This window comes from Anolis carolinensis, chromosome 2, assembly GCF_035594765.1.
Source record: "Anolis carolinensis isolate JA03-04 chromosome 2, rAnoCar3.1.pri, whole genome shotgun sequence".
Taxonomy (NCBI): domain Eukaryota; kingdom Metazoa; phylum Chordata; class Lepidosauria; order Squamata; family Dactyloidae; genus Anolis; species Anolis carolinensis.
The window spans coordinates 35109028-35169975 of record NC_085842.1 but is presented as its reverse complement, the minus strand read 5'-3'; the positions used below and the strand labels follow the sequence as shown (position 1 = coordinate 35169975).

The 60948-nt window shown below is 45.3% G+C and overlaps 3 protein-coding genes and 3 non-coding genes across 11 annotated transcripts; 2 read left to right on the top strand and 4 right to left on the bottom strand.

The window, feature by feature from the left end:
* Positions 1 to 668: 668 nt before the first annotated feature.
* On the top strand, positions 669 to 10070 carry wdr6 (WD repeat domain 6). Of its 4 annotated transcripts, none has more exons than XM_008105440.3 (7): positions 669 to 775; positions 1724 to 1845; positions 3919 to 6358; positions 7413 to 7508; positions 7796 to 7912; positions 8654 to 8772; positions 9581 to 10070. In XM_008105440.3, the coding sequence occupies exons 2-7, from the start codon at positions 1779 to 1781 to the stop codon at positions 10063 to 10065; spliced, it is 3324 nt and encodes a 1107-aa protein (XP_008103647.2). In that variant the 5' UTR covers positions 669 to 775; positions 1724 to 1778; the 3' UTR covers positions 10066 to 10070. The 4 variants fall into 4 exon arrangements, with proteins under 4 accessions (XP_008103647.2, XP_008103645.2, XP_008103646.2 ...); XM_008105438.3 differs by having other exon boundaries at positions 670 to 775; positions 1697 to 1845; XM_008105439.3 differs by having other exon boundaries at positions 765 to 855; positions 1697 to 1845.
* A 3140-nt stretch (positions 10071 to 13210) lies between these two features.
* LOC103277983 (uncharacterized) lies at positions 13211 to 26383 on the top strand. 3 transcript variants are annotated; one of them, XM_008105465.3, is made up of 3 exons: positions 13211 to 15332; positions 22945 to 23053; positions 24574 to 26383. In XM_008105465.3, exons 1-3 carry the CDS (start codon positions 15072 to 15074, stop codon positions 25056 to 25058), a joined length of 855 nt encoding a protein of 284 aa, XP_008103672.1. In that variant the 5' UTR covers positions 13211 to 15071; the 3' UTR covers positions 25059 to 26383. The 3 variants fall into 3 exon arrangements, with proteins under 3 accessions (XP_008103672.1, XP_062829850.1, XP_062829849.1); XM_062973780.1 differs by lacking the exon at positions 13211 to 15332 and adding an exon at positions 15416 to 22319; XM_062973779.1 differs by lacking the exon at positions 13211 to 15332 and adding an exon at positions 15429 to 19065.
* Positions 26384 to 26604: 221 nt separating this feature from the next.
* On the bottom strand, positions 26605 to 38047 carry dalrd3 (DALR anticodon binding domain containing 3). Its single transcript, XM_062973778.1, has 13 exons — positions 37781 to 38047; positions 36198 to 36496; positions 34534 to 34799; positions 33989 to 34047; positions 33748 to 33870; positions 33271 to 33341; positions 32566 to 32624; positions 31715 to 31797; positions 30746 to 30869; positions 30192 to 30250; positions 29272 to 29385; positions 28284 to 28352; positions 26605 to 26929 (listed from the first exon to the last, which is right to left on the bottom strand). The coding sequence occupies exons 1-13, from the start codon at positions 37973 to 37975 to the stop codon at positions 26810 to 26812; spliced, it is 1641 nt and encodes a 546-aa protein (XP_062829848.1). The 5' UTR covers positions 37976 to 38047; the 3' UTR covers positions 26605 to 26809.
* A 2573-nt stretch (positions 38048 to 40620) lies between these two features.
* On the bottom strand, positions 40621 to 40706 carry mir2970 (microRNA mir-2970). Its single transcript, NR_129943.1, has one exon. It is a non-coding gene; the product is annotated as a microRNA mir-2970 (primary transcript).
* Positions 40707 to 42229: 1523 nt separating this feature from the next.
* On the bottom strand, positions 42230 to 42321 carry mir425 (microRNA mir-425). Its single transcript, NR_129969.1, has one exon. It is a non-coding gene; the product is annotated as a microRNA mir-425 (primary transcript).
* A 1982-nt stretch (positions 42322 to 44303) lies between these two features.
* mir191 (microRNA mir-191) lies at positions 44304 to 44393 on the bottom strand. Its single transcript, NR_129893.1, is given in 1 exon segment — positions 44304 to 44393. It is a non-coding gene; the product is annotated as a microRNA mir-191 (primary transcript).
* Positions 44394 to 60948: the final 16555 nt, after the last annotated feature.

The window sequence follows — 60948 nt, the reverse complement described above, 5'->3', positions numbered from 1 at the left end:
TAATTGCAGCATTCATACCTGCCTCACCAAGACTATTGCTATTCAAACTGGTCAACCAAGAATTCCGCAAGGTAGAAAGCAGCCAGGCTTGCAAGCAGCAAGGCTATTCAGTGCTTTTTTAACTTGGCCAACGACGATTTCCCCAAGGTGAAAAACCCCCAGGCTTTGAAGCCAGGAGGCTACTCCGTCCCATTCAACCTGGCCTAGCATGGATGCCCTATTTAGAAAGCAGCCAGGCTTTTAAGCTGCAAGACGATTGCAGTTCAAGCTGGCCAAACAAGGATTCCCCTACTAAGGAAGTAGCCAGGCTTCAAAGCGGCTCTTTGATTGAGGGTGCTACTCCAGCTACTCCAGAAAACAGCCAGGCTTTGAGGCTGTTTTCTATTCCACCTGGCCAACAAATGATTCCCATAAGCCACAGCAACGCGTGGCCGGGCAAAGCTAGTCATAATAATAATAAAGCTTTATTTAGGTGTATCTCTACACTGTAGAATGAATTCAGATTGACACCACTTTAGCTACCATGGCTCAATGCTATAGTAGTTCAAGTGACACCAAATTGCATGCCTTCTATGCCTCAATGCTTCCGCTGGCCCTTTAAGAGCGCCTCGTCCTTCCTCTCCGGTCCTGAACGCCCGTCGAATCACAGCGCAAGGCTGAACAACCCTGGGAGACTCACTGGCCAATCGCGTTCCATGATAGCAAGAGAACCGGAAAAGAAGACTCCCGATTGGCTCGGGAGCTGCGTCCGCCAGAGGAGCGCGCGCCGGCCCAGGTAAAGAGGCGCGTGGGGCCCTTTGGATCTGGGTTGCAAGGGTGCATCTTGCATCTACCCTGCAGAACTAATGCAATTAGGTGAATGCAATGGAATCCAGGGAGTTATAGTTTTGCAAGGCCTTTAGCCTTCTCTCCCAAGGGCTGAGGCCTCAGCAAACTACAAATCCCAGAGCTGCTCTGACAGTGAGCCAGCCTGGAAGGGTCTTGGTTTTGTTTTGCTTTGGGAAGGATCACAAATGTTCTATGATTTTACTTATGTATCAGTCTTGGGCCAACTTGGGCCCGCCAGGTGTTTTGGACTCCCAACTCCCACCATTCCTAACAGCCTCAGGCCCTTTCCTTTTCCCCCTCAGCCGCTAAGCAGGCTGGTTTTTGTGGAGCATAGCTGAAACATTTTCTGCAGAGTCCACTGTAAGCACTGTACGTTGTTGCTAACGGAGTTGTGTAAATGGGTAATAGAATGTAGCACTCCATTTACTATTGGACTACAGTTCACATTATCATTGACCATAAGCTATGAAGGTTGGGACTAATAGGATCCAGCAATTTGATGAGGACCTCAGCTTCCTCTCCTTTACTCCAGATTTTTATTTTCGTGTTAGGAATGACTTGAGAAACTGCAAGTTGCTTCTGGTGTAAGAGAATTGGCTATCTGCAAGGACATTGTCCAGGGAATGCCTGGATGTTTGATGTTTTACCATCTTTGTGGAAGGCTTTTCTCATATCCCTGCACAGGGAGCTGGAGCTAACAGGGAGCTCACCTGCTCTTCCCGGATTCGAACCACCAACCTATTGGTTAGCAATTCTGCCAGTACAAGAGTTTAACCCATTGTGCCACCTGTGGCTCCAATTATTCTTATTTTCTAAGGTGATAAACAGTATATTCCTTAATCCAATCTGAATCTATTCATATCTACAGCATTGTGTCCTCTTTCCTCCATGAAAGCATGCCCTGAGGAAGACAACTATCCAAGGTCCTCTCTTTCCATCCTTGGGCAGCAATGGAAACAGAACTGCTCCTGGCCCCTATCACTGCTCTAGAGATTGTGGGAGATCACCTTCTGGCAGGTAGGTATCCTCTGAATCCATGCCGTGGTGGCCCAGAATGCCATGGAGAGTCATAGAATCATAGAGTTGGAAGAGACCCCAAGGGCCATCCAGTCCAACCCCATTCCAACATGCAGGAACACACAATCAAAGACTCTTGACAGATGTCCATCCAGCTTCTGCTTAAAAGCCTCCAGAGGAGGAGTCTCCACCACACTCCCAGACAGCAGCATATTCCTCTGTTGAACAGCTATTATGGTCAGGAAGTTCTTCTTAATGTTTAGGTGGAATCTTTTCTCGTGCCATTTGAATCCATTGCTGCATTGTTATCTAGCCTCCAGAGGAACAGAAACCAAGCCTGTCCCCTTCTCAATGTGACACCCATTCAGATATCGAAACATGGCTATCATATCCCTTCTCAACCATCTCTTTCCCAAGCTAACCATACCCACACTGTGTTTACTTGCGGGCATTGAGACACCTGTGTGCCAGATATCACATCAAGCCTTGGAAACGCAATAAAGTTGAAAAACATGCAGTTCCACCACTGCACAAAACCATTGATGGGGTTACAACACTAGAACAACACTAGGACTCAGAGCAATGGGTTCAAATTACAGGAAAGGAGATTTCACCTGAATGTTTGGAAGAACTTCTTGATAGTAAGAGCTGTTCAGCAATGGAACTCTCTGCCTCTGAGTGTGGTGGAAGCTTCTTCGTTGGAGGCTTTTAATGGTCCTAAGATTCTAGAAAGCCTGCATCTGAAGCAGTGGCACTGATATGGTACCTCATGGGCCTCTGCATTGGGAATGGAGTTAGAACTGTAGAATAATCATAGAATAAAAGAGTTGGAAGAGAGCACATGGGCCATCTAGTCCAACCCCCTGCCATGTAGGAAAAGCACAATCAAAGTAGCCCTGACAGATGCCTATCCAGCCTCTGTTTAAAAGCTTCCAAGGAAGGAGTTTCCACCACACTCCGAGGCAGACAGTTCCAGTGCTGAACAGCTTTCATGGTCAGGAGGTTCTTTCTGATGTTCATGTGTTGCTCATATCTGAAAGGAGGGGTTGCATTGAAATAAGGATGCAGAAAAAGAGATTAGTTTAATCCCCACCCTTCAATCCTTCCGATCCAGCCTAAAAACATAGATTTTTAAAAAGGCCTTTGACCTCGAGTAAGCTGTAATGGGTCCATATGAGGTTGACACTCTGACATTTTAGTTTGTGAATTGATGGCAGTTAGTTTTATCTATAGTTGTTCTGCATTTTTAAAATTGAGCTATTTTAGTTTATGTTATATTTATTGATAGTGGTTGTTGTTATAATTTTATGTGATATTGTTTTATACTTATGTACCATTTTATGTTATATACTGCACCCTGGAGTGCCTTTGTAAGCTGCCCCGAGTCCCTTTGGGGAGATGGTGGCAGGATATAAATAAAGTTTGTAATTGGGTTGTTGTGCGTTTTCTGGGCTGTGTGGCCATGTTCCAAAAGCATTCTCTCCTGACTTTTTGCCCACATCTATGGCAGGCATCCGCAGAGGTTGCCTGCCATAGATGTGGATGCCTGCCATAGGGTAAGGTAAAGGTAAAGCTTTTCCCCTGACGTTAAGTCCAGTCATGTCTGACTCTGGGGGTTGGTGCTCATCTCCATTTCTAAGCCGAAGAGCCGGCATTGTCCATAGACACCTCCAAGGTCATGTGGCTGGCATGACTGCATGGAGCGACGTTACCTTCCTGCCGGAGCGGTACCTATTAATCTATTCACATTTGCATGTTTTCAAACTGCTAGGTTGGCAGAAGCTGGAGCTAACAGCGGGCGCTCACTCCACTCCCAGGATTTGAACCTGCGACCTTTCGGTCTGTAAGTTCAGCAGCTCAGTGCTTTAACACACTTTGCCACCAGGGCTTGGATGCCTGCCATAGATGTGGGCAAACCGTCAGGAGAGAATGCTTCTGGGACATGGCCATACAGCCAAGAAAATGCACAACAAACCAGTGATTCCGGCCATGAAAGCCTTTGGCAACACAAGTTTGTTATTAACTTCAACCCTGTTTTCAGTGTAATGATTCTGGCCTTTTGTCCTCTTCCAGGTGAAGGACCCAACTTAGCCATTTATTCTCTGGAGCCTGATGGCAGCCACTCAGCAAGGTGCTCTAAACAAGTCCTTCGGAATTGCAACATCCACGGTATCAAGGAACAGCAAAATGTGGCACCAGAAGCCAGTGGATCTGCCATTGTGGCCATCTTTGGAGGTAAAAACCTTGCTGTTGTACGGCTCAGCTTCCAGAATGGCCAAGTGAACATAGTAGAGCTTTTTCCTCTCTGTGAGCTACACGACTGGATCTGGGACTTGCAATGGCTGGATAGCAAAGCTGAGACACCCAACTGCGTGGCTTTGGCCCTAGGCCACAACTCGGTGGCCCTGTATGACTGTGTGGGCCAGAGGGTCTTCCAAGAAGTGCACTGCCAAGAGAAATGCATCCTGTACTCAGCCCACTTGGTGGGGAGCAACTGGGATGCATTGATTCTGGTGGCAGGGACAGTGTTCAACCAGCTGGTGATCTGGGGCATGGCTGACCCACCTGAGGGCTCCGGGAGGATAAAGCCCCGCTGCCGGATCAGTGGGCACAAAGGCGTCATCTTCAGCATTTGTTTCATGGAGAGCAAGGGGATCTTGGCTTCTGCCTCAGATGATAGAAGCCTGCGGCTGTGGGCCATAGGCAACATCAGAGCACCCCCAGAACACATCCCGTGCTTGTTGGTCTGTTATGGTCACCAGGCGAGGGTCTGGTCCGTCAGACTGCTGAGTGACTGCATCATCAGCATTGGGGAGGACTCTGTGTGTCTCGTGTGGGATTACAAAGGTGAGATTGTCCAGAGCTTCAAGGGACACAAGGGCCGCGGACTTTGGGCCGTAGCTGTGCATGAGGGGCGACGTTGGGTGTTCACTGGCGGGACTGATTCGGGTATTAGGCGCTGGAGCATTAAGAGTCAGAGGGCTGGCGGGAGCTCCCTCTCACAGCTGAACTTCACCTCACCTAAGAGAAAAGGCTCACCCAGAGTGGTAAAGCTCATTAATGTCAACCGTCTCCTGATCCTAACTGATGCTGGGGTTCTCTATCTCTATGACTTGATCTCAAAAGTATGGGTGTCCGTCCTGGAAGATGCTGCCTATCGGTCCTACGGTCTCCTGGAAGTGTCTGAGATTGTCGGTGGTGCTGTTGTGTGCGCCATGGGCAATCTGTCGGGACAGGTCAAAATCTTCCCTCTCCACAGCCCCACACAAAGCAAGGATCTCCAGCTGTATGAGGGGAAAGTACACAGTCTGAGCTGGGCCCCTTTTCCGGGACAGCACCCCGACACTTGCAGCCTCTGTGTTTCCGGCCCTGCTGGTGCTATGCTGTGGCTGGAGGTTTCTTGCCACCCACATGATGAAGTGACTGTGGTGGTGAAGCAGTGCTTCCTTTTGCCGCTCTGCAAACAGCGATGGCACACCTGTGCTACGTTCCTGCCCCATGGGGAGCTCCTTCTTTGTGGAGACCGCAGGGGCTCTGTCATGGTGTTTGCATGCAGGCCAGCTCTTACACCAGAGGAGATGTCGGGGAGCGGAGAACTGGACTCCTCTGGGTCAGGTATGATTTGTGAGACACCTGGACTACTCTTTCCTCTCAGAGGGGATGAACTCTGTGCTGATGGGCCAGTCTCATTACTCTTTGGCCTCCATGGGAAGCTTGGCGTGACTTCTGTCACTTGCCACGGGGATTTTGTTTACAGCATGGGCCGGGATGGCTGCTACCGCCAGCTCCAAGTGCAAGGCCATCAGCTCCAGGTGCTCAGGAAGCAAAAGCCCTGCAGAAGCCTGGAGTGGTTAGAAGAGCTACGCTTTGCTCCAGATGGGAGCATGAGAGTCCTGGGCTTCCATGCTGCCCATTTTGTGCTCTGGAGCGTCAGCACCAATGAAACGCTGCTCTCCATCCCTTGTGGGGGTGGCCATCGCTCCTGGAGTTACAGCCACTGCCTCTCTGCAGAGACCTTTGCGTATATCAAGTCAGGGGATGTACTTGTGTACCACAGCGAGGCTATCCCTAGTGAGCAATGCGTCCTCACAGAGTCATTGCATGGCCGGGAACTGACCTGTGTGTGCCACGTTGCGACTTTGAGATCACCGCAGCAGGAGCCAGTGAGTATCCTTGCCACAGGAAGCGAGGACAACACTGTGAATATTCTAGCCTTTGGGTGGCAGTCCCGTTTGATGGTCCAGCTCACAATGATCAGTGACCATATCTCAAGTGTGAGGGCTCTGGCTGTGGCCAAGAGCAAGGCCTCGCATCCAGAGAGCACCTCCGCTGTACTTTTCTCAGCCGGAGGACGGGCCCAGATCGAGTGCTACCGGCTCCAGCTCAGCCTAAGTTGTGGTTCTTGCAGTGGCGTGTCCTGTCAGCTGGTCCATGTGGCATCCCATCGTCTAGATGAGCAATGGGACCGCATGAAGAACAAGCACAAGTACATCAAAATGGACCCAGAAACTAGGTAAATGTGATGCATATTTCCCATACTTCAAACATGGTTGTGAGTTGAAAGGACACACAAGAAAAGGTGGTTGGACTGGATGTCTCTCATGGTCTCTTCTGACTCTGTGATTCTAAGTTGCTTTTTGTAATTCAACTCACACTATCAATCTTTAATCATGGGCAATGGCTATTCTGGCAAAGGTATTCTAGGAGCTGTAATCCAAAAATAATTTTATTCAGTGTCTACATTCAACTGACCTGGGAAAATTGCTAATGCCACCTATAAAGCAGCGCTGGGCAATTTTATTAATTGTATGAATATGATATTTACTCTGCTGGAAAAACCCATGCCTGGAATCACTGGGTTGCTGTGAGTCTTCTGGCCTATATGGGCATGTTCCAGAAGCATTCTTTCCTGATGTTTCGCCCACAACTGTGGCAGGCATCCATAGATGTGGGCAAAATGTCAGGAGAGAATGCTTCTGGAACAGCCTGGAAGACTCATAGCAACCCAATACATATATAGATTCTTAAAAGGACTGGGAAATTTCTCAGTAGACCAGGGAATTCATCTACCTCATCAGAGAACCTAAGCTACGGATGTCCAAGTTTCAGAAATTTTGCAACCATCAAATCGTTAATTTTTAAGCTTAAGGTGTGTAACAAAAAAGACTGCGTGGTCATTTCCAGCTTTCAAAATAAAAAAAGGCTTTCAGGGACCTGAAATAGAATTTTGAAAGCTTTCCATAAGCTGAAACTGACTTGATGGCACTTAACAGTGAGAGGGATGATTGGCAAAACCATTCAGTCTCTTGGCTATGTTATATCTAGTTGTTATAGCTTGTGTTATGTGTTAGAGTTGAGTTTTACTGCTTCCTTTGGTTAGCAGCCATCTTTTGTAGAATTCTGTACACAAAACAGCTTTGTCGTTCAGCAAATGTTTCAGGAAAAGAACTACAGAATGCATTACCACTTTCGATCAAGTTATTAATATTTCACTGCTATGGGTACAGAAGCTGCCTGTATGTAGATGAGGAGCCCCAAGAGGATGACGGACGTCTTCTGTGTTTTAGGTACATGTCTACTGTGGTGCTGAATAATGCTGAGGATGTTGAACAGCCTGGCTCCTTACTCTTCCTTGCAGCTGCTTGCAGCGATGGATCAGTACGGTAAGATGGAAATGTTGAACTCTTGTTGGATGCTTAGAATAGGCTGCTTGCCTCTGAGGAAAAATATCTAGAAATGCTGCTTGGTAGGAAAAACTGAGGTAGGAAGGACAGAAAAGTAAGTTGTTGTTCAGGTTTTTTAGTCCTCCACTTTCCCTAAACCTAGTGGCAAGGAGGTGGAATATAGCTTCCGCCCTTAATATCTATATAGAGAATGTGGCACAGGTAACTGGTTTAACCTCTGAGCCTTCTTTCTTTGTCCTCACTGTTCTCTTTGCACTTCTGCCCAGGCTTTTCCTGCTGCTGGAGCATGCTCAGAAGTTGTGGCTTGTGGCAGAGTCCTTCCACCATCAGCGCTGTGTCCTGAAGGTTCAGGCATTTGTGCACAAGGCTCCGGGTGGAAAAAGGTGAAAAAGAAATAGTTGCATTTCCCAGTGTAGCCATGAGTGCATCCCCCATTACTCCATAACTTCCAGAGGGATAACTGCTTTGTTGTTGTTGATGATAATGATGATGATGATGATGATTATATAGTAATAATAATATGAATAGTAATACATTTATTACTCCTTGTGGCTCGAGGCAGGGTATAACAGAATTAAAACAGATTGTTAAAAGACAGCACTATTAAAGTGCATATAACACAAGACCACATCAATAAAAATAATAATAATAATAAATTAGTTGTGTTAGAAACAGATAAGTGTCCTGTGATCCTTTAAAGACTTAGCACAAAAGCTGTAATTGAAAACTGTCCACTCCATTAGGTGCATGCAGTGCTCTCTTAATTTGGCAGGTATACCTCTCTGGCGAAGTTGTAAGCGGTTAGTTTATAATAAAAAACACAACTGTATTTCAGCATAAAGAGATATAAAGGAACCCTGCAGTACCCTTGAGACTGTAAAAATTTGCAGCATAATTGTTTTGACCCTCTTCCCCTTTTTCAGAGACAAATGAGATCAGAGGCCACTGAAAAGCAGAGCGTGCGGGAAGTGATAATTGCTTTAACAGTGACTTTTCACAAAATGTAGCTGCTATGGTACAGAGTATAACCTTACTTGGACAGTTGAGAAGCAAGGGTAGAATAGGGCGGATCTGACCTCAAGGAATAAGAAAACTAATTTTACTAAGACATTTTTCCTTCACAGGCGACACTTCTTGGGCAGTGCAGCCACCGATGGGAGTATTGCATTTTGGGACATCACTGATACCCTTGACTGTGCTACTGAGATCATAAGGACTGAAGGCAGAGAGGTTGAGCTCTTGGGTATGTGATTGTACTGACATTCCTGTTTGTGCACCTTTTTTCATTTTCCCACAATTAATTTGTCTTACAAAGGTGTTGGATGAGAGCTCAGGTGAGGTCAGTGTTCTTTCCCAGCCATGTACATTTTCACTATATTTTACTATTTGTTTGCTAGCTAAATATATATCCTTCTTATCCCTTTTAAAATGACTGGAATGTTATTGTTAACTGATGTAAATTCAACTCAGTTTATAGCAGCCCAATGAATGAGAGGCCTCCAAGTCATCCTGTCATTATCAGCGCTACCAGGTCTTGCAAAGTTAGGGCTATGCCTTCCCTGATTGTGTCTATCCATTTGTAAAGTGGCATTCATCTTTTCCTCTGTTTTTTACCTTATCGGTCATTTCACAACCCAACAAAAAAAAAATTGGTATCTGGGGCCTGTTCCTGGGGTTATTTGGGGCGCTGATTGAGAAAACTGCATTTGGATAGACCGCATCAGCTAGCATTTTTAGATATGGCTATCATTGTTTTCTTTGGGCGGGCAGATAGCAGCTGATATATGGCAGACATTCTGTATCTCAAAAACTAGCGCTAACAGAGGAAACTTGTGGCATTTTTGGAATCAGCTGGTCAAATATACCCAGAAACAGGACTAACATTTGAGGCACCAAAATGCACGTGAGTCAATGTTATTTGTATTTCTAATGAGTCTTACTTTCTCATGATATATCCAAGTACGACAGTCTCAGTTTAGCCATCTAGGAAGAGTTCAGGCTTTCCAAAGTGGTAAGAGCAAAAAAATACCCTTCTCTTCTGTGTTTTTCAGCCCTGGGAACTCCAGTCTTGACGCTTCAGGCTCACAGCTGCGGGGTGAATAGCTTCCATGTCCAGGACGTGGCAGATGGGATTTTCTCTGTTGCCAGTGGCAGCGATGATGGTTCCATCTCTATCAGCGTTGTTGAGGTGAATGACAGAAGTGCTGTCAGCGGGGAATCTGCTGCTGGGACCGGCATCTGCATCCTCAGGACGTTCTCACGGCTTGGGGCCCACGCAGCTCATGTGACGGGTCTGCGACTCCTGCCTCGAGACTTCCTCCTTTCGGCTTCTGTGGACCAGCGCCTGACCCTCTGGCGCATTTGCAAAGGTGGACTGTCTTTTGTACTCAGCAAGTTCTGCCACGTGGCTGACGTGGCCGCTTTGGAGACCTGGGAAGTCGATTCCAACTGTGGGAGTGTGATATGTGGCCAGGGTCTGGAGGTGCTCTCTTGCAGCCTGGAGGAGCAAGGCACAGAAATAAATGATGTTGTTTGAGGGAACATGGAGTGCCTTAATTGAGTAGGAAAAGCCAAAGAGCAAGAATGGCCCTTACCCAGGCAGAGGCATCACACAATAGCAATCAGTCCTGAGTAATATCAATCAATCAGGAATCGGGAAGAGCGACCAGTGCAAAAGGTCGAGGAGCATAATAATTGTGATGGAAAAAAGATGATCTTAACCAAAGGCCTGAGTGAAAAGCCAAGTTTTCAGACTCTTCCGAAATGCCATCAAGGTGGGGGCTTGCCTGATCTCCCTAGGCAGCGAATTCCATAACCGGGGGGCCACTACAGAGAAGGCCCTGTCCCTCGTCCCCACCAACCGCGCTTGCGATGCTGGCGGAAGCGAGAGGAGGGCCTCCTCCAATGACCGAAGAGACCGTACAGGTTCGTAGGGGGAGAGACGATCCCGAAGGTAGATGGGTCCAAAACCGTTTTGAGCTTTATAGGTGATCACCAGCACTTTGAATTGGGTCCGGAAAATAAGCGGCAGCCAGTGGAGCTCCTTAAACAGGAGGGTTGACCGCTCTCTGTATTGGGCTCCCGTTAGAACCAAGGCTGCCGAGCGTTGAATTAATTGAAGTTTCCGGGCCGTCTTCAAAGGCAGCCCCACGTAGAGCGCATTGCAATAATCCAATCTAGAGGTAACTAAGGCATGAACCACCATGGCCAAGTCAGACTTCACGAGGTATGGTCACAGCTGGCGCACAAGTTTTAGTTGTGCAAAGGCCCTCCCGGCCACCGCCGACACCTGAGCATCAAGTGTCAGCGATGAGTCCAGGAGGACCCCCAAGCTACGGACCTGTGCCTTCAGGGGGAGTGCGACCCCGTCAAGCACAGGTTGCCACCCAATACCCTGATCAGGCATGCGACTGACCTGGAGGACCTCTGTCTTGTCGAGATTAAGCTTCAGCTTATTCGCCCTCATCCAGCCCATCACAGCTGTCAAGCACTGGTTCAGTATCTGGGGGGCTTCCTTGGAGTTTGGTGGAAAAGAGTAGTAGAGTTGGGTGTCATCTGCGTAGAGATGGCACCGCACTCCAAAACTCCGGATGACCTCACCCAGCGGTTTCATGTAGATGTTAAAAAGCATGGGGGACAGAATGGAACCTTGCGGGACCCCACAGGTCAATGGCCAGGGGTCCGAGCAGGTGTCCCCCAGCTTCACCAACTGGGAATGGCCCTCCAGGAAGGACTGGAGCCACTGCAGAGCAGAACCCCCAAGGCCCATCCCAGAAAGCCGTCCCAGAAGGATACCATGGTCGATGGTATCGAAAGCCGCTGAGATGTCCAAGAGAACCAGCAGGGTCACACTCCCCCTGTCCAGCTCCCTGTGGAGGTCATCCACCAAGGCGACCAAAGCCGTCTCAGTACTGTGACCAGGTCTAAAGCCAGACTGCGATGGGTCCAGAAAATCAGTGTCATCCAGGAAACCCTGAAGCTGCGAGGCAACCGCCCGCTCCAGGACCTTGCCCAAGAAAGGGAGGTTTGAGATAGGTCTGTAATTGTTTAAAATGGTCGAATCAAGGGAGGCCTTCTTCAGGATTGGCTTCACTATGGCCTGTTTAAGGGAAGATGGAAATTTACCTTGATCCAAAGAGGAATTATATCCTCACAAACCAGTCTCGCAACCCACCTCTGGCTGATTTAATTAGCCAAGAAGGGCAAGGATCCATGGCACAGGTAGTTGGTCTCACCGCCTCAAGGATCCTGTCCACGTCATCTAGGTGAACAAGCTGAAACGAATCCCACAAGATAGGACAGACAGGTGCCTCAGTTAACTCACATGGCATTGCAGCAACGCTAGCGTCCAAGTCATGACGGATCTGAGCGACTTTGTCTGCAAAATGGTGCGCGAACTCGCTGCACCGGGTCGCCGTGTCCTCGGGTGCCTCCCCACCCCCAGGAGGGTGGAGGAGCTCCCCGATGACACGGAACAACTCCGATGGTCTATTAGTTGCAGACGCTATGCGGGCAGTCGTGAAGGTCTTCCTGGCTGCCCGCAAAGCCGCGGAGTAGGCACTAATAGCAGCACTAGCCCGTGCTCGGTCAGAGGCGTCCTGAGTCTTCCGCCAGCGGCACTCTAGTCCTCTTCTCTTGCGCTTCATCACTGCAAACTCCTCTGAGAACCAGGGAGCCGACCTGACTCTGCGCAAAGAGAGGGGACGTTCAGGAGCAATCATGTCAATTGCCCTGGACATCTTGCTATTGTAGCGGTCTACCAGGGCATCGACAGGATCGCCAGCCTCCATGACAGGAAACTCCCCAAGAGACCTCAGGAATCCCTCAGGATCCATAAGTCTCCTGGGGCGGACCATCTTAATGGGTCCACCACCCCTGCAGAGGTTTGAGGTCACGGTAAGTCTTAAACTGATCAGGTGATGGTCAGACCATGACAACGGAAGAATATTTTGCTCTTCCACTCTGACACCACCATCCAAAGCAACAAAAACCAGGTCGAGTGTGTGACCAGCTTGATGGGTGGGACCAGATATCACTTGGGACAGCCCCATGGTTGTCATGGCAACCATGAAGTCCTGAGCTGCTCCTGTTAAGGCTACCTCAGCGTGGATGTTAAAGTCCCCCAGCACTACCAGATGCTGGGAGACCAACGCCACATCAGAGATCACCTCTGCTAGCTCAGGTAGGGAGACTGCTGTGTCGCGGGGTGGACGGTACACCAGCAGAATCCCCAAGCTGTCCCGGGAACCCACCTTAAGATGGACACACTCAAAACCTGTAGATTGCGGGACGGTGCACCTGACCAGGGAGATGGACTGCCAAAAGACCACCGCAACCCCACCTCCTCGCCCCCCGGATCTAGCCTGCTGTTGCACCCCGAAACCTGGAGGACACAGCTGGGTGAGATTTACCCCACCGAGCTCGTCCAACCAGGTTTCAGTGATGCAGGCCAAGTCCGCCGCCTCGTCCAGGATCAAATCCTGGATGATAGCAGATTTACCATTAACGGACCTGGCATTAAACAGCAAAAGCTTTAATCCGAGGGGGCTGTCATGGAGGCTACCACATCTAACCTTCTCCAGGGTCGCCAGAACTCTAGTGCGCTTCTCCCTGGGTCGATGGTAATTATTTCTCCCCCTCCCCCACACGGTCACAATGGTCCCCCCCCCCCCCCCCCGGTCATGGCCCACCCCCTCCCCTGGGGCCCAGGCAGGTGAAAGCTGAAATATATACTAGCGGCCCTATTTTTTTTTTTAATAAAGGATGCTTTCTCAGTACTGTTCATTTACAGATACTGCTGGCCTCCTGTCAATGTGCTTGGAAAGGATAATTGTGCCCTGTTTTAGCAGCTCTTTATTAGCAGTGCCTATGATACTGAATATGGCAATAATCCATGTTTACCTGGTACCAGTCCATCTGCTTTCCACTGTGTGATGGTTGAAATTGACAGATATGTTGTTTTATAAATATAGCCTGGCTTCCAGCCTCTATTTTCACATTGAGGTGAAACCAGAACTTTGAAAAGTTGTGTTTTTGTATTAACCAGTTCTCCCCGTGAGCATAGCAGGAGGATCTTAGGAATTAGAGTATAAAGGAATGTAATTTATCCAGGAGCTGGCTCCAGTGACATGGGAAATTGTTTTGTACTAAGTTATACTATTCGTTTGTTTGTCTAGTCAGCAGGGCTACTTGACTTTCAGTGGTTGTTTGAGGCTTCAGACTGAGATCTTTCCTATCATCACCTACCTGATGTCTTTGGGCTCTGTCTGTGACCTTGCTTCTTGTGGATACTTAGTCCTCTTTGGTCCTTATAGGCCCACTCGATTGCTCAGAACATCAGATGGATCACATTTGTCTGGATTTGCAGAAATACCTGACCATAAGATGCCTGCTGTGAGCAGAACCCATAGAAGAAAGAGTTTCCTATTGATGCCTTACTGAGACAGCTATTAATACTCGTTATATACAAAGAGTATGAAGCAATAGCAAGTTGAATTAGCCTTCTGACTGTATGCATTTGCAGACTGGCAGCTTCTTAAACTGTAGCTCTAAAGGTGGAAAAGGATTTCTGTACAGGGTTGCTGTGAGGTTTTTTGGGCTGTATGGCCATGTTCCAGCAGCTAGAACATGGCCTTACAGCCTGAAAACTCACAGCAACTCAGTGATTCCAGCCATGAAAGCCTTCAAGGATTTCTGCACAATCTCCCCACCACCACCCCTTTTTGGTACCTATTTGGGTAGGGCTGGGTTTTAAGGCTCACTTTCCTGATTCCTGCAGCTGGGAAATGGTGGTAGCATTCATTTGTATGGTCTATGTTCACTGCAAACATCGAGATGCAAAGAGTATCCCGGAGAGAGACACAGGAAGTGCATAAGGTCTGGAAACCCATTACCTTTTTTTTTCTGGCATAAGCTATAGTGGTGGATAAATATGTGTTTATGAATCAGGTAACCCTTCTGTGGGTTTGCCAAAGATCCAGGAATCTGTTTATTGTTTTCCTCTTTGAAGCCAGCAGTCTCCCTGGATGAGGATTTTTCACAGTTCACTCCTGTGGCCCCAGCACTAACTAGGCCACAGTTAAGGGCCCCAACTAGAGATGAGGTTGTGTGGTGCTACAAGACAAGTCCCTTTGTGCCTTATAACTCAATAATTTAGCACTCGAGCACTGGACTGGCTGAGGTTACTGACTGCAGCTTATCTTCATGCATATTTTATGGCATAGATTGCAGTTAACGGGAAGGTCACGCCAAGGCCCCTTTGTGCCACGGTTCAGCTCATAGGAGCTCCAGTCATGCGCTGCTGCTTCCCAATGGCCTTAGGTCTGTGGCCACCGTGGGGAGACACTGAATGTTCTGCAAACAAGAACAGCCTTGTCCTGTGCCACGTGGATCATAAGCTGATGCTGGCTCAAGAAGGGTATTCAGCTTGGATGTCTCTCAGATAGGTGTTCAGCCACTCTGTGCATCTCCAGGCACATGCCTCCAGCATCTGGAGCTTTCTCCTAACTCATCTGGGATGCTACAAGTGGGTCAGTTCATGCGATGCCATTCCAGCCCTATTTTGCCTCCAAAACCTGGCAGAGGCAAGTTGCCAAGGAAGAAGCCTCACAGATGGCACCCCTGGAAGCAACAGCCATCCTCCCTTCAGTGACTGGCTCTGTGGTCCGAGGCTCAGCCCTGCCCACCACGAGTGTCCTCACCTTCCCAGGCTGCACCATGAGGACGAGCGCAAGCCCTGCCTGCAGGAGATGCCAGGGCCGGACAAGGAGCAAAGAGGCGCCTGTCAGAGCCTGGCTGGGAAAGGTATGGCAAGGTCCCTCGTGAGGACACAGCTTTTTGGGAAGTGGTGGGAAAATAATTTTCAGAATAGAAGAGAATTCAGGAGAGCATTACTGGTGAACTTTTTAAAAAAAAGAGTTTTATTGGATTTTATATTCATAATCATAACAGTAATTGGGTTCCAAGGTACTGTTTTCCATTGCTAATCAACCAAAATTAGGATATGTAGAGAATACCCCCAGAAATTTGACATTCACAAAAACAGAGAAGCTTTAAAATGCCACCCACTGACTCCAAAGATGAGGAAGGCCATGTGTTTTGGACTACAAATTGTACAAATAGTATTTGCCAGATAGTGGGAGGAGTAGACTGGAATAGCTGGATAGCCAAGTTTTGTTGTCTTCAGGGAGAGAAATGGCCAGTAAAGGAACCACTAGTTGAAACAGTAAGGAATGCCATGTTTCACTTGAGCTTCATTAGTAAACTTCCTCAAAGAAACCGAACTGGAGGAAAGTATGTTAGATTTCCCCATGCAGGGCAATGCAGTTTTATAAGGCTTGCTTGAAATCTATTTAGATTGTTTAGCAGTATGCATTTTCCAGAGTAAGCAGATTAACAATGACTCAGAATTTCCCCCAATAAATCACTTTAGTGTGTACTAGCTGTGCCCGGCCACGCGTTGCTGTGGCTTAGTCTGGTGGTGTTGGTCAGTCTACATTAGGTTGTATTTATGCTGTGACCTCCACCCTTCTTTATAGTCACATTAGTAGTAGTATTTGAAGTCTGTTACCTTCTTCAATTTTTGTGTTGATTGATAATTGCTTGAGATACTTGTTGTCTTTTGTTTGTTGTTAATCGTGATGTCTGATTCTGCTGAGTGTGGTTTACATCTTATTGTGGTACAATGGTCTTTTTTTTTGCCTGTGTAGGTGTTTATTATTGTTGTTGTTATAGTGGTCATGAAGGCTGGATAAGTTAGATGGTACTGTATTGTTTTTTGGAGGCCCAGTGTAGCATTGACTGGCCTCTCAGCCTCAGTGCCTGGCTGCTTCTTGCCTGTGGTGGTGTAGATTCTTATTGTTGTTGTTGTCATTGTGGTTTTGTGCAGTGGTTGTGTTGTTACAACCAGGAGGCAAGGCTTTTGCGTTGTGTTGTCAAGTTTTGTATTTCTGGGGCATTTAGTTGTGTGCCAAGTTTCGTATTTCTGGGACGTTTAGTTGTGTTGTTATAGTCACGATGCATTGTTGTGAGTTTTATGGGTCCGGAGTGTGGTTTTGTGGTGTGGTTGTGTTGTTACAACCGGGAGGGAAGGCTTTTGCATTGTGTCGCCAAGTTTCGTATTTCTGGGGTGTTTAGTTGTGTTGTTATAGTCACGATGCGTTGTTGTGAGTTTTGTGGGTCCAGTGTGGTTTTGTGGTGTGATTGTGTTGTTACAACCGGGAGGCAAGGCTTTTGCGTTGTGTTGCCAAGTTTTGTATTTCTAGGGCGTTTAGTTGTGTTGTTATAGTCATGATGTGTTGTTGTGATTGTTGTGCGTCCGGATTGTGGTTTTGTGGTGTGGTTGTGTTGTTGTAACCGGGAGGCAAGGCTTTTGCATTGTGTTGCCAAGTTTCGTATTTCTGGGATGTTTAGTTTTGTTGTTATAGTCACTGCGCCCGCAACTTTATCCTTTTATATATATAGACTAGCTGTGCCCGGCCACGCGTTGCTGTGGCGAAGTCTGGTGGTCTGGGAAATAAAGTATTGAGGAATTGGTGGTAGTTAAGGGCAAGGGTAAAGGTTTCCCCTGACATTAAGTCCAGTCATGTCTGACTCTGGAGGTTGGTGCTCATCTCCATTTCTAAGCCGAAGAGCTGGCGTTGTCCGTAGACTCCTCCAAGGTCATGTGGGATGACTACATGGAGCGGTGTTACCTTCCCGCCAGAGCAGTACCTATTGATGCACTCACATTTGCATGTTTTCGAACTTCTGGGTTGGCAGAAGCTGGAGCTAACAGTGGGGGCTCTCTCCGCTCCCCCAATTCAAACCTGTGGCCTTTCAGTCCAGAAGTTTAGCAGCTCAGCGCTTTAACACGCTGCACCATCAGGGGATATTATTTCCTAAAGGTTGTGAATATACAAAATTTTTGATTGTTTTTGTCTGTTGGAGGCAAGTATGAATGCTGGAATGAGGAAAAATGATTAGCATGTAATGGCCTTGTAGCTTTAAAGCCTGGCTGTTTCCTTCCTGAGTGAATTTTTTGTTGGGAGGTGTTAGCTGGCCCTGATTGTTTCCCGTGTGGAATTCCCTTGTTTTCAGAGAGGTGTTGTTTGCGATATTTTATGTGCTTCTACTGTCTGTGGTCCTGAGAAAACAGAGGAATTGCCAGACTTTGATGATGGGAATACTTTGTTGGGAGGTGTTAGCTGGCCCTGATTGTTTCTTGTCTGGAATTCCCTTGTTTTCAGAGTGGTGTTGTTTGTGATATTTTATGTGCTTCTAGTGTCTGTGGGCGTCAGAAAAGAGGATTTGCCAGACTTTGATGATGGGAATACTTTGTTGGGAGGTGTTAGCTGGCCCTGATTGTTTCTTGTCTGGAATTCCCTTGTTTTCAGAGTGGTGTTGTTTGTGATATTTTATGTGCTTCTAGTGTCTGTGGGCGTCAGAAAAGAGGATTTGCCAGACTTTGATGATGGGAATACTTTGTTGGGAGGTGTTAGCTGGCCCTGATTGTTTCCTGTCTGGAATTCCCTTGTTTTCAGAGTGGTGTTGTTTGTGATATTTTATGTGCTTCTAGTGTCTGTGGGCGTCAGAGAACAGAGGATTTGGCAGACTTTGGTGATGGGTATACTTTGTTGGGAGGTGTTAGCTGGCCCTGATTGTTTCCTGTGTCGAATTTCCGTTTTCAGAGTGTTGTTCTTTATTGAGTGTTCTGATTTTAGAGATTATATTGTTGTGCATTATTGTACCACAGTAATTATTTCATCTTACAATAGAATCTCAGTTATCCAACATTTGGTAATGCAATGTTCTGGATTATCCAACGTAGTGTGCGTTTTAGTAGTCAATTTTTTTGTAGCCAGTGTTTTAAATTGTGATACTTTTTCTGTCAAATTTGTTGTATAACATGATGTTTTGGTGGCTAATTTGTATAACGATTACCTAATTTGATGTTTAATTGGGTTTTCCTGAATCTGTTCTTATTATCCAAGAGATTCAGTTATGCAATGTTGTGCAGGGATGTTTATGTTGGATAAGTGAGATTCTACTGTATATTTATAATTTTGTAAGGAAGGCGTTTGCGTCATCCCCGGGCACTGGAAAAGGGTAAATAAATAAGAGAAGAGGAGAAGAAGGCGCTCTGTACCTGCTCAGGGGCCAGGCGGGAGGCGTGGTGGGGTAAGGTCTGCCCTTCTCCTTTGCCCCTCCATCCCGGCCCTCCCTCTCCTACCGAAGGCGGCGCCGGTGTGGTGGTGGGTTGGCAGGCCTGGTAGGCCAGGGAAGAGCGGGCTCCGGTGGAGGCGCAGGCCCGGGGCGTAGCGGCTTCCTCCCCGCCTCGCGCTTCCCGGTGCCGGCCTCCATGTTCTTCCCGCGGAGGAGGATAGGAGGAGGCCTGAGCAGCAGCGAGGAGGAGGAGGGGGAGAACGGGGCCGGGAAGGCGGGCGATGGGGCGCTCATCCGCCGCTGCAGGGCCGAGAGGAAGGAAAAGGGGTGGGAAAGGAACCTCCACACACACAGAGAGAGGCAGGACTCGCTTTCCCAAGCGCCTCAAGCGGAGGTAACATTGTTGGCGCGAAACACCGGGAAGGTACTGAGGGAGGGGGAAAGTAGCCTTTTTTGTTTCCCAGGCGAGATGTGAGGCCAGGGGCGGGCCAGCATAGGCCCTCCGGGTGTTTTGGAGTGGAACTCCCAATTCGAGGATGGGGAGCTCAGCCTCGTGAGGCGGAGATGTGCCTTCTCCTGGCGAGTCTCTGGCTTCGGCGGTGGAGGCGGCGATAGAGGGGGAGGGAGGGGGGACGGTTTTGTGTGTGCACGCGCACGCGGGGGAAGAGTTGGGAGGATTGTGTTTGTGCGCATGCGCACATCGCCTGTTGTGTTTTTTTGGTGTTGTGATTGTGTTTTTTGTTTGTTTGTGTTGTATCTTACTGGAGGCGGGGATGATGGATTGCGTTGCCAATTTTCGAGTTTGGGGGGGCTGTAGATTTGTTGTTTTGTCCATCGCCGTGATGCCATCACTCTTTTATATATATAGACTAGCTGTGCCCGGCCACGCGTTGCTGTGGCGAAGTCTGGTGGTATGGGAAATAAAGTATTGAGGAATTGGTGGTAGTTAAGGTCAAGGGTAAAGGTTTTCCCCAGAGATTAAGTCCAGTCGTGTCTTACTCTGGAGGTTGGTGCTCATCTCCATTTCTAAGCCGAAGAGCCGGCGTTGTCCGTAGACTCCTCCAAGGTCATGTGGGATGACTGCATGGAGCAGCGTTACCTTCCCACCGGAGCAATGCCTATTGATGCACTCACATTTGCATGTTTTCGAACTTCTGGGTTGGCAGAAGCTGGGGCTAACAGTGGGGGCTCTCTCCGCTCCCCCAATTCAAACCTGTGGCCTTTCGGTCCAGAAGTTCAGCAGCTCAGTGCTTTAACACGCTGCGCCATCCGGGGATATTATTTCCTAAAGGTTGTGAATATACAATATTTCTGATTGGTTTTTTGTTTGTTTGTTGGAGTCAAGTATGAATGCTGCTATTAGGAAAAATGATTAGGATGTAATGGCCTTGCAGCTTTAAAGCATGGCTGTTTCCTCCTTGAGTGAATTTTTTGTTGGGAGGTGTTAGCTGGCCCTGATTGTTTCCTGTCTGGAATTCCCTTGTTTTCAGAGTGGTGTTGTTTGCAATATTTTATGTGCTTCTACTGTCTGTGGCCCTGAGAAAACAGAGGATTTTCCAGACTTTAATGATGGGAATACTTTGTTGGGAGGTGTTAGCTGGCCCTGATTGTTTCCTGTCTGGAATTCCCTTGTTTTCAGAGTGGTGTTGTTTGCGATATTTTATGTGCTTCTACTGTCTGTGGCCCTGAGAAAACAGGATTTGCCAGACTTTGATGATGGGAATACTTTGTTGGGAGGTGTTAGCTGGCCCTGATTGTTTCCTGTGTGGAATTCCCCTGTTTATTTACTGTCCTGGTTTTAGAGATTATATTGTGCTGCATTATTCTATCCCAGTAATTATTTCATATTAAAGAAGAATCTCACTTATCCAACATTCGCTTATACAATGTTCTGGATTATCCAACGCAGTCTGCCTTTTCATAATCAATGTTTTTGTAGTCAGTGTTTTAAATTCATTGTGATATTCTAGTGGTAAATTTGTAAATACAGTACAGTAGAGTCTCACTTATCCAACATAAATGGGCCGGCAGAACGTTGGATAAGCGAATATGTTGGATAATGAGGAATTAAGGATAACCCTATTAAACATCAAATTAAGTTATGATTTTACAAATTAAGCACCAAAACATCATGTTAGACAACAAATTTGTCAGAAAAAGTAGTTCAGTACACAGTAATGCTATATAGTAATTACTGTATTTATGAATTTAGCACCAAAATATCACGATATATTGAAAGCATTGACTACAAAAATGTGTTGGATAATCCAGAACGTTGGATAAGCGAGTGTTGGATAAGTGAGACTCTACTGTAAATACTACATAGCATTACTGCGCATGGAACTACTTTTTCTGTCAAATTTGTTGTATAATATGATGTTTTGGTGCTTAATTTGTATAACGATTACCTAATTTGATGTTTAATTGGCTTTTCCTGAATCCCTTCTTATTATCCAACATATTCACTTATCCTGCCGGCCTGTTTATGTTGGATAAGTGAGACTCTACTGTATATTGATAATCTTATATTATCTGCTCAGAACTGGATTATATGAGGCTCCTTCTTCACAGCTGTATAAAATGCACACTGAAGTGGATTATATGGTAGTGTGGAGTCAAGATAATCCAGTGCAAAGCAGATAATATAAGATTATAAATGGGTTATATAGCTGTGTTGAAGGGCCTTGAGTCTACACTGCCATATAATCCAGTGCAAATTAGATAATCTGTGGAAGAAATCTAAGTAAGGCCTAAGTCTGCCTGTCCCCTAACTGAATCCTGGCTGTCCCTTGGTTACTAGGCAACCAAGTGGGCAGAGATTAGCCCTCTAAACTGGCAGCAATTGGATTAAAAAAAATATTGCTCTCCCTCTAATTAGGACTTTATTTTTCTTTTCTTTTTGTTGTATCAACCTTGAGGCGTGGATGATGGGTTGTGTTGTCAAATTTTGAGGTTGGGGGGCCTGTAGTTTTGTTGTTTTGTGAATTGCCGTGATGCCATCACTCTTTTATATACAGTAGAGTCTCACTTATCCAACATAAACGGGCTGGCAGAACGTTGGATAAGCGAATATGTTGGATAATAAGGAGGGTTTAAGGAAAAGCCTATTGAATGTCAAATTACATTATGGTTTTACAAATTAAGCACCAAAACATCCTGTTTGAAATACAAAACCCCTGGAAGCTGGGAACACACTAATATACTGTAGATTAATCATCTCTAGAATCCCATATTGAGCAGAGCAATGGCAACACTGGGAAACAAAAATTTGCTAAATATTTGATATTGGTCAACTGTCTCCAGAATCTCACCTGGAGCTGGGTGGCTCTGTGTTGGGAGGAGGGCTTGGCTTGTGCCTTCCAGCCTGGCAGAACGGGGCTGGGCTGGAGAGCCTCTGAAGGGAGGAGGGGGTCTCTTGTGTTTCTAGGGTGCTATGCCTCTAATGATTCTTGCTTGGGTTAAAAGAGGAGGAGGAGGAGGAAGACAGAAGTGCAAGTTGCTGCAAGGCTGACAGGGGTAGAAGAGGGAGGAGGAGGAGGAAGAAGAGTGCGTGGGGGAGAAAAAGGAAGGAGAGAGAGAGGGGGGATCTGGAGCAAAATGTGTGTGTGTGTGCAGGAGGAAAGGGGGGTCCTCCGCCCACCCACCCAGGTAAGGAGATTACAGAAGGCAGCCAGCTGCTTTGGCTTCTCTCCCTCCCCATTCTTTCCTTCCAATCACGAGCCATTGATTTGGAAACAAGGCCGGTTTGGAGACACGAGGCTCTGCCTGCACCAAGAGAAAGAGGGAGGAAGAGCCATGCGTTTCCTTTTTTTTCCCTCCTCTCTCCCTCCCTCGCATATAAATGGCCCCCCATGGGATGATTCACCCCCCTTCCCTCCCTTCCCTTCGGAGATGCGCTTTCCTCCTTCCAGTTTTTTCGAAAGGGAAAGAGCCACAGCTCTCACCTTTGATTGAGTGAAGGATGCAATGTTTCCAATTGGCCACTAGATGGCGTCGGATAATACGGAGTGTCGGATAAGCGGAAGTCGGATAAGTGAGACTCTACTGTATATAGATGGTCCAGTTTGCCATTGTAGTTTTGTCTGGGCTCCCTAAGAACTAGAACATTGCAACATGTGGCACAAATGAGTATGAAAAGAATATCCCTTCATCTTCCAAGAGTACACATCTCAAAAAATGCTATTTGTAGTCACCAGTTTTCTTGACCCACACCATTGTCTCCTACTTCGTTTTTGTTTTTTGTTTTTTTTGGTTTTGTTTTTTTTATATCTAGGTAGGATCTGCAAACAAGCACCAGACGAAATCTGCTCCCAAAGCTCCTTTAATCCCAAGGCAGAAGAGGATGGCGCTTCCCCAGATTCCCAAAGGAGACAAGGATTTAGGTGAGGCTGCCTCTGATCCCACCCGTTTTAACAAGGTGGCAGTGAACACTGAATTAGGAAAACTTTGGCCCTCCCAATAATGTAGTTGTTACTGTGTACCTTCAAGTCATTTCCAACTTATGGCCAACTTATGGGTTTTCTGGGGCTGGGTTTGTGTGACTTGCTCAAGGCCATCCAGGGGCTTTCCATAGCCAAGCTGGGGATCAAACCCTGGTCTCCAAAGTCATAGTCTAACTCTCAAATAATCCTTACATTTGCCATGTTTCCTGGAACTAAAAGGCTTACAACATCTGGAAGCCAAATGTTTCCCACACGAGCCTTTGGGCTACGGCTTCTTTGCCTGTATTTGGGAAGCGGTTTTGCCTATGATGAAGGTTGGAGGAACAGCAACAGCTCCCAGTTTTACAGACCCTGGAGGCCAATACCGTATTTCTTCAATTGTAAGATGCCATAGATTGTAAGACGCACCCTAACTTCAGCACCAATGACAACAAAAATATGTTAGGTTGCTGTGAGCTTTCCGAGCTGTATGGCCATGTTCCAGCAGCATTCTCTCCTGATATTTTGACTGCATCTATGTCAGGCATCTCCAGAGGTTGTGAGATCTGTTGGAAACTAGGCAAGTGGGGTTTATATATCTGTGGATTGTTCAGAGTGGGAGAAAGAACTCTTGTCTGAGAGAATACTTCTGGAACATGGCCATACAGCCTGGAAAATTCACAGAAACCCAGTGATTCTGGCCATGAAAGCCTTCAACAACACAAAAATATGTTGGATACATGTGCAATTCTAAGATGCCCCCCCCCCCATTTTAGAGATGTTTGTATAGGAAAAAAGGCATATTGAAGAAATACAGTAGTTTACCATGGACTTACCTATAGATTTCACTAATAGTGCAGTACACACTTTGAACATAGTTGTTATACTCCAGAAACTTTATTTTCATGATTGTCACAAACGATGTCGAATTGGTTGAGATAATCATTGACAAACTATCGCAAAATATGCTGCAGGATGTCCCTCCCGCAAAAAAGGTTTTGGCAGTTTAATAAACTTTTTCCATGTTTGTGTGATAGAACCAATTAGGAAATGATATTTATAGCCCAGAATTAACAACCATGTTGCATTGTGTTATCACAGTTTTCTGTCTTGTGTAGATCAGGTATGGGCAAACTTGGGCCCTTAAGCGGCTGAGGGGGAAAAGGAAAGGGCCTGAGGCTGTTAGGAATGGTGGGAGTCGAAGTTCAAAACATCTGGAGGGCCCAAGTTTGCCCATACCTGGTATAAAAGAATGGGACTTCGTATTCAGCCAGAACAATAGCAAGAGGCAGCTGTGTGCCTCCATAAGCAGGGGTTTTATGCCTGAGTCCTTTCCCATGTTTCCCCAAGAGAAGCCCTTCCTCTCCCTTGATCTTGACTCACTGGGCCAGACTCGAGCTCAGTGCTGCCAGAGCTTGGCTGCTCTTGCCTGGTCGCATGCTTCACTAATGCCACTTCTGCTCCCATTTCTCCCACCTCAGCGAAACCAGGCCAGAAGCGGCCATGCCTTCCTGCCCGCTCCTCCCATGCCAAAGCAACCCCTTTGGGCAATCATGACATGACGCCCTGGGCTGGGCCCTCCCAGTCCGAGACTTCCTTCCATGCGCTTTTCAAGCCCATGGTGTCCTTCTTGCACAGTGTCCCTTTCTCGGCAGTAGGCTCGCCCGGCTCCTGCCCCTTCTTTCCAGACCTTGGAGAGAAGGGCTTCGACGCCGAGGGGAAGCAGAGGCAGAAGGCGGTTCTGATCCAAGGCAAGGCCAAGCAGAAGGGCCGGAGCAGGGGCTCACCCAGGCGCCTGCAGAACAAGTGGGAGGCCGTGACGCTGCCGCCCGTGCCCAGAATCACCAACCTCAGCTTCAGCCCAAATTTCACTTTCTCGTTCTTTGAGCTGCCACCTCATCAGAGCCAGCAGTCCTGGGTGCAACGCCAGCAGCTCATCTGCCTACTGATGAAACAACTGAAGTAGCAAGTGCCTTTGCCAGAAGGTGCAGGAGGAGAGGACAGCAGCCTGATGCAGAACCTAAGACCTGCCAGCCTCTATAAGAGGAGGACTCACCTACAATTCAAAGAAATTGTGGCTTCCTGCTACTCAAATGAGCTGAAATAGCAAGCCTTTCATTATTTATTTGCTAATGTATATATTTGCTAACCTGTATTATATGTATATGTTGATTTGCCACTTTGACAGTACCTCTTTAGTGTGGGAGGGATTATAGACATGTGATTGTACTGAGCATGTTCAGACTCAGGACTCCATTTTGTACTCAGTGTCTGCTGTCCACCTCAGTGGAGGTGGATGTGTGTCTGTTTTACACCTCAGTGAAGGTGAATGCATGCTGCTATTAGGACTTCAAGTAGAGAAGTATGACTTAAGGACTTAAGTGAGTACAACTATACCTAAAGACTATGGACTGTTATTAAGAATAATCAGCACACAGAGAAATACAGCCTATCTATAACTGAACCTAAATATGAAGTGTGCCTGTATGGTGAATTAATCAAGATATCTGTGAGTAAACAAGATGTTATTTTTCAAAGAAGACTTTGTTTTTTTATCTCTGCGTGCATATTTTAAACTAAGATTTTTCAAGGGAGTGTATATCTTTTGAGCAATTACAAACTGAAACTGCAGTTTCAACTTCAAAGAAACAACCATCCTCTGGTAACAATATATTGTTGTAGTGGCATATCTTAGTCCTTAGCAGTTCAAATACATGGTTCTTCAGTTTAACAGCTGATTTATCTGTGTGCCATTACATGAATGCTTATGAATTCAAAGGGTTGGCTTCTAACAAGGTCATCCTTTTCTTGACTACTGGTTTTCAAAAGGTGGTCTCCACAAGTTCATGGATAGAGATTCACATTTGCCAAACAGATATTACATCATTTTTCCTTTTCAATAAGGTTATGATTGTCATTTATTTCCAAAGGGATATCTGTCCAGTTATTTCCAATAGGTTATGTCCAACAAAAAGAAGTAGGTGCATCATCTTACTTCCATTTCCTCCTCCATTTAGTTGCAGTTCTTTCTGTGCATGTTTGTGACCACAGACATTGAGCGCTCCCAACCTGTCCTGCCACAGCCAGCAAGAACCTTGGTCCTCTCTCCCACCTTGTGCCGTTCAGATAGATTTCGTGCAACAGGCATGGGTAACAAGTGTGTGTTCTTTGTCTACAATTTCTTTGTTTCCACCAACTATGCCAAAAATAATTTTCTGTAAAAGGGTGGGGACACTTCCCAAAGAGCTTCACCTATTTCACGACAGAATAAAAACAAACAGTGGCCTATTATTTGCATTTGTTGTGGTTCTTTCTTTTGGTTTGTGCAATTATCTCCCCTTTGCCATTCCCAACATCTACTATGAGCAAATGGGAGGAAAAGGGGCAACACAGATGGGAGTATTGGGCTTCCTTAGATGCAGTTTTTAAATCTATGCATGCTCCTAACTAGGATTTCACAATTTTAGCGCCAAATAATCTTGGTAGGCAATTCAAGACCAAAGCGTGACAACCAAGTTCTGTTCTGCTTTATTCCTTTCTGCTCAACTCAAGGCAGACTGGGCCACGGGAAGGCAGTCAGCGTCAGAGCAAAGATGGGCCAGCTGTTTCAGATCAGAACCTCTGAAGATGCCAGTCACAGATGCAGGTGAAGCATTAGGAGAGATTGCTGCTGGACCATGGCCGTACCGCCCGAAAAACTCACAGCAACCCTCTGTTTCAGATCTGGCAAAGGGGAGGCAGGTGGAGGGTGGCCAGGGCACTGTGGAACACTTCTCTCACTGCCCTCATCAGCTGTAACCTGGCAAACATCTGGCTGAAAAGGTGAGGGCGAGGCTCCTGTTGGAAACAAACAAAACAATTTCAAGGCACAGCAGAAGTAGCTTTCTAGTGCTGTTGGCCTTGTGGGGAAATAGCTGGGATTTCTCTTGATGCCATCTCAATTCCCCTTTCTCAATAACTGTACCTGAACTTCACCGCATAGAGATACTTCTGAGATTTGCTGAGGAGGAAAGTATTTGCAAAGAATTCTGTCCTCTGCAGCAAGTGGGAATGGGCTCTCTGTGTCATGGGACTTTTAAGTGGGCAGCAAAGTTAGTGACCCCTCCGACACTGGGCACCCTCTTCCTTGTGCCACTCAAGGAAGAGGGTGCCCACTGTAGGGCGAAGTTTAGAAGACTGACCCTTTTGCTTTACTCAAATTATTTAAACATTTTGCATCTCTAAAAAAGTAGTTTTGATGTTGCAAAGCAACAGAGAATAACTTTAAAGCAGGCCTGCACAACCTGTGGCCCTACCCACAGATTGGGTAGGCCTGCTTCAAAAGGAAGTGACAGAATTCCTGTAAAGGTTCTACCGCCAGATCACTTTCCCATTAACCAAAGTTTTATTTATTTATTTATTTTTTTATTACAATATTTATATCTCGCCCTTCTCACCCAATAGGGGACTCAGGGCGGCTTACAATAAAACACACATATAAAATTGTATAGTACAATGTGAATCAATTAAAAAGTTATTAAATTACATCAGACATTCATAAAAACACTTATAAAATGCAGATGGGCATGTTCCGAGTCTAAAAGACTGGGTCTGTCAATTGAGTTCCAGCATACATAATAATAATAATTAGTGCTGCTAATTGTTATTCGAAAGCCTGGCCCCACAACCAAATTTTGACTTTCCTACAGAAAGATAGGAGGGAGGGAGCCTGCCTGACTTCAATGGGGAGGGCGTTCCATAGGCGGGGAGCCACTACTGAAAAGGCCCTGTCTCTCATCCCCACCAGCCAATTGCAACAAATTAATCCCTACTTTACATAACATATGCTATATATTTAAAAGTGTTCAAGTATGTTTCAGCACAGAGAATGCCAAATGGTAACTGATGTTTACCTTATGTGTTCTGCATGTGGTCTACATCTAGGTTTGTGATTAAAGTATGTATAACTCACACCGAACCCACCCTTTCTTAATCTATATCCACCTTGTAGATAGAGTCTATGCTGATGCAGTTTTGGAGTCATAGAATAATAGAGTTGGAAGAGACCATGTGGGTCATCTAGTCCAACCCCCTGTAATGCAGGAAAATCACAATCAATGAACCCCCAACAGATGGCCTTCCAGCCATCTCACAACTCTTGTGTAACTTATTATATACTCTCTACAAGCCATGCTCCTTACTGGGTACCTACCCCCAAGATATGCACTCGGTTGTAGTAGGAACTGAAATCCATGCTTAACTGGATCAAGAACTTGCAAACCTAAAACACAATGCAGATCAATTCCTCATTTACAAATCCTTCACAGAGGAAAACAGTATAATTGTCAATAGAACTGGGATACATGAAACTGTCTTGTATTAAATAAGATTACTCATCCATCTACTAACACAAGTTCTATGATTTTATACAGGGGTCTTACCTATGGCTCTCTATAGTTGATGCCCTTTTCAACTGACAGCACGAGGGCATATCAGACTGCAAAAGATGTGCTATAGTGCTCATCTTTGACCCTGCCTGTAGCATGTTTGTCATGGGTCATGCATTCCAACATACAGTTACGTTTTGATTTTAGATACACTTCGGACTCTAGTCCTATGACTGGGGCATATGCAGAAAAGCCCACCCCTGCCAATTTAGCTAGTACATTAAACAGAAAAGTTTCCAGGCAAGGCTTAAGACTAGATATAGCTTTTCAGTCATACTTGGAGCTCAAAAGAGCAAGCTCAGGTATGAAAACAAGGTCTGGATCAGTTATAGCAGGCATAGGCAAACAACCGGCTGTTAGGAATTGTGGGAGTTGAAGTTCAAAACACCTGGAGGGCCCAAGTTTGCCTATGCCTGGCCTACAATCAGTATCAAAACCCTTCTGCATTTAGGCTAATAAGAAATTGCTTCTTTCGACTGCAGGAAGCTAAGAAATACTGTGAACATTGTCAGCATTTCCCTGAGATCTGCAGATCATGGGCAGCCCTACCAGGATTTGTGGGGAGGCTTCATGAAAGGAGCCCTCTTTCCTAAAGCAAAGCACCTGCCAGGTGAAGGATTGAGCTCATCCAAAGATTATCCCTTGACATGCTGGAATGATGCACACATTCATACATACACAGAGAAGCCAAGACTGAGGAAAGGAAAAATAGTGCAACCATCCTGTCCAGCAGTGCCCAAAAACGCAGCTCACCGCTTCAGTGTTGGCTGTGATCCTGAGACCACCATCAGAAAGGGAAAGTTGTATGACACGATCCAGGGTCTCCTGGAAGGGTAAAACACCATTGAATAACAGCAGCCATTCACCCTGAATGAGAAATAAAACACTTGTGTGAGTCACATTAGAGGAGGAAATGTAATTCCAACAAATGTTGCAGTTTTCATGGGGAAGGGTCCTTTTGGATACACCAGGCATGGTCAAACTGTGGCCCTCCAGGTGTTTTCGGCTTCAGCTCCCACAATTCCTAACAGGCTACCGGCTGTTAAAAATTGCAAGAGTTGAAGTCCAGTTGAGAGAGGAAATAAAGCCTCCTGTCCCAGCCAAGTTATGCTCTGCTAGGAAGATTGCTGTCAACAAAGTTTAAATAGCAGCACTATTGATGGCATCAGGGAAACGTCAGATTTGCCATACAAAGGATACCCCAAAGCCAGTCACCTATGCTACAAAATAGATGAACATTTCCCCTCGATCATTCGGCACTGTGTAAATGGCCAAGTGAGGGATTCTATCACAGCGAGTACCAGCCACACTGAAAAGTATTTGTCTGTGGTACAGAATCTCTGCATTCGGTGAATCACAAAGTTGAGAGTGACTCCAAGGGCCATCCAGTCCAACCCCCATTCTGCCATGCAGGAATTCACAATCAATGCACTCCTTACAGATGGCCATTCCGCCAGTTTAAAAACCTTCAGAGGAGACTCCACCCTACTCTGAGGCAGTCAAACAGTTCTGTCAAGAAATTCTTCCGCATGTTTACATGTAATAACGGCACCCTGGATTTCACAACCTGCTTTGTGCCAATCAAAAATACACATATCTTACATGAACCAACCCTTTACTACAACACATTCTTACAAACCCTTCCAGCCTGGGTCTTCCTCTCCTTTTCTCACCTCTTCCCTGAGAGAGATGTAGTTCAGCTCAGAAGGAGGGGGAAAGGCTGGATAAAGGCCTGGAAAGAGACCACAGAGATTGGTTACTAAGAAAGCCCAAGGAAAGGAAGGATTCAGCAAAATTGGGCCACAAATATTGCGAACTTATATGAAAAAAAAATGGAAAGGAAAGACTGAGGCCCCTTCTACACTGCCATAAAAAATCCAAATTATCTGCTTTAAACTGGATTATATTGCAGTGTAGACTCATATAATCCAAAGCAGATAATGTGGATTATTTGCTTTGAGAAGGGGCCTGAGACACATGACTATGCATCAGTTTTTTCAAATCTGGCAAATACAACAAACCAAGCAAATTAACCAGTATTCCTACCATTCATTCATTTTAGTAATCTATCCTGACTGGCCGAGTTTTGTAATATTGGGAGCCAAAAATCTAAAATCAGGACAGTAAATAAAGAACAACCCTAACAACAACCCAGTCCTGATTCAGGTGCAGCCCTATCTCTCATTATCCCCAGGTGTCAGATGCAATGGCTTGTATGAACTCTCACCTTGCTCTTCTGCCCGCTTGTACGTTTCAAACAGCGTGGCCAGCCGAGCACAATTGTACATCACAAAGGCTCCGCTTTTGGTCCCCTTGGTGGAGATGCTGGCCTCTTCAACATCCAGAAGAACCTATGAAGAGGGAAATCAACTATGTTGGGGGAGAAGTGCTCTAACCTATGTTTGTATTCCTATAATGTTCCCCCATCCATCCTTGTGCTGTGATCCCAGGCTCTGCTACTGTCCCTAATGCCTGGACTTCTACTGACTTGTTCAAAAACAGTCTCTGCTGCTGCTGGTATGATTTGGATCAGGGGAAACCCTCAAGGTATTTTGGCCCTCCAGATATTTAGGACTTTATCTCACAAAGGCCCCAAAATACTGGGAAAAATGCAAATGGACTGTGATAATTGTAGTCCAAGCATGCAGGGAGCCAAAAGATTGACCACCCTTGGGTTTCCTAAGCATGCTTCATTTATACTTATTTCTTGGATGCCCCAAGCTGCTTCATTTATAATTATCAATAGTCTACAAATAATATTTTAGCATTTGGTAAGTCAGCAGTTGAAACGTATACAGAGAACTGTATGGACTGCCAACGAATGGTCCACTAATTGTCCAATCGAACATTCTGCTAAAAAAAATCAACATTCAGAATCGGATTTACAATTGTCTACATTTGTGTAAGAAATGCTGCCTTTGTAACACATCAGCATTAATAATTTTGTCCAAATATATTTTAGTCAATGTCATAAAAACAAAATGGTTACTAGTTTAGTAGTAATCTGTGTGGCTAAAATCATGTGGCTTCTCTACAAAGACCACATTGCCTTCTGAATGACCATATGAGTCCCTATGGGGAGATAGGGCAGGATATAAAGAAATTAATAATAATAATAATAATAATAATAATAATAATAATAATATTATTATTATTATTATTATTATTATTTATGCATAAGATACTTCAAAATTACCTGACTTTGATGGTTTATGCTGAGCATCTCAAACCGGATGGCAGCTGCTGTTAGGACATTGACTATTTCAGTCCAGGTATCATCTGGATGAAGAAAACAAAAGAAATACACTTGTCTATCAACAAGATACTCAAGCAAGCTCAAAACTTACAGACCGAGGAGATCTAGGACAGTTGTTCTTAACCCCCATTTTTGGGAGAGGCAGTCATGGACCTCCTTGGAATATGATGAAAATTATGGAGTTGCATTTGGGAATTGATTTTCTTCATAGAGATGAAAATTACTTTAATAAAGTTAATTTTTGTCATTACACTGTAGGAAACAGCCTTGATAGTAGTAAATATGAAACTGAACCGTGGTGGGAGGTGAGGTGGGGAGAAAGAGAGAATGACATGTTTATGCCTTGTTCATGAGCTTTCAAACACATCCATGGATCTTCTAGAAGTCCACTGACTTATAGTTAAGAGCATCGAAAAAATGGCCATTACTTTCTGATCAAGACATTGGATTGGATGAAAATATTAAAAGAGTGGAGGAGACTCCAAATAATATCTTGCAAAGGGCTGGAGAGTATTACCCAACTGAACCAGGAAGCAGATATAACATAAATAAGCCATTGTGTTTTAAACTGTGTATATTGTTAATGTATTTGCGCTGTTACTTTTGTAACATTGTGAGCCGCCCTGAGTCCCCACGGGGAGATGGTGGCGGGGTATAAAGTTTTTTTAATTATTATTATTATTATTGATCAAGAAGATGCACCTGAATGTTGTGAAAAATATTGAAACTTTTAGAAAGTAGCTCAGGGGAAAAACAAAACAACACCCAATTAATGACAAGACAACCATTACCCTGAGAAAGATCTCCATACTTCAGCACTGAAGCCTCGTACATTTGGGAGTGCCGCAGCCTGTAAAAGATAGTACAAAATAGTTTGTAATGTCTCAGCAAAAGAACCATGTGACTTGTATGGTCTGTAAAATATAAACTACTCCACTGATGCTGAATCAAAGATTGACTAATAGAAGTGCTAATGGGAAGGGAAAGGGCAGGACTCCACTCACATCCAGTACAACCCTTTAAGTTCAATAAAGGTAAAGCTAGTGTTGTTTTGCCATATCTTTAGCTACACTAGGGAGCAAACTCTAGTCTAACTAAAGATATGGCAAAGCAGCATTAGTCTAAGCTGACTGATTACAACCTGGTCCTTAATCACTCAGTCAAAAACTGTCTTTTCATTAAAAACTAATGTTGTTTTGCCATATCTTTAGCTAGACCAGGGTTTGCACTCTGATGACTGGGGTCTAGGAAACTACACCAGCTAAATTGGGAATGAGGGCTTGCACATCATCCCAAATCAGCTGCCTATCAAGCACTTGCCATCCATGATGGCTGTCTTTCACTGGCTGCTGCCCAGAAAAAAAAAAACTATAGGCCCTCATTGACAGGATTTCCTGCTTGCTCCAAATTTAGAGGAAGAGAAAATGCTATTACTGTTCTTAACAAAAACAATCAAGTTCTGAATGGGAAGCAGCTAGGAAATAGGGGTAACTTACTGGAAATAATGAAGACTGCTCAAAGGAGAGGCAGAGCGGATGGTTTTCACAGGCCCACAGACAAGGTGCTTCTATGGAGAGGATAAATACAAAGCTGTAGTTACTACTAGCAAGTAACATGTTGATATGGATTGATATACATTATGGATGCAACACTGTGGAAAGGGGTTGTTGGAAAAGTTTTATGGTAGCCTATCCCAACTTTCCACCCTTTCAATATATATGGGATTCAACCTCCAGTCATTCCTAGACAAGTATGGCAACAGCTACAGTCTGACCCAGGCACGGACAAACTTCAGCCCTCCAGGTGTTTTGAACTTCAACTCCCACAATTCCTAACAGCCTACTGGCTGAAGTCCAAAACACCTGGAGGGCTAAAGTTTGCCTGGGCTTGGTTTGACCCATTCACAGGAAACCAGTTCTAGAATTCCTGTCTTATATGCACACATCACCACCAAAGGAAAGGTTGCTCCTCACCTGGGGACCTGGGAGTGTTTGTAGAGCAACCAGCCTCCACAGCAAGTCCACCTTCTGCTGCTGGAAGGCTTCCTCATGGCTCACCACATGCACAACGCTGCAGCTCCTTCCTGGTGCATCTGCCTGGCAATTTGCACAAGAGATGGGTAAGGGTGCCATTTGAAAAGCAGTTTGCACAAGAGATAGGTAAGGGTGCCATTTCAAGCACAGCAACAGTGAACCCACTCAGTGTTTTGCTCACCGTGCATCGCAAGACCACGCGGTGCAGCTCAGCTACATGGCAGAGTTTTTCCTCAGTCACTGAAAAGGAAAAGAGGATTCATGAAAGGCTGTCAGCCCCTGTTTATTTATTTATTTATTTACCATATTTATATCCCACCTTTCTCTATCCCGAGGGGGCATTACAGCTTACAAATGGCACTTATACAGTGCCTTAGATGTAAAACACATACACGGTAGGCTGTTATGCATTGTGGGAGTTGAAGTCCAAAACACCTGGGGGGCCGAAGTTTGTCCGTACCTGATGCAGTAGTTTTGAGTGATGGACCAGGACTCTGGGAGCCAGGTTTTGAATCCCTGCTCAGCCATAAAAGCCCATTGAGTGATCTTGGACACATCAAACTCTCTCAGCCTCAGAGGATGATAATGACAACCCCCTTTGAATAAACTTAGCCAAGAAAATCCTGTCATAGGTCCACCTTATGGTCACCGTTGGTCAGAAACACCTTGAAGGCACAGGACAACAACAAGGCAGAAGAGACAATAGAGATAGAAGAAGCTACCTACCAAGAAAGACATCAAGGTTAGAGTCATAACCCTCTAGATGCTCTTGTTCCTTCAGGATCCCTTTCAAGTGCAGTTTACACACAACGCCATCCTGGTCCGTAGGAGCAAATGTAGCATAGGGACAGCGACGGAGGGCTTCCTTCATGGCTAGAATGTCCTCAAGGTTTGGGGAAGTTTCTAACACCGAAGGCCATTCAACTCGCAATTGTCTCAGAAAATGATGGCTTTCCTCATCCTGCAAAGCTGGGACTAAATGAACATCTACCCTGGATGGCAAAAAAAGGGGGAGGTCATGCAACATTGGCCATAGAACAAGCAAAGAAAGAAGAATCAAAGTCCTCTACGTACAACCCAGGACACAGGCTATCTGGTCTAGTTCAAACCTAGCTAGCTGCTCTCCATAAGCCACCAAAAGTAGCATGCACGATCCAAAGTGAGCATATACAAAAATGCATATACAGGTACAATACATATCCATATACAGTAGAGTCTCACTTATCCAATATAAACAGGCCGGAAATGTTGGATAATAAAGAGGGATTAAGGAAAAGCCGGTTAAATGTCAAATTACGTTATGATTTTACAAATTAAGCACCAAAACATCATGTTTTACAACAAATCGACAGAAAAAGCAGTTCAATACACAGTAAAGTTATGTAATAATTACTGTATTTACACATTTAGCACCAAAACATCACAATGTATTGAAAACATTGACTATAAAAACACTGACTACTAAAAGGCAAACTGCGTTGGATAATACAGAATGTTGGATAAGCGAGACTCTACTGTATATAATATGATCGTTGGAATTCAACTCCACGCTACCCAAGTCTGCAGTCCTCAATAAAGAGTAGTTAGTTAACTTAGGATAGGCTGAGGGAAATCGCCCCCCCCCCGACTCCTGAATGACAGTTGGAATGTATCTATTTCTTCTCTTCTCTCTGTTTCTGCTCTCATTCTGATTGGTTGTGTAGAATTGACTTTTGTTTCTTCATTTGATTGTGTGCTGTGTGTATTGAGCTCTCTGTCTGCTTATGTGTCAGAAGAGATGTGTGCTTGGAGATTTTCCCCTCTATTTTGAACCCTAGCAGAGATGGAGTTTAGAGTAGCTAGGACCCAGTTCTTTACTATTAAGAAATGTAGTTATTATTTTGGTAAATAAACCTTTTGTAATCTTCAAGATTGAACTCTGGATCTTTGCCTCTTAAACTCTAAATTCTTTACAGCCACATAGCACTTCACACTCTGCTTGCTGTGAGCAGAATGCTCAACTATAAGTATCCTGCTTTTGTATTTTGAATGATCTGCTGTATTTTTTGGGATAACAATAATATCTAATAATATCACTTCTCTCTTTGTTATAGAGCAGGTGTGGGCAAACTTGGGCCCTCCAGGTGTTTTGGGCGTCAGCTCCCACCATTCCTAACAGCCTCAGGCCCTTTCCTTTTCCTTTAAGCTTAAGCGGCTGAGGGGGAAAAGGAAGGGGCCTGAGGCTGTTAGGAATGGTGGGAGCTGACGTCCAAAACACCTGGAGGGCCCAAGTTTGCCCATGCTTGTTCATAACTATGTGCATTGCCCTTTCTCCTTCCTCCACACCCCCGCACTGTAAAATATTCAATATTGGTTAAGCCATTCCCAGTAATGGTGGTACCCCTCCTCACCCTTGAGCGTGGAGCAAGCCGGCCAGGTGGTCCGCAACCAGGATGGCCCTGAGGTGGCTCAGGCTGAGAGAGGCCAGGCCTTTGCGCCCGTGGAGGGGCACACAGTTGAGGAGGATGCTGTGCCCACCGCCTCTCTGTTGAGGCTTTGTATATGTAGGGATGGCAGTCAGGATCTTTTCAAAGGCAGCAGGCCTCTCCAGTTGCACAGTCAGTCCGGCTGAGCCCTCCTGGCAGCTCTGAATGGGGGGCACTCCTGGGCTTTTGATAGAAAGCACACTCTCTGCAATGCCATGGGGAACCTACAACAATGACAGACAGAAGGGAGAAGTCGCATGGAGACTGACCATGAAGAGCAGGCCATAGGTAAAGGTAAAGGTTTTCCCCTGACGTTGTTCAGTCATGTCTGACTCTGGGGGTTGGTGCTCAGCTCCATTTCTAAGCCGAAGAGCCGGTGTTGTTCGTAGACACCTCCAAGGTCATGTGGCTGGCATGACTGCATGGAGCGCCGTTACCTTCCCTCCGGAGCGGTACCTATTGATCTACTCACACTGGCATGTTTTCGAACTGCTAGGTCGGCAGAAGCTGGAGCTAACAGCGGCCGCTCACGCTGCTCCCAGGGTTTGAACCTGGGACCTTTCGGTCTGCAAGTTCAGCAGCTCAGTGCTTTAACACACTTCGCCACAGGGGCTCAATGTGTGGTGGATTTAAAATGCCCCGCCCCTTTTCCACTCAAGCCCTGCCCCAAAGACCTCGCCTCTTTAAGGCCCCGCCCCTTTCTATCCAAACCCCGCCTCTTTCCACACACTCTTCAATCTTGTGTGCCTCATAGTAGCACTTGTCTCTTAAAGGCCCCGCCCCCCGCAATCCGGCCCCACCCCCTTTCACGCAAACCCCGCCCCTTTTTCACCCAGGCCCCGCCCCTCTACTATCCTGATACGCCTCATAGCCATTGCCTCTTCAAGGCCCCGCCCCTTTATATCCAAACCCCCGCCTTTTTCCACCCAGGCCACGCCCCTCTTCAATCCTGTCGAGCCTCATAGCACTTGTCTCTTCAAGGCCCCGCCCCTCCACGCTCCGGCCCCGCCCCTCCTCAAACCTGCCCCGCCCACTTTCATGAAAACCGCGCCTCTTTTCACCAGGGCCCCGCCCCCTCCTCAATCCTGCCGCGGCTCATAGCCTCTTCAAGGCCCCGCCCCTTTCCGCCCAGGGCCCGCCCCTTCCCCTTGGCGAACATCCCCTTCAGTGGGAGTCCACAATTCAGAGCAGTAGTTCAATGTGTGGTGGATTTAAAATGCCCCGCCCCTTTTCCACTCAAGCCCCGCCCTTTTATTTCAGGCCCCGCCCCTTTCACAAAAGCCCCGCCCCTCTTCAACACTGCCGGGTTTATAGAACTCGTCTCTTCAAGGCCCCGCCCCTTTCTATCCAAACCCCGCCCCTAAACCCGTCCCTCTGTAGGCCCCGCCCCTCTTCATCCAAACACTGCCCCTCTTCAATCCTGCCTCGCCTCACGCCTTTGCATCTTTAAGGCCGCGCCCCTTTCCATCTAAACCCCGCCCCCTTTCTGCCCAGGCCACGCCCCCTACCTTCCCGTTGGCGAACATCCCCCTCAGGGCCGCCTGGGGCGCCAGGAAGTCCCGGCTACGTAAGTTCTGTGCGCTGCTTTCTTTGAACCAGACCGAGCCTCGAAGGGGAGTTCCTTCTCCGGTTTTTCCTCTGAGGGCGCCGTTTAAGGCCTGCAGGGTCGCAGAGAGGGACAGCCGGCTCTCCGCCGTCTCCATGGCGATGGAAGAGCACTCGCATTCTCCCGGAAGGACTCTATCCTGGAAGAAGAGGAGGGATTAGGGCTAGTTCCGGAACCATGCTGCAGGATGTGACGTCACGACCGGAAGCTAGAGAAATGGGACGTTAGAGGGGTGAAGACCTTGTGACACTAAAGTTCCCAGGATTGGATAGTATTGCCCAGGCCTGGTCCAACTTGGGCCCTCCAGGTGTTTTGGACTTCAACCCACATAATTCCTAACAGCCTCCGGCCTTTCCTTTTCTCCCGCAGCTGCTTCCTGCCCGGGGGAATCCTTAGTTAGGAAGTGTTATCGGGCCCTGATTGTTTCTTGTGTGGAATTCCCGTTTTAGAGTGTTTTTTTATTTACTGTCCCGATTTTAGAGTTTTTTAATACTGGAAATACTTTTATATACAAACGCATGATGCCGTCACAAAGGAGATCCTTACTCATTAGGCATGATAATTATAATAATTTTATAATAACGATAACAACAACTTTATTTTTGTATCCCGCCTCTATCTCCCCGAAGGGACCCGGGGCGGCTAACACAGAGCCAAGCCCAAACAATTACAATAACACAATATCCTTCATGGGTATTATTTATTTATTATTTATTTATTTACTACATTTATATCTCGCTCTTCTCACCCCGGAGAGGATTCAGAGCAGCTTACAAATCAAATGTACATATATTAGCACAGCACAATATAAGCATTAAATTATTATATTGTACTATATCATTATATGGTAATATTATTACTGTAATAATATTACATTTAATATACAATTAATATTATATTATTATTAGTATAATATTGTATTACATTATATTATTATCAATATTATAAGTATATACAATATATTATATATTTATAAATTATTGTATATTATAAATATATATATGTATGTAAAATTAGCATAGCATGTTGCTATGGCACAGGAGACAAGATGGAACAATTTTCTTGGCTCTCAGGTTGGTATGTCTTTCTGGCCCTCCCGTTCTTCACTCTGGTATTATGTCCAGGGCTTGAAGAAGCAAAGTACAAGATGATTTTGGAACTTATATTTCTAGCATTGGAAGGGGAGTTAAGGACTTCACAGCAGATCGATGAACAAAGAGATATACAACACATATTGCACTAAATACATACAGGAGGATGTTCAATGAAGATGTGTAACTATATGGCTCAGAGGCTTCAAGTCTCCAACTTTTTTTAATCCGATAAAAAGATTTTGATTAGAATAAAGTTTTCTTCCTTAGCCACAGTTTATCAACAGAGGAAGAGGAAAAAAGATTAAACCAGAGTAAGTTGTCTTTGATCTAAACTGCCATCTTCTTGGGTTTTTGACTCATGCAGCTCTGACTACATATGCCTCCCCCCTTGTTTTTATTTATCCCTTTCACATTTAGTCACACATAATTGGGAAAGACCCCAAGGGCCATCCAATCCAACCCCATTCTGCCATGCAGGAACACAATCAAAGCCCTCCCGACAGATGGCCATCCAGCCTTACCATCAGAAATAGTTTCCTAATATTTGAGTGGAATCTCTTTTCCTATAATTTGATTCCATTTGCTCTGTGTATTAGGCTGCATCACATTGCCAAATTATGCAGTTTGAATTGCATATGGTCAGCACAGGCCCATATGAAGTTCAGTGCAGTTAAACTGCATTATACAGATATACACTGCATTATTTGGCAGTGTATATCAATCCTTAGTTGTAGTTTTACAAGACCTTTAGCCTCCTTTGCCAAAGAGGAGGCTTGACCACACAACTGGTCCCATGACCCCACTGCATTGAGCCATGACAGTTAAAGTGGTGTCAAACTGCATTAATTCTCCAGTATAGGTGCACCTGAGATTTGCCTTTTAGCCATCTATATTTTTGTTAATCCTAATTGGGATAATTACTGAGAACAACACTGATAACTCAGGCCCTTCGACACAGCCGTATAACTCAGAATATCAAGGCAGATAATCCACAATACCTGCTTTGAACTGGAATATCTGAATCCACACTGCCAGATAATTTAGTTCAATATGGATTTTATACAGCTGTGTGGAAGGGACCTCAGGCCTCTTCTACATAGCCATGTAATCCAGATTATCAAAACAGAGAATCCATTATATCTGTTTTGAGCTGGATTATGAGTCTACAGTGCCATATAATCTAGTTTGAAGCAGATAATCTGGATTTTATATTGCAATGCACAAGGGGCCCTAGTCCTTTGTGATGAGATTATAAAAGGCCTCAAATTTTTCTCATTTGCCTTTCATTTGTCCCCTCTGTCCCGTTTTCCTACTTGCTCTGCTGACTATTGCTTATTGCAGTTGAAATAGTGCTGGCATTCATTCATTGTACAGTGCAGACAAACTCAAGATCTTTCCATTTATTCAACATAACTTCATTTCTCCTTTCCAGAATTAACAGAAGCATTAAACATAATTCTACACAAGGAAATACACAATTTTGATAAATTTCATAATTGACACCAATCATGGATCTTGGCAACATGACCTTTTATTTTCTAGTATTAATCAGATATAGGCCTTGCATCTTTGCTTCCCGGTATCATTTGTCTCTGTTTCCTTTTCTTCTTCTTGAGGTGAGAGTAGCTACCATAGTAAAATAGGGCAGGGCTCCACACTACTCACAGCCAAGAGGTGATCTGAAACTTTCTGCTTATGCCAGACCAACTACTGACTGTCTGCAGTGACAGATCTCAAGTATATAGGTATTTAAAGTAAGTATATAAAGCAAACATTTACTGATAAGAAATCATGATTTGCAAGGCTTTCTAAACAAGCTGATTTTTTTTAAATAAAGCACAGCTGAAGCATTGTCTGCAGAGTGTATTATAAACGCTGCACAACATATTTGTGTAAATGTTTAAAACAGTCATTAGATGGCATTTAGAAAACTTTTACTCTTCCCAAAATTTTCCGGACCCCAATATTAAGCTAAGAGACACCACTGTGGTTGGGATCCACAGTTTAAGAAGCAGTGCTGTAGACAGCGTGGCTTGTCAGTTTATATTTCAAGAATAAATTTCTATAAATGTAATAATAATAATAATTTAATAAATTTCTATGTCCCTATTCCTTTATGTTAAGTCTCCAAATGGTGGCCAGAATTTTGACTGCATCTCCGACCCCTTCTAACACTACCGTATAAAATCCAGATTATCTGCTTTGAACTGGGTTATATGGCAGTGAAGACACATATAATCCAGTAACCAGATTATATGGCAGAGTACATCCAGCTTCACTGCTCCTTTGAAAACCTAGCAACCTTAGCCATAAAAGAGGGCAGAGTTTGACAGCATAATGGTCACAGTTAACCATTTTGATTGCTAGGACAACTACTGAATGAATGAGATTTAATTATGTGCTGACTCATTTCAAAAACGAATTCAGTGGCTTAACTCTTGTTTGGATTAATCAATGCAGCACACCCTCCAGCATTTCATAGATGCAAAAAAACAGGACATGTTTGGCCAAGAAACGATCAAGGTGACAAAGTTACGAATGAGAAAGAACACACCAATTAAAAGAAGCTACAGTAGTTTGTCTTTACCTGGGCCTACTGGAAAGACAAGAGTCCTCCTTATACCCAGTCCTCTCCCCTTAAGGGTGAATCTACATTGTAGAATTAATACAGTTTGACACCAATTTATCGCCCAAGGCTCAATGCTATGGAATCCTGGTAGTTGTAGTTTTACAAGGACTTTAACCCTTGCTGCCAAAGATACAACTCCCACTATTCCATAATATTGAGCTATGGCAGCTAATGTGGTGCCAATCTCCATTAATTCTGCAGTGTAGATGCACCCAAAGCTGAGTGGAAACAGTGTATTTTGAATTCAGTTTACAGCAATGGAAAGAAGCTGAAGACAAAAGGGAAAATGGGAAGAAGAGGCTGGAGCTGGGACATTTCAAAAGCAAGTAAAAACATGGAACGACAGTGGGTTAATCAAGACTATTCCTGCCAAATCAGGACAGCTGGAGTGTATGCTAGGAGTCATACAGTGCTACTATTCTAACCCCGTACTTAAGCTATCCGATATGGGAGATCCACTTTTCCCCCCTTCAGAGTACAAGGAACTGATACTATATTTCTGCACAACAGCAACAAGTGTTTTGTTCTTCTTTGGAAACTTAAAAGGGATTGGTAGCTGATGGTTTTTATTGTAGCAGGGTAGCCACAATACTGTAGTTAGCTTTCTTCTGTGAGCCAGGCTGGGTTATTTGAAATAGTTTTGGACAGACACGACATCCCCGTGGCCGTGGCTCTGCTCGCTCAGCGGGAGTGATCGTGTCATTCCAAAACCATTCCTGCTCTTGTGTCTTCCTGGGCTTGTGACCGGCTCTGATCTACCAAAAATGCATCCACACCGGCTTGCCTCTTTGACTAGAATCCCTTAAGATAGAGAGAAAAGACATGGTCCTAAATGGAAGTCTGTTGATGGAAAATGGTTTCATCCACAGCTGCATTTCCCCTCCAATCATTAGGTAACAGTCAGGATTTCGCTAGTTAACCCATTTGAGCCTAATCTAACACCTACAATTGTACACTCCCGTTTTACTGCTACATAGTCTGATTCAGATTAATATTCAACTCAAATCAGAATCTATAATAGAGACTTAATTAGAAAGGGATCCATGGAAGATCACTTCAATATATGATAATAGCTGCATGAATATTATATCCTCTGAAATTGAAGAGTTATTTCTTATTAGCATCATTTTTATTAAATAGTTGTAATATTTGTTATATAAGTTTGGATATGTTTTAAGTGTGCATTTTGTAGTTTTTGGTTTATTTTTGTTATATGTCTTATCCCATTTTAATTTTAGGTAGATCTTAAAATTATAATGTTTGATTTTTATAATGTTTGATTCATTTAATAGCCCATCACAGCATGGCAAATGGTAAAATATGGTGGAAATGGTAGGATCAATCATCTGGAGAGTCAAAGTTTCCCTGACCCTATTCTTAAAGTCTTCAACTTGGAGTGCATCTACACTGTAGAATTAATGCAGTATGACATCACTCTTACTGCTAGAGCTCAATGTTATGTAGTCCTGAGATTTGTAGTTTGGTGCAACTTCAGTACTCTTTGGCAGAGATGGCAGAAGACGTTGTACAACTTCAACACCCACGATTCTACAGTTGAGTCCTGGTGGTTCAGGCGCTGAACTGCATTAATTCTACACCGTAGATACACCCATAATTGCCTAATTCCTACGTCGCTTTTGCTGCATTCAGAGAGGAGGAAATTCTTGTCGGTTTCACGTGATTTGATATTTCCTGCTTCGGCTTGCAGATGGTCTTATCCTCTTTGTGGCTTTAAGCTCTTGTCTCCTACGGTATCGGCAAGACCAAGCTCTGGTGGTTTCTCCCCAGGAAATCAATCTTTATCTATAGATGACAGAAGCAGTTGGAATAAATTGCTCCAGTTATTCTACCCTGAGCCAGTTTCCATTGTGAAGATCTCTATGAAATATCTATGCAAACCCTAGCAGCCCTAGCCCATACAACTAATAGTAAGAAAAACTGGGAGCTGAAACCCATTAGGAGGATCACACATTCCCCACCCCTATCTTTGGCCCCTTCTACACTGCCATATAAAATCCAGATAATCTGTTTTGAACTGGATTATATGACACAATCGGGAGCCAAGTACAGCGATTTTGGTATTGGGATAAGGCTCAGAGGAAACCTATGAACAAATGTTGATAAAACCTCATCACAGGGTTGTCTTAACAACCTGAAGGCAAACGACAAAATGCACAATCATTTTGGACAGTTCTCATGTGCATGGTATCTAGCACACAATCTTATGTCATATACCGAGGACAATCATGGTTATCCTTAAAAATTCTTATTTAATGTAAATTACACTATGTAACAAAATTTGAAAAAAATCTGTTCCTGGTTTGAAAGTCTTATTTCCTGTTTAATTGTGTGCTACTTACTTTGAAAGTAGTTGCTATACTCCAGAAACTTTGTTTTTGTGGTTGCCACAAGCTATGTTGAATTGGTCGACACTCTATGAGATATTCTTTGGAAAACTATAGCAAAATGTGCTGCAGGATGTCCCGCAAAATAACTTTAAAAAAATGTTTTTATGACACAACCAATTAGGAAATGACATTTTAAACCCAGGAACAAAAATCGTGTTACAAAGTGTTATTGAAGATAACAAGATGCTGGTACAATAAGCCCTTGTTCCTTGCCATTGCCTACAACCCATGCAACTTAGTCCCGTTTCTTTGCCCCAAAAGTACAGAAGAGAATAAACACAATCCAGGAGAGAAGGGTAGGAAAGCAAGGAACGAAATCCAAGTGCAGCTGGAACTTTAAGAGGAAAACAGCTGCTTTTGGGATTCCGTTGCCCACTATCGAACCATCATTGGAAGGTGATCTGTTGTCAAGGCAGAGGAGGTACTAAAACATGGCCAAAACCAGTAGAAGTGGTTTGCACCATGAAAGAAACACTGGAAACATGGGAGAATATGAAGATCATTCCAAGGGTAGTTTCACCTTCCACATTGCAGAGATGATAAAAGTCCTGTAAGGAGAGAAAGCAAAGCCAGAGTCAACAGATCCATCTACAGATCCTCCAGCAGCCAGATACATGGCATGGAAAAGAGACATCAGTACTAACTAACTAGGCCAGCAGATTGCACCTGTGGATGCATCAGCACTGTACAATCATAGAAATTTGATACCATGGTACCATCCTATTGAAACTTCAGATTTGTAATTTAGTAGGGTGATTAGAACTATCTTGTATGACCCCATACTGGAATAGTATGGGCGTTATACTGATATCAAAGTGCTATATTGTGTAGGATGGATATATGTGTGTGTGTTCAGGTTGCTGTAATGCTATCTTCAAGATTATAGTTTTAGCCTCAAGGTGCATCCATATTGTAGAATCAATGCAGTCCGAGACCACTTTAACTTTAACTACTACCATGGCTCAATGCTGTGGAATACTGGGAATTATAGTTTTATAGGCACCAGCATCCTTAGGCAAAGAAGACGGCAGACTACATGTGTCAAACTCAATGTTTTTGGGCCGAATCAGGCCCATCATGTCATTCTATGTGTCCCTCCAGATGCTGGACTACAATTCCTGTATTCCTCGTCCTTAGACATCATGACTAGAACTGATGGGAGCTGGGATACAATAACATCTGGAAAGCTGCACTTTTTTCTGTGTAGTCAAGATAGTGGGCTCTGAACTTAGATTCAAGGCTTGTGAATATGATGGCTGATGTTAAAATGTTCTGTAACCTTTCCCCAACCTCAGAGTCACGAGTGCTGCTAGGCTGCAATTTCCATTATCCCCAGTTGCATGGCAGATAATCAAAAGTGATGGGAGCTGTTGCTCAACAACACCTGGAAATCCGAACGGAGTAAAAGCTAAAAACCACCATGTAAAAAAATTACACATGGCCCTCTGTATCCATGGATTCTCCATCCATGGATTCAATGGTCCTTTGAAGGCAACCATAAGGCTGATGTGGCCCTAAATGAAAATGAGTCTGACACTCCTGCTATAGACCTTGTAAAACGACAACTTCCTGATCCCATAGCATTGAACCACGACAGTTAATGGTGTCAAACTGCATTACCAGTATACATGCACCTTCCAACTCTGGGAAACCAAGGTTTGAATCCTTACTTGGCTATGGAAACCCACTGTCTGACTATGGATTAGTCATACTCTCTCACTCAAAGAGGAAGGCAATGGCAAACCTCTCTGAACAAATCCAGAGGAGGAACCCATGGAATAAGTCTCATTTTAGGATCACAATAATTCAGAAACTACTCAAAGCCACACAGCTTGGAAAAGTTAACTTTGGGGGGTTATAGTTCCCAACATCCCATATTAACCATGCCGGCTAAAGGATTTATTGAGTTGTAATCCCAAAAAGAATAATATTTTCAGCTCTAGAATAGAATCTAGAATTCTAGAATTTTCAGCTCTAGAATTCACAGGATTTTCAAGGAGGAAACTTTGCTTGCAATGCTTTTGACACAATGCTGAAGGATGGAAGAGAAGTATTTGTGAATCGAATCTCCATGTCAGGTGAGGTGGTTTTTATATTTGATCAATCTGTTGTGGTTGTGTGCCTCCAAGGCAGCTCTGATTTATGGTGAAGCTATCATCAAGATGTATTGAGAGGAGGTTCACCACTGCTTTCCTCAGAGGGTGCCTCTACACTGTAGAATGAATGCTCTTTGACACATTTACCACCAGTGGCTCAATACTATGGAATATTGTGATTTGTAGTTTGGTGCGACACCAATACTCTTTGACAGAAAAACCTAAAGACCTTGTAACACTACCACTCCTGGGATTCCACCACATGAAGCCGGGGCAGTTAAAGGGGTATAAAACTGCATTATATTGCTATTATATTTAATTCTGTTTTGATATTTATATATTTGTAGGTTTTAAATTGTACTGAAATGTGTTTAATGTAAGTCGCTTTGAGTCTCCTTGGGGAGAGAATAAAAGATAAAGGTAAAGGTTTTCCCCTGACAGTAAGTCTAGTCGTGCCCGACTCTGGAGGTTGGTGCTCATCTCCATTTTTAAGATGAAGAGCCAGCATTGTTCATAGACACCTCCAAGGTCATGTGGCCAGCATGACTGCATGGAGTGCTGTTATCTTCCAGCTGGAGTGGTACCTATTGATCTATTCATATTTGCATGTTTTCGAACTGCTAGGTTGGCAGAAGCTGGGGCTGACAGTGGGAGCTCAACCCTCTCTCCAGATTTGAATCGCCAACCTTTCGGTCAACAAGTTCAGCAGCTCAGCGCTTAAACCCGCTACGCCACCAGGGGCATATATAAACATAACAACAACAACAGGTTGCTGTGAGTTTTCCAGGCTGTATGGCCATGTTCCAGAAGCATTCTCCCCTGACGTTTAGCCCACACCTAAGGCAGGCATCCTCAGAGGTTGTGAGGTCTTTTTGAAACTAGGCAAGGGAGGTTTATATAGAATGCCCAGGTTGGCAGAAAGAACTTTTGTCTGTTTGAGGCAAGTATGAATGTTGCAATTGATCACCTTGATTGAATAGCCTTGCAGCTTCAAAGCTTGGCTGCTTCTTGCCTGAGGAAATCCTTTGTTGGGAGGTGTTAGCTGACCCTGATTGTTTTCTGTCTGGAATTCCCCTGTTTTCTGAGTGTTGTTCTTTTTTTACTGTCCTGATTGTAGCCCTTTTTTAAAATACTGGTAGCCAGATTTTGTTTATTTTCATGGTTTCTTCCTTTCTGTTGAAATTGTCCACATGCTTGTGGATTTCAATGGCTTCTCTATGTACTCTGACATGGTGGTTGTTAGAGAAACAATCAGACAAGAAACAATCAGTGCTTGCCAATCACCTCCCTACAAAGGATTCCCCCAGGCGGGAAGCAGCTAGGCTTTGAATATGCAAGGCCATTAAATGCTAATCAAGGTGATCAGTTGCAACATTCATACAGACAAGAGTTCTTTCTCCTACCCTGGACATTCCACAGATATATAAACCCCACTTGCCTAGTTTCCAACAAACCTCACAACCTCTGAGGATGCCTGCCATAGATGTGGTTGAAACATCAGGAGAGAATCGTTCTGGAACATGGCCATACAGTAATAACAATAATAATATATTATACAGCATATTTGAACCCTTGTCTCCTGGATTCTCAAGCCAATACTCAAACATGGGTTACTGAAACAGGGAAATTCCTCTGCAAAGAAACAAATATCGGTAGCATACAAACATGACCGAAGCACACCCTGCTTAATCGTTTCTTGTGCAAACAATTTGTCTGCTAACTTTGTTAGGCAAACAAAATGTGGCATCCTCCTGTGCCACCAGAGTGCTTTTCTTTCTCCATCCTTTCCCCACTGTTTGGGTCCTTAGGAATGGGCACATCGGACCCGAGAACCAGCCAGGGATTTATATTTTTGTGCCCTTGATTTTTCCTCCATGCATTTATTAAGCTCCTCCTGGGTGTTTAGTCTGAGTCAGAAGGATTTGCCAGAGTCACATTTCAGGACTCAGCCTTGCTTTTCTGCCTCCTCCTCGCCCTCTCCTTTGCAGAGCAGATGGGGGCATTGTGTTGTTTGCCAGGAAACCCGAGAAGGAGAGAAACCACAAGGGAGAGGGGGAAAAAGAAACAAAACTCTCAAGGAAGTAAGGAATGGGTGGGAAAGGGGAAGGACCTTCACGCATGAGGGACTCCTTGGTTTTTAACCCAACCTGATCGTGTAAGACAGGTAATATGTGCAGGTGGAGGGATTGCAATTCACTATAATAATAACAAAAGCCAAAGCAAACTTAAAACCCACCAAATAAGCTACCGTCTTGGCAGATTATCCAGGGAGTGGGGTGCGCTCCCGCTGTTAGCCCCAGTTTCTGAAAACCCAGCAGTTTGAAAACATGCAAATGTGGGTAGATCAATAGGTATGGCTCCGGCGGAAAGTCAACGGCACTCAATACAATCATGCCGGCCACATTACCTTCGAGGTGACTATGGACAACGCTGGTTCTTTCGCTTAGAAATGGAGATGAGCACCAACCCCCAGAGTCCGACATGACTAGACTTAATGTCATGGGAAAACATTTACCGTTACCTTCATAATCTAGTCAATAGTTACACCTCTGGCATACTGGATGCTTAGGCCCCTTCTACACTGTCAGTATAATCCAGGATATCAAAGACGATAATCCACATTATCTGCTTCGAACTGGATTATATGAAGCTGCACTGATATATAATCATGTTCTAAGCAGATAATCTGGATTTTATATAGTGGTGTAGATGGGGCCTGAGTCTAGAGTCACAGATACTGGAAGGATGACTATATTGTAGAATTAATGCAGTTTGACCCCACTTTAAATGTCATGGCCTATTACACATCAAATTAGGTTATGGTTTTACAAATTAAGCACCAAAACATCATGTTATACAACAAATTTGACAGAAAAGGTAGTTCAATATGCAGTAATGCTATGTAGTAATTACTGTATTTATGAATTTAGCACCAAAATATCATGATGTATTGAAAACATTGACTACAAAAATGCATTGGATAATCCAGAACGTTGGATAAGCGAATGTTGGATAAGTGAGACTCTACTGTATGTACATTTACCAATCCTGCATGCTATGGTGTTTTGTTTGGCAGACGCCGGGCATGCTTCCAAACAAAAACTTTGCTAGGTCTAACTTTTGGGGGAGGCCTTATATTTAGCAATTCAGCAAAACCTCTACTAGGTCTTATTTTTTGGGATGTCTTATTTTTGGGGAAACAGGGTAACTGCATACCTATTTCCTTCAATGAGGCATACTTGCTCAGTGGATTTCTCTCTTGAGTAGCCATACATAAGTTTCCTCCTTGAGATATCTTGGACACCTAGTGCCATGAGGAAATCGAAAATGCCCTGTAGGGTTGTAACATTTCCTTATGTTATGGCCAATTCTGATTCTTTTTTTTCCCAGAGGTTAGAAAGAAAATGGCTTGCAGGAATTTGGCAGAATTAAGATTCAAACTGCGATCTCTTAGTTTCAGAATGAAGAGGAAGTGACTCCTCCGTTGTTCTTTCCTCTTCTTGCCTTCAGCTGAGATGGGAAGGAAGCATATAACGTGGCACACAAATGAAGGGGACCCTGAGGAAATGGAAACCCACTTCCTCAGCTATGGGGAGCCTTGCTAGATAGGACTTCAACTCCCACAATCCCTAACAGCCTGAAGTCCAAAACACTTGAAGAGCTGAAGTTTTCCCATGCATGATCTACACTGTGAAATGAATGCAGATTGACACCACTTTAACTGTCATAGCTCAATGCTATGGTATCCTGAGAGTTGTAGTTTGGTGAGGAACCAATACTATTTGGCAGAGAAGGCTAAAGACCTTGCAAAACTACAACTCCTAGGATACCATAGCATCAAGCCGTGGCAGTTAAAGTGGTGTCAAACTGCACTCATTCTAAAGTGTAGATGCACCCTTTGTGGCCCCTACTATTTGGCAGAGGAGGCTAAAGACCTTGCAAAACTACAACTCCTAAGATACCATAGCATTGAGGCATGGCGATTAAAGTCTTGTTTAACTGCACTCATTCTAAAGTGTAGATGCACCCTTTGTGGTCCCTACTATTTGACAGAGGAGGCTAAAGACCTTGCAAAACTACAACTCCTAGCATCCCATAGCATCTAGCCGTGGCGGTTAAAGTGGTGTCAAACAGCACTCATTCTAAAGTGTAGAGATGCACCCTCTGCCATCCCAAAGCCCGATCCCCAGCATCTCACCTGCCAGTCCTTGCTTGACGCCCCAAAAGATGGGCAGGACCAACCAAAAGGCAAGGAAACCCCTGCTGCTGGGTTCTTCTTCATCATCATCACCATTGCTGTGGCTCCAGACCAAAAGCCACCAAACTAGGAGCTGGCTCTGCCCAGGCGCAGGTTGAGACAGGAAGAGGACCTGCCATCTCTGAGCTCCTGCCAGCTTGTGCCAACAACGCCCTTGGCATCTGTGCCACTCCTTTCCACGGCTACTTTATGTTGGCAGGACCCTCTAAGGTCCCCCTTCCTTCCCCTCCCCTGGGAGCCCTCTCAACCAATCCGGGATTGAGGAGCAAGCTGGAATCCCCCTCCTTTTTCCTTCCACCCCAAAGTCACTTCTCCTTTTCTCACCCTTGCTGTGCTGCTGCTTTTGTCTTGCAGCCAGTTTCACTTTTGCTTAGTCTCTGGCCAAAACCTTTCCCTTCCCTGCCACTAGGTCCAAAGTGTGGGCCTTTTGGCTCCGATCACAAGAAGTTCACACAAACTTCCCCAGCCTGTCCTTCAACATCTTTGGGGCTTTTAAAATACATGTCTTATATCCACTACATTTTAATAATTGACCCATGTGTTTTAATATATGTAGAAAAAAACATTTTAACATGTTGCAACCTGTCTCGAGCCACAAGGAGAGGTGTGTGAGAAATAAAATTATTATTATTTGATACACAACAAAATTGGTACACAGCAAACAAGATCATAGTGCTGGCTGTTGTATTGGATCACACGTCGGATACTACCCAAGTCTAGTACTGTGTGATGTATTGGCAAATAATGTGTGCAGATCCAAGTAGGGTGGTCTTTTGCAGCTGACAGATGGTAATTTTGTCAGCGCTGATTGTGTTTAAGTGCAAGCCAAGGTCTTTAGGCAATGCACCCAGTGTGCCAGGAGCCCCCAGTGGCACAGTGTGTTAAACCCTTGTGCCGGCAGGACAGATGACTTGAAGGTTGCGTTGCTGACCTGAAGGTTGCTGGTTCAAATCCAACCTGGAGAGAGCGTGGATGAGCTCCCTCTATCAGCTCCAGCTCCATGCCGGGGCATGAGAGAAGCCTTCCACAAGGATGGTAAAAACATACAAACATGCGGGCATCCCCTGGGCAACGTCCCTGCAGACAGCCAATTTTCTCACACCAGAAGCGACTTGCAGTTTCTCAAATAGCTCCTGACATGCAAAAAACAACAATATGCCTATCACCACTGTGACCACCATTATTGGCTTGTGCCAGAGTCTTTGCAGTTCGATCTTTAAATCCTCAGGATATGAAAATTATTAATAATAATAATAATAATAATAAGTTTTCACTGCACTCTTGGTATAGATTGTGACCAGGAAGGCACGCATGCAAAGAGAGGCCTTCACCAAATTTTATCTTTGAGTCTGAAGATGCATCTACACCAAGCATGGGCAAACTTGGCCCAATACAGGTGTTTTGGACTTCAACTCCTACAATTCCTAATAGCCAGTAGGCTGTTAGGAATTGTGGGAGTTGGAGTCCAAAACACCTGGAAGACTGAAGTTTGCCCATGCTTGATCTACACTGTAGAATTAATGCAGTTTGACATCACTTCACCAGCTAAAGTGCCATGCTATGGAAAACTGGGAGTTACAGTTTTAAAGTCTTTAGCCTTCTCTGTCAAAAGAGTGCTGGTGCCTCACTAAAATACAAACCCCAGAACTTCTTAGCATTGAGCCAGGGCAGTTAAAGTGGTGTCAAACTGCATTAATTCATCAGTGTAGATGCACCCTGAAAGACCAGGATTTGATTCCCCACTCGGTCATGGAAATGTATTAGCAATCATGGGCAAAGCCACACTCTCTCAGTCTCAGCATAAGCTAAGAGGAAATTTGATTCTGTCAAGAAATGCCCTATAAGGTCGCCATAGGGTCACCATCATCCTGAAATGACACAACAACAGCAAAGCAGAAGGTCACCACATTTTCCAGCCATCTTAATTTAGTAGGATCAGTCCTAATTAGTCCTCTAACATCACACTTTTCCTACTGCTTTTGCAATTCTCTACCCTCTTTGCTCTCAGCTTACTTCAGTTGCTGCAAACGGAGTTCAAAGTGCAAATTTGGTATTCAGTTAACTCAGTGAAGGAAGTAGGGTTAGGGTCTTGCCCTTCCCAATAGAATCAGTAAGTGTGGACCCATACAATACTGTCAGCTCACCACAGCCGCTCCTGAATGAACACACGAGACTCTCTGTGATATCACCAGAAACTTTACTGCAGGAAACATAAACATCCGAAAAGCCAAGAATGGGAGACTCCGGCCAACCATCATTTATATACCCTCCCCCTCATTTGAAAAGTCTCTTCCCGCTCAGTAAAACCCCGCGCAAATTCCCCGCCAAGTCCAGCAGCCGTTTCTTCTCCGAGTCCTGAGACGCAGGTGTCTTATCAATGTCAGTGACCCTGAAACTCAGAGCCACATACAGGCTCTAGTAGCAGGGTTCTGACATGGCGTCCTCCTCCCCTTCGTCCTGGAAGGAAAAGATTAAACACAACTATTGTTCTCCGCTGTCCAGAGTTCCTTTATACTTTTTTAACAGGCTGCAATGGAATACCGGGTGTACCTTCCCTAGGTCCTTGGGTAGCTTCAGCTCATAGGTCACTTCGTTTATTCTTTTCGCTACCCTGAACGGCCCTATATAGCGTGGAGCCAATTTCTTAGATGGGAACCCCAATTTCAGGTTTTTTGTGCTCAGCCAAACCAGATCTCCTTCGCCCAATTTGTCCCCCTCTCGGCGTCTACGATCTGCAAAGAGCTTGTACTTCTTTTGTGTTTCCTTCAATGCCTCCACCACGGTCTGCCACCCTTGCTTAATTTTGGCCGGCCATTCCTTGTCGGTCTGGCCCTCTCCTTCCTTCCACTCGGGTAGCCTGGGGAAAGGTGCCACCTCCTGTCCGTATACTATTTCGAATGGGGCACGACCTGTGGCCGAATGTACGGCCCCGTTAAAAGCCATCTCAGCAAACGGAAGAAGGTCCGCCCAATCGTCCTGTCTATAATTGGTGTACATCCTCAAGAATTGGCACAGTGTCTGTTGGGTACGTTCGACCCCCCCGTTGGTCGCGGGATGAAAAGCCGAGCTCAGATTCCTTTCCGCTCCTAACAGCTGTAAGAATTTTCCCCAAAATTTTGCAGTGAATTGGACTCCCCGGTCGCTAATTATTTTGTCGGGGCACCCATGTAGGCGATATACATGCTTCACATACAAATCAGCGAGCTTTTCAGCCGAGGGGAGTTTTGGCAGGGCCACAAAGTGTGTCTGTTTTGAGAATAGGTCCAATATTGTCCAAATGTATCTGTGGCCTCTGCTGGGGGGTAGTTCGCCTACAAAATCCATTGCCACGCATTCCCATGGCCTCATGGGCTCCACCACCTTCTGCAATAGCCCCTGGGGCTTCCCAGGTGGTGTCTTGCCCTCTGCACATAATTCACACTGCGTGACGTACCCCCTGGCGTCTTTCTTCATTCCGGGCCACCAGCATTGTTTAGCCAACAGTTTAATAGTCCTGGTGGGGCCTAGATGACCTGCACCCTTGTTATCGTGGCATTTCCTTAACATTTCTTGTCTTAAACATTCAGGAATATACAATTTCTTATTAACAAACACCAAATCCCCACACAGTTCTCCCTGTTCTTTGTTCGTTTGTAACCATTTGTCCATTCCATATGCCCGCTTCAACTCTTCCTCCCATATTTCTCCTCCCCCCGTGGAAATGGCAGTGCGTTTGTTTTCTTTGGCTGCTTGTGCTCGAGTCAGTACTGCCAGGCCCCATTGCTTATCTAGGAAAAGGCTCCCCTCAGATTCCTGAATTCCTCCCCCGTGCTGAGGCATCCGAGAGAGAGCGTCAGCGAGTATGTTGTGTTTCCCCTGGAAGAACTTGAGTCTGAAATCAAAACGGCTGAAATATTGGGCCCATCTAATCTGCTTCGCTGATAGTTTACGAGGGGATCTCAGATACTGTAAATTTCTATGATCAGTCCACACCTCAAACGGTGTTCCACTTCCTTCCAGGAAGTGTCTCCAGCACTCTAGTGCTTTCAGAATCGCTAAGGCTTCTCTCTCCCAAATCGGCCAGTTTTTTTCTGTATCGCTAAACTTTTTCGACAGATAGCCACATGGCTTCAGGTTCCCCCCCTCGTCTTTCTGCAGCAGAACTGCCCCATATGCCCGGTCTGACGCATCGCAATGTAGTACAAAGGCCTTAGACATATCAGGGTGCTGTAGGACAGGCTCCTCGGTAAAACGCTTTTTTAGGGCTTCGAAAGCTTCCTGGCATTCTATTGTCCAGGTCAGTTTGGCCCCTGGGGCCTTCACTTTGGCTGTTTCTCCCCTGCCTTTAGTCTTTAACAAATCCGTTAATGGCAAAGTGAGGCGCGCAAAGTCCTTGATAAATGTTCTATAGAAGTTTGCGAACCCCAGGAAGGATTGCAGCTGCTTCCGTGTTCTGGGGGCTTCCCACCCCCTTACGTCTTCCACCTTCGCAGGGTCCATCGCCACTCCCTGGGAGGAAATCCTATACCCCAGAAAGTCTATCTGGTCTTTATTAAACTCGCACTTGGCAAGCTTCGCATACAGCTTCGCTTCCCTCAACTTTTGTAGGACTTCCCTGACTAGTTCTACGTGTTGCTCCTTGGTCCGAGACATTATCAATATGTCATCTAAAAAAATAAAGACTCCCTTGTACAATAATGGATGCAACACTTCGTTGATTAATTGCATGAACGCGGCCCCTCCCCCGCATAAACCGAATGGGAGCACACAATAATTGAATAATCCGAAGGCGCAGGAGAAGGCCGTCTTCCACCTGTCCTCTGGTTTGATCTGCAATTTATGGTAAGCCTCAATTAAATCCAATTTAGTGAATATCTGTCCCTCCGATAACTGGGCGATCAAGTCCTTCACTAAGGGTAGAGGGTATTTATTTACAGTACTGATTGCATTCAGGCCCCTGTAGTCAATGCAGAGCCTCAGCGTTTGGTCCTTTTTCCTCCTAAACAACACAGGTGCCCCTAAAGGGGAGTTCGAAGGTTCTATGAAACCTCTCGCTAGGTTTTTATCAATGTACTTTCTCAGTTCCTCCTTTTCCCTAGCCGACATCGGGTATATCTTTGCCTTGGGAAGCTCTGCTCCTGGGACTAGCTCTATTTTCACTTCAACTCTCCGCTTCGGTGGGAAATTGTCTGCTTCCTTCTCGTCAAACACGTCCACAAAATCCCGATACTCTGGGGGTAATTTATCTGCCAGTTCTGCTATTCTGATAGAGTCTTCCTCCCCCCTTTTCCCCGGCTCCCTCTCAACTTCCTGGCTCCCTTCTTCCAAACTCATCCCGAAGATCATGCTCTTATCCTCCCAGTTGATTTGCGGGTTGGCCTGCCCCAGCCACGGCATGCCTAGTATAACATTATAGCTGGCTATTTGTGATATCACAAATGACACCTTTCCTTCCCAACTCCCTATCTTACACTTTACATCTTCGGCACTGTACCTAGCTAATGATCCTGATGCTGTGGATCCGTCCAACTGCGAAAATGCTATTGGGGATTCTAGGTTCGTCCTTTCGCATCCTAATCCCTCGGCTAATTCAGGGGAAATGATGTTCCTGGAACATCCACAATCCACAAACGCTTTGCAGGTTGCTTGTTTGCTGCCATTTTCAAGCTGAATGGGGACCACTATCATAGCTTTGTCCTGACTTACCAACCCCCCCGAATGGTGCCTCATCGGTGTTTCCTCCTCGGCGCGTTTTCCTGCCACGGCTCTTGGTTTGGGCTGGCCTCCGCTTTCCCCTTTTCTCTGCCAGCACTCGGCAGCTCTGTGGCCCAACCGGCCGCACACAAAGCAGCCACTCCTGCTGGCGCTCACGTTCCCTGTCGGCTCCGCTCTCCTCCCGGCTGGGGCTGATCCCTCCTTCCGGCTCCCCTCTTTCATCTGCGGCCGTTGCTGTAGCGCTCCTCGGTGCCTCCTCGCCTGGGCCAGCGATGTCTCGACGCGCCCCGCCAGCTGAATCCATCCGCGCAGTGTGTCAGGCTCATCACGATGCACCGCCCAGGAGAGGATCTCCCGCCTGAGCCCCTCTTTGAAGAGTTCCATCTTTGTCACTGCAGACCATTCTGGCACCTTTTCGGCGAGGCATTGGAATTCCTCCGCATACTCAGATACCGACCTCTGCCCCTGGGAGACGGTCTTCAACTTCTCCCTCGCCCGGATCTGCTCCAATGGATCTCGGAAACGGGTCTCCAGAGCCCCCATAAAGCGTCGGACTGACCCCAGACATGGGTCGCGCCGCGCGTGCAGCTGAACGTACCAGCTAGCCGCTCCCCTCTTCAACACTGCGCCAATGGCCCGTATCCGGCTGGATTCCGTTCTAAAAGTGTGAGCATTGTCCTCCATATAGCCCCTCACCGTGGTAAGGAAAAAATCCAGTTCAGAGGACTCTCCCCCAAACTCGATCCTTAGTTCCTCTCGTCTCGGTAGGGGTCCCTGTGGTGGCAATCCCCAATTCTCCGCCCGTCGCAAGCCCCCTTGCGGACCAGTGGGCCCCGCTGCCGTTTCTCTTGGCCCTGTGCCACGCCCGGCATTCGCCAGGGGCACCAGGGTCTCAGCTGGGAGCGTAGCCGGCATTCTCGGAGGCTTTTCCCCTTCGTCGTCACTCTCCTCCACCCGCGTCAGGCTTGGTTGGGTCTTGGGCCGGGCGCCGGGCTCCTTTCGCATTTCCCTTCCCTTCGGTGCTGGGAGGTCTGCAAAGCCCTGGCTGCTTCCCACGCTCACGTCCCACATTGAGCCAGCCCGAAGTTCCCTTCCTCTCTCTGGCTCCGCCAAAAACGCCAGGCGCTCCATCGCCCTCGACATTACTGCCAGGGTGGTCTCCATCGCCGACATCCTCTCCTCCAGAAACACCATCCTTTGTGGGCCTGGGGAAGGTGAACCTTCCTCTCCTCCGGTGCTGTCTCCCCGCACCACTCCACGCCTCTGGGTTACCCCATTTGGCTGGGCATAAGCGGTGGATGACGCCAGGGCCGCCAGCTGGTGGAACTCAGCGTCCGGCTCGGGAGTGGCCCTTCCCGACCTTCCTCCTCCTGCGCCCAAGAGTTCTTCATCCTCCGCTTGCATGTTACACCTCACCGCTACGGCGGGATGGTGTCTATATTCTTGGCTTAGTGTCAGCTCACCACAGCCGCTCCTGAATGAACACACGAGACTCTCTGTGATATCACCAGAAACTTTACTGCAGGAAACATAAACATCCGAAAAGCCAAGAATGGGAGATTCCGGCCAACCCTCCTTTATATACCCTCCCCCTCATTTGAAAAGTCTCTTCCCGCTCAGTAAAACCCCGCGCAAATTCCCCGCCAAGTCCAGCAGCCGTTTCTTCTCCGAGTCCTGAGACGCAGGTGTCTTATCAATGTCAGTGACCCTGAAACTCAGAGCCACATACAGGCTCTAGTAGCAGGGTTCTGACACAATACAGTTTGAACTGCATTGAACCACATTATATGGATCTCTAGAACATGCTCTAGTTTTAGGGACAAACTGTAAGGCACTGTCCAAGGTGCCAGCCTTATTTGTGGAATAGAGTACAACATCTTGGAGAACGAAATCAAAGATCCGATTAAGACCCACCACACCGGCTCTTAATCTACAATGACAGACCAGCATTGTAGCCACTGCTAGGCCTACCTCACAGGGTGATCGTGAAGATAAACGGGAGGAGGAGAGCCTTGTTCACCTTTTATCGAGGTGTGCCAATGTGTGTAATAATAGTAGTAATAATGAATAAATATGCCTTCTTGCTTAGGAATAAGCCTATTGAGACCAGCTGTCCTTCTGGGTAGACATAGACAGGGTTCCACCAAATGGGAGGTAGTGATTAGCATAGAGGTGAATGTGTAGGACTAGGGGTGCATCCACACAATGGAATTAATGCAGTTTGATACCACTTTAACTGCAATGGCTCAATGCTATGGAATTCTAGGGGCTGTAGTTTGGTAAGATACCAACACTCTTTGGCAGAGAAGGTTAAAGATATTGAAAAACTACAACTCCCAGGATTCCATAGCATGTGGTGTCAAACCACATTTATTCTACAGTGCATCTCTATTCAGTGTATTTTAATATATATTTTGTAGACATATGTTTTAATGTGTGTATTTTGTAGAATGTTTTTAGATGATTGTGTGTGTTTTAGCGATGTTGTAGCCTGCCTCGAGCTACAAGGAGGGGTGGGTAAGAAAAATTATTATTATTATTATTATTATTATTATTATTATTATTATTATTATTATTATTTGATCCACAAGAAGATTAGTACACAGCACACAAGATCACTATGCTGACTTTTGTATTGGATTTCACGTCGGACACTTTCCAAGTGTCTAGGACTATGTGATGTATCAGTGAATAATGTGTGCAGATCTGAGTAGGGTGGCTTTTTGCAGCTGACAGATGGTAATTTTGTTTTTAAGTGCAGACCAAGGTCTTTAGGCACTGCACCTAGTGTGCTGATCACCACTGGAACCACCTTTACTGGCCTGTGCCAGAGTCTTTGCAGTTCGATCTTTAAATCCTCATATCATGTAAATTTTTGCAGTTCATTCTTTAAATCCTCGTTTCGTGTAAGCTTTTCCAGTTGCTTGTCGTCAATTCTGCTATTATTATTATTTTATTATGACACAGCAAACAAGATATATATGCTGGATTTCGTATCACAAAATCACAAGTCGAACACTTCCCAAGTGTCTAGGACTGTGTGATGTATTTTCGGATGATGCGTGCAGATCCCAGTAGGGTGGCCTTTTGCAGTTGGCAGATCGTGATTTTGTCAATGTCTATTGTTTCCAAATGCCGGCTGAGATCTTTTGGCACGGCACCCAATGCGCCGATCACTGCACTGGTTTCTGCCAGAGTCTTTGAAGTTCAATCTTGAGGCCCTGATAGCGGCTGAGTTTTTCCTGTTGTTTTTCGTCAATGCGACTGTCACCTGGGATGGCAACATCAATGATCCAAACCTTTTTCTTTTCCACAACTGTGATGTCTGGTGTGTTGTGTTCCAGAACTTTGTCAGTCTGGATTCGGAAGTCCAACAGTATCTTTGTGTGCTCATTTTCCAATACTTTTGCAGGTTTGTGATCCCACCAGTTCTTTACTGCTGGGAGGTGGTACTTGAGGCATAAGTTCCAATGAATCATTTGGGCCATATAGTTGTGCCTCTGTTTGTAGTCTGTCTGTGCAATTTTCTTACAGCAGCTGAGATTATTGTTGTTGTTGTTGTTGTTGTTGTTGTTATGCCCCCTTTGTCTCCTCTTACTTCACTTACACTCTTTTTTGGGTGGGGGAGAATGCCATAATTCTCTCACACACAGTTGTAGTCCCCAGAAAAGGCTTGTTTTCAAAGAATCCTATGCAATGACAGACCCAAATAAAGTCTAAGGCTAAACTGGTCTGGAATATAGTCTACGTTTTAGGTTAATAATTGGAACACATGTGGTTTTGGCTACCCTAAGGGCACCAGATGCCATTTAATCTTAGAAACCGAACAGGTTCAATCCAGTATCTGGGATGGGAGTCCTCCAAAGAATACCAAGTGCTATAGGCTAGATTTCAGAGGAAAGAACTCACAAAATAATCTCCGAGCATTCTTTGTCTAAGGATGAATCTAGACTGCATTATATGATCAGTGTAAACCAGGCATGGGCAAACTTCGGCCCTACAGGTGTTTTGGACTTTAACTCCCACAATTCCTAACAGCCAGTAAGAATGGTTGAAGTTGAAGTCCAAAACACCTGGAGGGCCGAAGTTTGCTCATACCTAGTATAGACCTATATCATGTAGTTTAACTACACTGAGATGTATTCTGTGACTATACACTGGTCACCATATAGTGCAGTTTCATTCTGCATTTTGTGCCTCTATAGATCCATCCTAAGAAAAACCTATGAAATTAATGAGATCACTGTGTGCCTACAGAAAGCTTGAAGGCACAGATATAGATTGCCTTTGCTTCAATCCAGATCTAAGCCTCACCCTGTTTAGGGACCAGTTTCTTATTCCTTTGCTGCATTCTGGTTGTCATATGATCCTCTTTTCAAACAATTACTTTATCCTAAAGCCCATATGCCTCATTTCAGACATTGCAGCTGCAGAGAATCACGGTGGCTACCATAATAAAACAAATTTCTTCTTTCTGTATCCTGCTCTGCCCAAAACACACACACCCTCCAAGCTGACGATAATGCAAAACACCTTGAGTAAATTAATTGGGAGAAGGGGATTTTGTTTAATTGCAGCCTCTAGGTATTGGTAGGATGGGTTGCATGCATCCGAGAGGGGAGAGGCGGAGATGAGAGACGCCAAAGCGACTTGTGGCAGATGGCTTCAGGGGATGCCAACGCAAAAACAGAAGGGCTGTGCCTGCTTCAGACCCTGTTAAGGCAGAAAAAGGGAACCCAAGACCCTCTGAAAGCAGCTTAGCTGGGTCTGGTGTCAGCTGTGGCTCTGATCCAGCGAGTGCAGGTGTGCAAAGGTGTGCATTTCACCTGATGGGATGGCTTCAGGAAGGGACAGCCAAGCTGGGAATGTAGTATATTGAAAGCACCTACTC

What these genes read in the sequence shown, in the direction of transcription:
- wdr6 (XM_008105440.3), top strand. Translation starts at nt 1,779, where the DNA reads ATGGAAACAGAACTGCTCCTGGCCCCTATCACTGCTCTAGAGATTGTG. An exon ending in TGCAGCGATGGATCAGTACG is followed by an intron (nt 7,509 to 7,795) that starts GTAAGATGGAAA and finishes ACTTCTGCCCAG; the next exon opens with GCTTTTCCTGCTGCTGGAGC. An exon ending in CAGAGAGGTTGAGCTCTTGG is followed by an intron (nt 8,773 to 9,580) that starts GTATGTGATTGT and finishes TGTGTTTTTCAG; the next exon opens with CCCTGGGAACTCCAGTCTTG.
- LOC103277983 (XM_008105465.3), top strand. Translation starts at nt 15,072, where the DNA reads ATGCCATTCCAGCCCTATTTTGCCTCCAAAACCTGGCAGAGGCAAGTT. An exon ending in TCAGAGCCTGGCTGGGAAAG is followed by an intron (nt 15,333 to 22,944) that starts GTATGGCAAGGT and finishes TTTTATATCTAG; the next exon opens with GTAGGATCTGCAAACAAGCA. An exon ending in CAAAGGAGACAAGGATTTAG is followed by an intron (nt 23,054 to 24,573) that starts GTGAGGCTGCCT and finishes CTCCCACCTCAG; the next exon opens with CGAAACCAGGCCAGAAGCGG.
- dalrd3 (XM_062973778.1), bottom strand. Translation starts at nt 37,975, where the DNA reads ATGGAGACGGCGGAGAGCCGGCTGTCCCTCTCTGCGACCCTGCAGGCC. An exon ending in CAAGCGGGCAGAAGAGCAAG is followed by an intron (nt 30,251 to 30,745) that starts GTGAGAGTTCAT and finishes GTCTCTTTCCAG; the next exon opens with GCCTTTATCCAGCCTTTCCC. An exon ending in ACATCTCTCTCAGGGAAGAG is followed by an intron (nt 29,386 to 30,191) that starts GTGAGAAAAGGA and finishes TTTCTCATTCAG; the next exon opens with GGTGAATGGCTGCTGTTATT.